Genomic DNA, 62,294 nt, shown 5'->3' with positions numbered 1-62,294 from the left:
CTACCACTGCTCTCTGACCCCAATAGAAAGTCCCCCGGCAGGTTGAACCTATGTCAGCCAAACTATGGGCTGGTCCGGGCAATCTGAGCCAGCCCTAATTATAAACTTTATCAAAGAGAAAGGTCTTAAGTCTACCCTTAAAAGTGGAAACGGTATCTGACACTTTCTTTCTCACTTTGCTGTTGCTGGTTGTTCCTTGTCTCTGTGCTGTAGCCACTTCAACCTTTTCAGGATGCTTCTGCTTCAGATGTCTTGTCATTTCTGCACAAGGCTTCTCACAATAAAGGACTTCATACAGGATAACAGATCAAGATCTTTAATCAAGCATAGCTCAGTGCAAAAGTATCCAAATCAGTAGGCAAAAGACATGTAGCAAAGAGTAGCAAAGGCCCAAACACACATTAGGATTACTAAGACAAAATGCTGGCACTCTTACAAGAAGGCAAAGGAGATCTGGCTCAGGAAGGATGAGAGGACATGGAGTAAGTAGACTAGTAGAGGGAAGACAATGAGACAACACATTAGAGCAGGGCAAGCAATCACACAGGTGGGACCCTTGGGGAATAAAACAACATTAACATAGAGCTTGTTTATCAAAAAAGTGTCAGTGGAGGATCCTTCACATGCTCCGACAGAGGTCCTATCCAAGCCCCTAATGTCCTGAAATCCAAAGAAAGGCCCTTAAATCCTAGAAAATCTCCTAAAATCCTAGAAATGTCCGAAAATCCTAGACAGTCCTAAAATCCTGAAAATGTCCTTAAATCCTATGTCCTTCTCTGGCGCCACTTCCCCACACGCCACCTCAGATCATCTGATGCCAGCTCTCTGACCCCCATCACCAGGACCAAGCACTGTACCTTGGGGGACAGAGCCTTTGCCACTGCTGCCCCAACCCTCTGGAACTCCCTCCCTCCAAACATCTGTATCTCAGACTCACTCCCCTCATTGAAAAATGAAATCAAAATTCTCCTTTTCAAAGCCTCAAACACCTGTCTCTACTGCCTCCCCAAATCCGAACTTTCATATGTTCTGAATGTCACTGGTTTTTTTTTTATTTTGTAACGTGCTTTCTTTAAATTGTTTTTCAACAAATATTATTATAGACATATATGAAACATATATTTTTAACATGTATATAAACATGTATTTTGTACTCTCTTTTTTGCATGTTTTTCTTTTTGCATTTCGTGTTAAGTGTCCTTAAGTACCTAGAAAATCGCTATATAAGTTCTATATATTATCATTATTATAATAATAATAAACTTTATTACAGACTCAATGGTCCAGATAAGAGCAAGAGAATACATACAAAAGATATAAAAGACACATAAAAGTACCATACACAACATATTCACAGTGCAATAAGATCACTTAATAAAAAAAAAATAATAAAATAATAATAATAATAAATAAATAAATTTTAAAAAAAAAATCTCCTTAAATCTTAGAAACATGTTTGAGCAAGTTTGGCATCCTCAAGACAATAACCACTAAATGTAAGAATTTTGGTGGGGCTTAAGATGTCTACGACGGGCTATAGTGGGACAGGTGGAGCATTTTGGGGAAACATCCAAGTGGTGTGTGTAGGTAGCGATGCCAGAAAGAGGAGACAGCAGAGCAGGATGTAGGACATGGAAGGACGTGACAAAAGGAACGCAGAGAATGGAGCTGAAAGACAGAAAGAGGACATATTGACCTGTAGGGGGACAGCTTCTAAGGTGGAGACATGGGAGTGAACATTGTAGGAGTTGACGCTCTCCGGAAGATGGCAGCAGTGCGACACGTAGGATGAAAGCTGCCGCAAAAAGCAAGAAGAAGAAGTGACACTGTAATTTCCCAGCATTCAGCGGGCTATCATGGCGGACACTAGAGAAAAAGCGCTGCAAGACTACAGGAAAAAATTACTGGAACACAAAGAAATTGACGGGCGGTTAAAAGAATGTAAGAGACAGGTTAATTTTGACTTTAGTGGTGTGGTGTTCACACGTGTGGTTTGTTTGTTGTAGATAATATCAGCGAGTAGCCAGTATCAGCTAGCTGCTCTGCTAGCTAGTGCTTTGTCATGCAGTTAGCATCCTCGTAGGAATGAATAGAAGGAAGGCTAACCCGGCTCCTGCTAGCAGTTAGCTTCAGACTAGTAAACAACTGTAACGTTAGTGTTTTACCGAACACTAAAAAAACGTTACGTTGGGTTAACAACTCCTAAAATTCAGTGAACATTAGCATGTGCAGCCAGGACTTGAAGTTACTGCTACGTGTTTATTTCTTGTCGTATCCGTTTACTGTGTCTACAGTTTTATATTAATATAACTCCGACCAGCTAACTAATAACTTACATTAGCCTTTAGAAATCTGGGTTGACATCAGTTTATCGTGCTGCGTTCAGATGCCTTTCACAAGCTGTGTAACCCTTTGACGCCTGAGCAAATTGTTTTTTCTAAAACAGCAAAAAAGGGCAACTTTGCACAAAACGTCTCCCAAAACAGCGATAAAATAGTAGAAAAAAAATGACAATAAGTGGGAAAAAAACCCTAAAACTGAAAAAGTAACCCTATATTGTTTAAACATTGCAATGACATATATTATAACCACACCCACGTGTATCCTTTATGTAATGGTTTTATGGTAAAAGTCTCATAGAGATTTAAAATCTCAGTAATCCTACTTGGAGGGCAGCATTGAACATTGTTACCACGATGAACAACAAGCAAACAAATACAGCTGTCACACATTACCAAGAGCCAGCACATCCTCCAGTTAAAATGCAACATAACACAGTCAAATATATCAATATGTGCAATTTTCAACTGAGAATTGGAGTAGCAATCACTTTGACCAAGAGTGCTATTTTCTTTTTAATAAGTTACAGGAAAATATGTCCATCCGTATATATTTTTAATTGATTTTCTCATTTTCTTGTTAGTTTTTTAAACTTTTTTCTGTACTTATTTTCACGCAATTTTCTTGCAACATTTGACTAAATTCTTGCTCAATTTTTTGTTATGTTGCTCTTTGCCTTCTCTTTATGTTTTTTAATGAAATTTGCTCAGGTTTCAAGGGGTTTCACTGAGCTTTCATCCCGCAGTCTGCGTGTGTTTTTGAAACTAACTCTAGCTATCTCTCTTGTTTGTTTTCTAGTAAGAGAACAGCTGAGAGAACAAACGAAACAGTACGAGAAATCAGAAAATGACCTAAAGGCTCTGCAAAGTGTTGGTCAGGTAAGAATTTTTCTGTAGCCTACTGAATTCCCATGGGATGTCTTGGATGTTACTTCTGATTTGTTAAAGTGGCTGAAACAGTCGGCTTAAATTTAATGTTACACAACACACAAACAACACATTTACAATCAGTCACCGTAAATTGAACTTCCCTAATGAGGGTGAGTGTGACAAACTTGTGCCGGGAGAACATGTGTCAGACATTAGTCCGCACGTTGACATGATGTTAGAAAAAGTCAAATTAATTAGGGCTCAGCACCAAACGGTGCGAGGACCCTCTTGAAACTGAAGGAATTATTATTATTATTATTATTATTGTTATTATTATTTTTTCCCTCTCAAAAGAATTGCCTTGTTGAGGGCTTTAACATATTCAAAAAACTTTGCAGACTTATCAGGTCTGGTGAAAAATTTGATATTTTCATGGTCTTGTGCGTGGGTGGGAGGAAATGTATCAGTGGCGCCCCCGACTGATTTTCAACAAAGCAGCCCCCGCAGCATGTTTTACTTAGAGCTGTGAAACTTTGGAGGCCTGTGCAACACCCCAGTACCTACAAAAAAGTCTCTTGGGGTCATACCGTAAAACCAACAGAAAGTCGGGCAGTTTTATTTGAAGTTGTAATTTTGGTGTAATTTTGGCCTTTTCAGGGGTCGTAATATTTCTGACTTGTCCAAGAGGTTTCATCAGATTGACTTCAGATGTTATGACTACCTTCATAAAACCTTTGACAGTAAAAGTTATTCAAATCATGAGTTTTCATCACACCGTGTGATCTGTATGAGGCATCTAATTTGCATGTTCTGCCATTAACCAGGAAGTAAACAGGAAGTGGTATGTAACTCTACTGTAAATAGTCCAAGAGTCCCACCCTGAACACATCTATATGACATTTTTAAGTGATAATGAGAGCGCCACCTATTGGCACAAGAAAGGCAAAGTTTTACAGTAAGATGTCCAACTCGATTGCTCTCAAAATGATCTCAAAAAATCTTTAAGGCGTCGATGATGCTTGAAAATGAATATTGAGAGTTTTCATTGAAAGGTGTTTCCACATGACATCAAAAACTCTTGTAACTTTGCCCCAGATGGTCAGATCTTTACAAAATTTCACAGATTTGATAAGAGCCCAGGCCTAAAGACATCTGCAGTACAATTTTGAATCTTAATCACAGCGCCACCCATTGGTAGCAGGAAGTTATTTTTTTTACTCTTTGATTTTTCCCCTGTAGCAGGTAAACCTCATTGACCTCATATCCAATTAGAATACTGTAAAGACCTTAATGATGCACAGAAATTACACTTTTGAGTTTTCATCAAAAGCTGTTGCCAAATTTACGCATTATTCACCATAAAGCACTTTTTGAGAGGCAAGCCATGCACCAAAACTCACCAAACTTAGCACACACATCAGAAGTCCTAAAATGTGATATTTAGTGTGATTTTTTTTTTGCCAAAATGGCTTTGTAACGCCCCCTAGTGTGCATCCAGTAAAGAAGAATACTGTGATCAGGGGACAGACTTTCAATACAAAGCAGATAAGCCAAAACGCATGCGCACACACACACACACACACACACACACACACACACACACACGTCTCCTAAAGCAGCTACACGTATCCAGCTCCAGTGCTACATGGAGGAAACAGTAATTCACTGCTGCATGCAGTGTACCCCTTTCACAGAGAGACATGGCCGCATCAGTCGGCATTGTGCCAGTAGCCCTGACATGCGTGGAGGGCCCGTCCATCGCTGCTTGCAGCTTTACTGTAGAATTTGGTTTGTCTGACTAAAACTGGATTTTTAAAATGCACGCACACTTGAAAAGATATTATTCTATATTTATTGTAAATTTATTTGAATCATTTATTTACATTTATTTTTAATTGCCGTCTGTCTGCTACTGTAAAGCCCGCTACTTCTCGTTCTAAAAAAGGAAATCTCAGCGTTATAACAGTTGTTCTATTCTGTGCCATGTTGGATCCTTGAATTTGAGGGGAATTGAGTCTGGAAAGTCCTTGGATTAATATTAAGGAAGGTGTGTTGATGCTGTTTTTTTTCTCCTCTGTACCATGCAGATTGTCGGAGAAGTGCTCAAACAGCTGACGGAGGAGAAATGTAAGTTCAGTGGCCGATATTTCACATTTACATGTGTCACATAACTGGTTGTACCAGTCAGAGGGATTTCATCACCGCTGAGCCACACACGTGCATACACAAGTGCCCAGCTTGTCAGTCAGTAAGAGCAGGATGCAGGACTTCCTCACTGAACCATGGTGATCCCAGCTCGACCCATTTTCTGCCATCACCTCAGTCCTAAATAAGCTCACTGCTTTCACTTTGTTATAGGTCAACAGATCACTTACTGTCCATCGTGGTCTCAACAAAATATTGCTCTGTGCATTCATCAACACGTGGCTCTCATGTTTGCCACTCTCAGATGACTTGGCAGCCGATGAAAAATTCTGCATATCGACGTGTGACTGTGACATGTCAAACAGTGATTAGCATAGTCATGTGATGCTAATGTTTTCTTTGTTGTTCTTTAATTCCAGTCATTGTGAAGGCCACCAACGGCCCCAGATATGTGGTCGGATTGCCGCAGACAGGTATGTGCTGGACAGATCCAATGTGCCAAACATTCTTGTTGCAAATTTTTAGAAAAATACCTGATTTTTGCAGCCTCTTTTCTAAAAAGTTGCAAAAAGAGTTGCAACTTATTAGCCCTTTCTTTGCAATGAAATAGACGGGTCAGACGAAAATTGCAAAAAAAATAGTTATTACGCTGTCTTTGATTTGGAGCTTATCAATTTCAGTCAATGTTTCCCACAGAATTAGGATCTGCGATGGCTGGAGGTGGGGGGAGGGGGGGGGGGGGGGCAACAGCTGGTTGCCGATGATTGACTGTTGGTGTTGTTCTGACGCAGCACTGAAGGACTGCTTGGTGAGGTTATCTCTGTCTCTCTACCCGGCATGAGCCAACAGAACAGCGGTGACGATCATCAAACTGGTGCCATTAATCATCCCAGTAATCTCACACCAACAGTGAAACAGCTCAACTCTGTCACTAAATCCGCTGATAAAAACTGGGTTATGTAAGCTGTTTGATCCTAAAAGTTAATTCCATCAATGTGTGTGTGACTCTGTCACAGGCGCAGTGTAATAAACAGAGTGGGGCAAAGAGGGGCTGAGTGAATCAATACGCTGAATGCGTCTCTACAGTGACATGGGATTTTAATGTTACCAGTTTCAAATAGTCACATTTTCAGTAAAGTTGCTGGGATTGGACACAACTGCAAGGTCATGCTGAATTTATGGGGACTGGCTAAAATAGTTGCAATGGCAACTTTGAGAAATCCTGGGGGGACTGAAGACAGCAGGATTTGCCTGTAGCAGTGGTGCAGTGGTGAAGGTAGGGCCAAAATGCAGTAGTCGATGTGAGACAATAAAAGCTTGGACAAACTGTTTTGCATAAATTTACACTGCACCAACAAATAGTTTTGAGGGGACTGAAGCCAAATATACTTATCGACCCATCAAAGTCTCACTACTTTTTGACCTCAGTGTTTAGAATCTGTAATCTGTGATATATTTCCATTTCAGTTGGACAAGTCTCAGCTGAAGCCAGGAACCAGAGTGGCTTTGGACATGACCACACTCACTATAATGAGGTAAGCTGGAAATCCTGAACTCGAAGAATGAGAGAATATTAAGGATCTCTCTGTACACCTGTTTCTGTCCAACACTGAACTGGATGATTATAGCCTGTGCTTTGGCATATATCCCTCTGCATATCAAGCAGTGACTTCCTGAATGCACCATGTGCTCAATGATGAGTTTTGTGTCTGTTCCTGTTCTTCCAAAGGTACCTGCCCAGAGAGGTGGACCCTCTGGTGTACAACATGTCCCACGAGGACCCTGGCAGCGTCTCCTACTCTGAGATCGGAGGCTTGTCCGAACAGATCCGCGAGCTGAGAGAGGTACGGCAGTGAAATCCCGGAATGATTGCATGATTTGCAGTGTGTTGTACTTTCAGAGAGATTCCATATATGTGCGGGCTGTCTGTTTTAGATGAGATCTGAGGCCGTATCCACAAAGCTTCCAAGTATAAAGGATGATAAAATTCTAAGAAAATTCTTCGTATTATGGCATTGTCTTTGAATTTCTCATTCACAAAGGGTCTTAGCCCTTGAGAGAGCTCCCTAAGGTCTAAAAACTGTTAGTGAGGAAGACTTTGAAGAGGCTTAAGAGTTTCTCAAACAGAGGAAAAAGCAACAGGGCCATCCACTGCTCCTCACTAAGGGCAAAGTTTCTGTCTCTCCCTGCTCAGAGCTCTCAGAGACATTTCTAGTAAGACATCCTAGCTGAAGAATTATATAGTTATATATAATTATAAACTTCTCAGAGAATTCTTAGAAAGCTTGTGAATATGGCCCCAAGTGATATATTTTGACTTTATTTTCTGTCTATTAAGACAAAAAACAATGGTGCTGTTATTTACTGTCAGGTGATCGAGCTGCCTCTGACCAACCCAGAGCTCTTTCAGAGAGTGGGGATCATCCCGCCGAAAGGCTGTCTGCTCTATGGACCTCCAGGTCAGTACTGCAGGGACAATACATCTGTCTTCATAAGGCTGTAAATCAGCTGCGTCCATGCACACGCGGTTCAGGAGGTAGAGCGGTGGGGCACTGTGTATGGCAGCCTCAGCCAGCTGTGTGTGTGTGAATGGCTGAATACTGCTTATGGGTGCTTTAAGTGGTTGCTAATAAGACTAGAAAAGCACTTTAAATGCAGTCCATTCACCAACATGTCCAACCATTACCACTGAGACACCAGCACATTTGCTTTAATGTGTAAGCTTACTGGAGTTCAATTTTATTTTCTTCTTGTTTTTCGATTTTTGGTGATTTTTAAAAAAGGCAATATTTTGTTTATATTTTGGCAATTTTTATAGAAAACTTATATTGTGTTTTATTTAAAAAAAAACCAAACGGTTTGTTTTCTTTAAAAAGTTTTGATTATTATACATATTTTTTTCTCCTTTCAAATTTTTTGGGCGATAATTATTTATTTTTTTCTTAAATTTGGCACATTTTCTTTAAAATCCTCAAAATTACATCTTATTACAAATTATTGTTGGATTTTCACATTTTTGGGGTTCTTTGAACACATCACGATGTGGGAGGCTAGGCAAGTGGGATTAAGGAAAAAAGTGATTGGGGGTCCTTGAAAGGTCATCAGAATCTGGTTTTTAGCCATGCCATTTACACATACAAGGAATGTGACTTGGTGTTTTGATGCAAAACAATTAACATAAAGGAAGAATAAGTATAGTGAATTTAAATAGAACATAAGATAAAAAATATAGAAGCAATTTAAATGTATAAAATGACAAAATAGAATGTAAAGGACACAAAATGTATGTTCAAAAGGTGCAGTGGAGGGATTATACAGTTTTCCAGAAGTGTAGTTACAGTGCAAATGTTAAGTTTAAATAATTCAGTTGACCTAAAGTGTGCAGTGTACAGAAATCCAGTCCAGTGTGCGTTAATGTAACGCACTGTGATGTGACGACGGACTCAATGACGGCGGTGTAGAAGTGCGCCATCATTATCTTTGGCAGGTTGAATTTCTTCAGTTGCCGCAGGAAGCACGTCCTCTGCTGTGCTTTCTTGATGAGGGAGCTGATGTTCAACTTCCACTTGAAGTCCTGGGTGATGATGGTCCTCAGGAGGCGGAAAGACTCCACAGTGGAAACTGGGGAGTCACAGAGGATGATGGGGATGGGGGCGGCAGTGATCCTTCTGATATCCACTACCATCTCTACTGTCTTGAGACCACTTAGCTCTAAGTTGTTCTTGCCGCACCAGGTCACTAGATGGTCATCCTCCCACCCGTAGGTGGACGGACTGGTGGCTTGAGGTGCAGCTGTTTGTGTACAGGGAGAAGAGGAGAAGAGAAAAAAACGCAGCCTTGAGGGGAGCCGGTGCTGATGGTTTTGCCGTCAGAAACATGCTTCCCCAGCTTCACCTGCTGCTTCCTGTCAGAAAGGAAGTCTGTGATCCACCTGCAGGGGGAGTCAGGCACGTTCAGCTTGGAGAGCTTGTCCTCTAGTAGAGCGGGGATTATTGTGTAAAAAGCAGAACTGAAATCCGTATAAAGGACGCTGGTGTAGGTTCCTGCTGAGTCCAGATGTTCGAGGATGAAGTGGAGGGCCAGGTTGACAGCGTCGTCTACAGACCTGTTGGCTCTATAGGCGAACTGCAGGGGGGGTCCAGGAGAGGGTATGTGATGTGTTTCAGGTGTGACAGTACGAGGCCCTTAAAGGATTTCATCACCACAGAGGTCAAGACGACGGGTCTGTAGTCATTGATTCGTGTAGTCCTTGTTTTTTTCGGGACAGGAATGATGGTGGAGGCCTTGAAGCAGGATGGCACATGGCATGTCTCCAGCGAGGTGTTAAAAATGTCTGTAAACGCTGAAGACAGCTGATCGGTGCAGTGCTTCAGGGTGGAGGGGGAGACAGAGTCCGGTCCAGCTGCTTTGCGGTGGTTCTGTCTCCTGAAGATCTTATTATTCAGTCATCATGGGGGATGGTTTCAGGACTGGCCCATTGTCTCTCAAAGCGACAGTAAAACTCATTCAGGTCATTGGTGCGCCGTAAGTCATTCACAGAGTCGGGGGTTTGGGGCGTCATGGAAAAGTTCTGAAATTCTGTCCATTACGGTGTGTGGGAACCGTGTTTCTAAAATGTATTTGACAGTTGTGGACCTGTGCGTGGTGCTGATGACAGATTCCCTCTGAACAGGCACCGGGAAGACCCTTCTTGCCAGAGCAGTCGCAAGTCAGCTGGACTGTAACTTCCTCAAGGTGAGTGTGGTTGCCATCGCCGCGGTCGAGGTGTACTGCCACAGCGTCAGCGAGCTCACGTTTCCTGCATGTGCGTGTGATTGAAGGTGGTGTCCAGCTCCATCGTGGACAAATACATTGGTGAGAGTGCCCGGTTGATCAGAGAGATGTTCAACTACGCCAGGGACCACCAGCCCTGCATTATCTTCATGGATGAGATTGATGCCATCGGTGAGTGACAGAGTTTTCCCCCCGAGGCCTTATTTAGTATTGTAGTTTCAGCTAAATGTACTTGAAAGAGTATGGGGGTAGGTATACAAATGCTGCACTCACTGACAAATGTGTCATTTTAGTTTATTAACGATGAGTTTCACATCAGTGTAGTAATCATCCAGTTGGTTGGACCACGTGTGTTGTCAGTCGCCGCTGTATGTTGCTGTATGTGTGCTGTTCCCTGCAGGCGGCCGTCGTTTCTCTGAGGGAACTTCTGCTGACAGAGAGATCCAGAGGACTTTGATGGAGGTAACTGAGTCACTGAAATGTCCCAAAACACACCTGCACCAGCACACATATGAATCTATATTGTATTATGTAAAAAATTGAAATCATTATTTTTAAATGTAATAATTAATTGCCTGTAAAAGGGGATTTATGGTCATGTCTTAGTTCTGTGCAGAGCCTACACACACCGCCTACGACACTGTAAGCACTGACACTGCATGCTGGTGTGTCGGTGTCAATCTGCAGTTCCACCTCCAAAAAGCTAGCTGGTGGTGGGCTTTCTGTGAAGTGCTGTAGGCAGTGACAAGATCAAACACAAACACACAAATTAGCTTCATTATAACTCACAAGGTTCACAAATAAAACACTTGTCTTTTTGCTGGACACTCTCATAACAAATACAACATGCTAATGTTGTTAGCTCAAGCCTATAGCATTTTACATTGTATAAATGAACCTAGCGGCTAGCAGACACGTCATCTACTCATAAAGCTAGGAATCACAGCAACACGTAACTAAGGTAACGTTACAAAATTAGGCTCCATTACAACTCACAAAGTTTACAGACAAATTAACTTTATTAGACACGTTCTCCCAAAAAATACATTATGCTAACATTGGTAGCACAAGCCTATAGCGTTTAACAGAGACCACAAAGACTTAATCATGTGAGTCATGTGAGTAAATGTGACTAAATGTGACTAACATAACTTAAATCAAGCTTTTAATACAATCAGTCATTTTCTGTAACCACTCGCGCTGTCATCGGGCGGAAGGCGGGGTACACCCTGGACGGCTCGCCAGACTATCGCAGGGTCGACACATATAAACAGACAACCATACACACTCACAATTTAAGGCAATTCAGAGTCACCAATCAACCTGAGCTGCATGTCTTTGCACTGTGGGAGGAAGCCGGAGACCCCGGAGAGACTCCAACCGGGTTTCGAACCGGGGACCCTCTGTTGCTGTGAGGCAACAGTGCTAACCACGACGCCACCGTGCCGCCGCTTTTAATACAATACAGTCAAATTAGATTAACAGTGAAGACATCAACTCCCATAGTGCCATGCTTCTCCATGATGTCATCAAAGTCCAACATTGGATATTGTTGTGATGGAGACAGCACAGCATGTCAGAGGCGCAGCTGTCAAAGTCAGTCCAGTGGTGGTCGTGGTGATTGAGCTTCTTATTATGGTGAGTCTGCGTTTGTGTCCTGTCAGCTGTTGAATCAGATGGACGGCTTCGACACTCTGCACAGAGTCAAGATGATCATGGCTACCAACAGACCGGACACTCTGGACCCGGCCCTGCTGCGGCCTGGCAGACTGGACCGTAAAATCCGTAAGATCCCACTTCCTGTTCACCATTAGCTCTCTGTGACGGTGACAGAGACACTAATTTACTGCTGTGTTCTTCAGACATCGAACTGCCCAATGAACAGGCTCGTCTGGACATCCTCAAGATCCACTCCAGTCCCATCACCAAGCACGGAGAGATCGGTGAGTGAGCACAAGTCCATCCAAAACAAGTCCCACTCCCACTCAGTGTCCCACATTCACTTTGTCACTCACCAGCCAAAGAGTAGATGAAAAAAAATCCACTGGCTGAACGCACTTTCTATCAAAACGAAGGTAATTCTTGAGTTTATTTAAAACATGTATGTATGCATGTTAGGTATGACTGAAGTTTTTAATTATTTTAATTATTAGCTTTAGTAAAACAAGGTGAAAGTGATCAGAAAGGTACCTGGAGTCCTGTAAAAGGAGATATTTATCGGGGTTTGCTGATTACAACTTGATTTGATTTTGAAATGAAATTTTTCAAATCTGCCTGTGTATGTAGAGAACGGGATATTGTTATGTTTTTAGCAACTAACAGGGTTCCCTTGGTCATGTAATACCTGGAAAAAAACATGGAATTTCCCAGTCACATTTTCCAGGCCTGGAAAAGTCATGGAAATAGTAAAAATCATGGAAGGTTTTGGAAATATGTTGTGTATCTTAAATCACATTGATGTAGAGTACCGGTGAATTTGTTTTCTGTTGCAGATGACGAAACGCAACTCTAAAATGAGTCAACTTTTGGCAACTTTTTTGTTTTTTTTTCCAATTGCTATTATTTTTTTATTGCCAAAGTTTCTTTAAAGGTGATTTTTTCCCCCCCATTATTTCTTTTTCTTGGCAATTTTTATAGAAAAGCTTTTTGGATTTTTTTTTTTAAGAAAACATTTTGAAAGGAATGTCTCTTTTTAAAACGTTTTGGCAATTTAATTTTTTTTTTTTTATTTTTTGGCATTTTTTTTTTCCCCTTGAAATTTCCTGGCGATTTCGTGGAATAAAAAAAAAAGTCTCTGTTTGAAATCATGTTCTTAAAAAATAATCATAGCCAGTGCAAACAGAAATTGTTTCTTGTTTGGGCAAGTAGGGCAAGAAAAAAAAATGCATTACATAAAAATAGTCATGGAAAGGTTTTGATATTTTGTCCATGACTGAAAGGAGAGATAGAGGGAGAGCTGCAATCCTCTAATGGTCTCTGTTTGTCGTCAGATTTTGAAGCCATCGTGAAGCTGTCAGACGGTTTCAATGGAGCCGACCTGAGAAACGTGTGCACAGAAGCAGGTTGGATGTCTTCGCTAGTTTCACTGCCTCAGTCCGTGGTCTTCCCAGAATGCTCCGCTCACATGTTTACGTATTGCTGCGTCCGCAGGTCTGTTTGCCATCCGCTCCGACCGTGAGTACGTCACTCAGGAAGACTTCATGAAAGCCGTGCGGAAGGTGGCCGATTCAAAGAAGCTGGAGTCCAAGCTGGACTACAAGCCTGTGTAAATCCTCTGTGTGTCTGCTCTGCATTACCTGTTGGTGGATCTGCTGCGTTCGTGCTCCGAGCCCAGCAAAACCAGTTTGTTAACGGGAAGTAACATTAGAAAAGTACGTGTCATCACAGTTGCCAACTAAGTGACTCAGTAAGCCCTGTTTCCACTGTTAGTCTGACCTGCCTTTTTCACACGGGATCAAAAGATGCTCATTGATGTTACTCCACAAAAAAAAAAACTTCTAAAAACATGTCATTAAAATGTCTTTATGTACTTAAAATACAACATTATAACCAAACGTCTATTCTGGTCTCTCATTGCCTGCGAGTGAGTGTGAGTGTGAGTGTGATGCTGAGTTCTCATCTCAGTGAGCGCAACACGTTTGTTCCTCGTCTTTAAGGTACTTTCTGCTCCATGTGATGGTTGTCTGTGCGTTTATGACCAACAGTCACAATCATGAATGAAGTACTGCATATAAAATCAGATGAAACAGAGGTACGAATTACATGCAGGAACGTTTAGTTTATGGGACAGCATCAGTCAGATTCATCAGACTAAAATGAAAATGACAGAATAAGAAAACAAAAACTGCAGAAACACTAGAAAAGATTTCTAATATTAAAAGTAGGCCAAGTACTAAACTACATGTTGGTATTTTTATATATGACTGAAAACATGAAAACAGTATCAGCATCAGAGGTCGGGGCCCCGGTGACCTCACATTCATCAAACTCTTGTGAAAACTATCTCAAGATCACCTTGAGGGAATTTAAGTGTTTAAATTTCAAGGTCACTAAGGTCACCTTAGATCTGTCACAGTCTCGTAAATGCCATATCTGAAGAATATCTTGAGGGAATTGCCTAAAATCTGGCATAAACATTGACTAAGACTCCAGAATGAACTGATTTTGGTGGTTAAAGGTTAAAGGTCACTGTGACCTCACAAAAAATGTTTAGTGCCATAACTCAAGAATTTAAGTGCTAATTATGACAGGATTCACACAAATGTGCAATAGGATACGATGATGAAGTGATGATATTTGCTATCCAAGAAGTTCAAAGGTCAACTGTGACATCATAAACACTTTCCTGTCCGTTACTCAGCATCATATCTAAAGGACAGAAGGCGGGACATTCGGTCAGATAATGAATTGGTGACACTGATGTTGAAACTGTGCGTATTGTGGAGGTCTTCTGTGCTGAAGATGTGTGTGAAGCATCCGTGTTGCTAGTTGATGACTGATTAGTTTCCTCTGACCCAAATGTTGTATTTAGAATCGAAGGAGCCAGAGTGGATTTGTTTTCTCTAAAAAAAAGATAATCTTTGTTTTTTATTTTCAGTGATCACACAAGTGCTGATCTGTACAAAATCACTTTGATACACCGTTAGAAAGAGGAGAGTTTTATCTTTATAATTATATCAGCAGTGTTTTTGTACTCTAAATATTAAGCAAAATAAGTCACATTCAAAATGACTTGCGCTGAGCCAACATTAAGAGGAAACATTTGTATCACAGTGGCCAAAAAGATGCATTAATGAGGCAATTTGCCTTCTAAACTGGGAGCACATGCTTTAATCTGGGGGCTGTCCCGAAGTGAAAAATACACGGATCCCCGGGACATCGGCAAACCCAGTCTCTCCAGATGTGCCGCAGTTGAGCAGCAGCTGCACATGCCAGCAGTGTGGCTGCTGTAACCTGGTAACATGAACGTAGAAAAAAACGGAAAATGGTTGCAAGAACATTACTTTTTATTGTCACCTCGTGAATGTATTGCATATTGAGTAGACTGAAAATGGCAAGAGATGGCTGAACGCAGCAAACTTGCAGTCAGTGGTGAAAAAATAAGATACTGCCCAAGCCTACACTCTGGTACTTCATGTATACTTAAAGTACAAAAAAACTACTCCCAGTGTGCATCACTTTATTTTGATTGTGAAACAGAAAATGGTTGTAAATTGAGTATCACTGGGATACAGTATCCTGAACAGGCCAGCAGACCAATCAAAATTCAAATAAAAACTTTCAAATTACAGGAATCATCACTGTGCTCTCCTGTGTGATGGATCTGTTGATGAGGTCCCTCTCCTCATGCTGATGAGTCACTGTGTTTGGTCTGCAGGTGTTTCCTCACTCATAAAAAACAGCAACACACCCAGGCCGGATTCATCTATTGAATGATTCATCACTTTTTAATGAGCTCAGTCATCTGCAGTTACAGAGTCAGAATAAAGCTGAGGAGCTGGTCGTCTGTGGTCAATAAATACTGTTAAAGAGGTCAAATTATCACCTAAAACATTCACAGACTTCAGGAAATATAAATAATATGCACATAAAACATCATCTACATCTGCATTATTTACAAATATGCAAACAGTTTCTTCTCTTCCTGTGTGATCTCACACTGATGCTAATTGTATTATTATTATTTTACGTATTAGTATTTTTAATCTAATAATTTATGTATGTGTTTTGGTCTATTTGTATTCTGTTATAATGTTATTTTCTGTTATTATATGATTATTGTTATTGTCATTGTTCATTGTATTTTCTGTCTGTCGGAGTGTGTGACAGATGTATATCTGTACATTGATTTATTTATTTACATTGGATCCTCATTAGTTGTTACTGTAGCAACTATTCTTCCTGGGGTCCACACAAACAAAACACAACATACAAAATCAATCAAATATACATTAGTAATAAAACAATAATGTGCATGTTTTGATGTACAGTTGAAACTTCAATAACAATATTGAGAAAAAAAAAACATTGCCTGCAATTTCTTTGCCTTTTCTCTCAGGGCTTCCACAGGATGTCCCCTTTTTTTTTTTTTTTTTTTTTTTTAAATATAGACATTTCTCATGTTTTGCTGAGTGCTTAATGCTGCACACAGCCTGATGGATTTATCTGTTTGCAGACGGAGAAAAAGATGAAGATGTGTCAGGAAAGCTGCAGGGATGACTGTGCATCTTGCTGCATGATGTCTCTTAAACAGCATTGGCTTGTTGTGTGTGAAGTCAGTGTGGTGCAGCGGGTCCCGGACCCGGGTGCAGGCTGAAGGACTCCTGGACGAAGGCCCTGCAGATGGGGCAGTGCTGGAAGTGTGACACGCAGCTGTCACACACACATGCATGTCTGCAGGGCAGCAGCACCCTGTTCACTGCTGCGTTCTGACACACCACACAGTCTCTGCCCTGCCCCTCAGACCAGTCCTCCTCCTCCTCCTGCTCCTGCTCCTCCAGACCTGGACTCTGTTCTGCTTTGCTGGCCTCGGCCTCGGCTTCACTGGGCTGGACACTCTGCTCTGACTCAGGAGGCTCAGAGGCCCCCCTGCTGTCAGCTGACATGAAGAGAGGCTGCAGGAGACAGGAGACAGGAGACGGGAGGGACGTCAGGGTCAGGGACTGCCACTAAAACATGATGACAGTGATGTGATCCCAGATCAGGCTCACAGGTGACTCATCTATAAGAGAAAGTCTACATCAGCCCGTCACCCAACCAAACACTGACCCTGCCCGACCCTGCTCAGCTTCTGAGATCATGAGGAGGATTTCAGGCCATTTTTAGGGGCAGAGGAGGACCACATCTGTTCTGCTGAGTCACAGTTTAGTCCGAGCGTCTGCCCAAACAACTCACCAGCTCCGCGGTGCAGCTCCAGGCTTCTGCAGTGCTTTAGGTCTCATTTCATTTTTCTGATTTTCAACAATGCTTTGACCAAAATAGGAGGGAGAGATTAGACTATGTATTTCTTTTATTAACTGAGCCAAAAACAAAAAGGCAAAACGGCGTGCCTTGGAATTTCTGATTTTGACTTTAACAAAAAAAAAACAACAAGTATAACCTCTCCCTCTTTTTTTTTTTTTACATTTTTTTCCTTAAATCCAAAGAGCACCTGTTTTTGAAAAAAACAATGCTTTGAAAAGTATTTCAGCTGTCAGCATTCACAGCACATTTTCTGCTGGAAATACAACTCTACTTTAACATGTTAATGTCTGAAAGGCACTGCTGTCACAGTTACGTAAAAGCAGCTGCCTGTGTGTTTAGGAGGGAGGCGGGAACGTCCTGCTGAAACCAAAACATGACCCACCTTTAACTCGTACATGTTCCCTGTGGAGGTGAGAAGGTACTGGAAGAGAGTGCGGGCAGAGAGGCGGTACTTGTCATCAGGGACATGAAGAACTGTCACATTGGCCACCTGAGAGAGGACAGACAGCACGGTGAGTCTCTGATTCTGTTTTCATCCTCAAGTCTCTCCTGTCTCTTTAGCCTGCAGGAAAAATACTGAGATGAAACTGAGCAGCTGATGCAGGTCTGGTCACCTGACCCAAACACAAACGGGAGGTCAGAGGAGTCAGGGATGGCGTTCTGAGGAGGAAAACAAACAGGAAGAGGACAAAGACAAATGAGACACACAGAGGAGTCAACCGGCTGAAGTAGCTAGAGCAAAAAGGGTTTTTCACGCAGTGGCGGGCTGCTTTAGAAAGCCGCTGTAGTGCCACCATCAGGACTATTAACCCTTTAGTGGAGGAAGTCTGGCTTGAGACTTGACCTGTGTGCAAGGTGTGGTTTACCTGCATGTGCGGGAATGCAGATGTCATGGTGGGAAGAAGGAGGAAGAGGAGAAGAAGAAGAAGAAGAAGAGGAAGAAGAAAACAAAAAAGGAGAAAAGGAGAGGGGAGGATGAAGAAGAGGATGAAGAAGAGGAAAAAGGAGAAGATGAAGAACACAAAGAAGAAGAACAGGAAGAAACACAGAAGAGGGTGAAGAAGACAAAGAACAACCACAGAAGAAGATGAAGAAGATGAAAAAGACAAAGAGGATGGAGAACAGGAAGAAGACAAAGAAGAAGATTAAGACGGCGAAGAAGAACAAGAACAGGAAGAAACACAGAAGAAGATGAAAAAGACAAAGAAGAAGTGAAGACGAAGATGAGGACAAAGAAGATGAAGTAGAGGAAGAAGCTGAAGAAGAAAAAGAAGAACAGGAGAAAGAAGAAGGTCATTGACAAAAACGGGCGGGAGCAGCAGCTCTGACAGGCTCATGTGTCAAACTGTCCGGTGGGACAGAGGTCTACTCACGATGTTGTACGTCTCTCTGGCATCCGGCTCTGCCAGCGTCAGCACCGCCACGAGAGGGTAGCGATCCCGCGGCAACGGCCCAAAGTCGGTGACCCCCTGCTCAGCAGGAATCTGTGTGTGGAGGTCCAGCGAGTCTTCACTGTCCACACTGGCAGCGTGCAGTCAAAGAGGCTAGCCACAGGAGCTACTGTAGGACACATGAGCCAGACACAGAGGGACAGACCCTCACACATGTCTCAGTCAGCAGGAGCATGATGTCCCTAGGATAACATGACCGCTGTATGATGTGGACACAGGAGGACCGTGTGGACTAAGTCCGATTTTCCTGTTAGGTGTATTTGTTTTTCCTGCAGGAAACATGAGTCTGTCATCAAAGCACAGACCCTCTAGTCACAGAACAGACAGAAAGGACATCGGCCAGACAGATGGAGAAAATATTTTAAAAAATAGAAACGGATCTTTTGAGGTATGACGAATGCACCAAAATGTTCTTCGCAAACCACCAATAAACCTCAAAGTAGAAGAAGTGGTTGAGTTTGAAAACACACGGGGAAGCTGCTGCATTATCGGCTGCCATGAACGTCTTCGTGCGATTTTGTATTTTTTTTTAGCTTTCCAGCTTGGAAGCAAGTACATTTTATCTGAGGTCGCAGACTAAACAGACAGGCATTGCATGGCATTATGGGTAGCAGCCCTCAGATAAGTTCAGTAATCCAGTTTAACTGTTATGTAGTTACCATTAGCTCAGCTACACAACCATCACTGTTATCTTTCTTTGTTGGTAGTATCAAACATTTTTTTTTTTTTCTGGGCTGCAGGACATCATGTGACCATATAATCACACTGTTTGCCCACTAATAAAGTAGTACAGAACCAATCGGGTTTCAGCCCCTTCAGGATTAAGTTCCTAAAGGGATTTAGTGAACAGGTGATGCTATCCTGCAGCTTTTTACAGTCAGATAAATTTGCTCCCGCTAACTCTTTGTTGGTGATGAAAAGGATACTGGAAGCTCTGGCAGTGGTGGTAACGGAGGTGCAGGGCCTCCTGGAAGTGCTGGGGGGTGCTGAGCAACAGGCCGTGCTGGTGGGCCTGCAGCGCCCCCTGCAGGGCGCTGACCTCACAGCCCCAGAAACAGCTCAGGACACAGGGCTCCAGACAGCAGGGCTTCACCGTCACACCGTCTGCAACACAGTGTCGGCTGATGTTATGATGGCCTGGGACACATTAGATAAAGCTACAGCTCAATGGTAATATTGGACATCTAGAGGCTGAGACATTTGGAGGACACATAACCCTACACATTTATAGCTGTGCACATAGTATACTGTTGATTTTCATGTAATCATACGAATGCGTACGACAGACAGAACTGGAATGATATCTGACACCAAATAACTCATCTGCAGGGTTTCCGCACGTTCATGCCACAATCAAAACATCTGCTGCCTCCAGCAGATTGTCTCGCACTATTGTAAGCATCATTGCACCACACTGCTGAAGAGTGTACTGTTGTCACAGATGGAGCAGCAGAACAGCAGGTGCAGTTAGAGCGACACTTGCCCGGCCATTGTTCTGGGTCTAAAAGTTTGCATTCACTCACTCTGCACTCTGCTTCTCCTCTCATCCATCAATCCGTTCAGCTCTGAGTGGATCAACTGATCCACGCTGCAAATCAAACTGCTGCTGAGGGATAAAAAATAACTCATGAGTTTCCCCTGTGCTGCTTTCATGGACCTGCAAAAACCTCCAAATTTAGAGACGAGGCACAGAATGATTATAAAGAGGGACACGTGTACACAAGCTACCACCACAGATAGACTTCTGATTGTGTGGGAAACGCTGTGATATCCACACGTGGGAGCAGCACAGTCCTTTAGCTGTGGTGCGCTGGAACAGGAGGGACTGATTGTCATTTTCTTGTAAACATTTGTTGGACGGATGGAGCACTTCACATCCACAGACAGTTTAAATCCAAATCTGGCTGTCTTCAACCGTCCCAGTTCTCACCAGTGACAGACGCCGGCCCTGAACCCATCCGCATGCTGAAGGGATTGGTCGTCTGGACCATTTGCTTCTCAGGTGTTGGTAGGAGGGACTCTGTCTCATCGGAGCTACGAAGGATCACCGGGACATCGAAGCCAAACCTGCTGGACAGAAGACACGGTGAACAAATTGTAAAAGAACACAGGTTGCTCTCTTATTTTGTGTTTGACACTAAATGACTTTACTAATTTGCTGTGGATATTCATGGATCCAAAATTTGTTCATAGGAGTAACACGTATACATTTTGAAAATGGTTCCTCTTTGATTTTTTACTATAATTTACAGTTAATATTGATATATTTTCTTTATCTGCTCTTTACCTTTAAAACCTGGATAGACATCACTTTTCTCGTGCTGCATTAAGTTTTTTAAACCTTTGAACCCCCTTTGGTTTGATTTCTTGAGAAAAAAAGGGGGAAGGAGATAAGCAACTGTCGTGAAAATTGCAAGAAATTAGTAGATTTAGATTTTTTTTTTAAAAAAGGTAGAAGGATAGGGGTAAAATTCCAGAAGACGATATTTATAATTATCATCATTATATATTTAACATTATATACCAGAATTATTGTGGATTTTAAGCAGGTTTTTCATTTCCTTGTGTTTTTATTTATTGTGACTCTCCCTTTTTTGTTTGTCTTTGTTGCTAATTTGAAGCAGAAGAACACCAGGTGCAGGTCATTTTTGCTTATTTTCAGGTATTTTTTTCTTCACTTTCCCATATTTGTGTTTATTTGTTTGTTTGTATTTTGTTGCTAAATCATTCATTTATCTGTCTTGTACTTTTGTTTGTTTTTTTAAATAATTTCTGGGTTAATTTGTGAGAAAATAAAAAGTTGGTCATCGCTTTCTTTCCAAGCTTTTTTAAAGAAACACTGCCAATTTGCCCAGGTTCCAAAAGGTTAAATAATACGAATCAGTGCGCCAGTATCTTAAAACAACTGACTTTTCCACCCGTCAATGCACCATGTTGGTGTAGCGTCAGCGAGATGTTCGTGTCTGCAGGTCTTAATACACTGCAAGCCTCGATGAGAAATTTGATGTATAAATTTATAGGTCGGCTGAACAACTCAGAGAATTGTATAATCATGGCTTTGACAAGCATCAAACTGAGCACTACACGCTATATGTCCAGGATATGGAAGCATTGGTATAGTAGTCTCCTCTGTGGTCACTGACTTTTTTAATTGTTTTTAAGTGATCTGTACATATTGCATTGGGAATATGTTTTGTTGGTATAATAGTCTCTTCTGAGGTCATTGACTTTTTTTTTTGTTTTTTTTTTTTTTTAAATGATCTTATTTTTGCATTGGAATATGTTGTGTTGGTATGAGTCTCTTCTGAGGTCATTGACCTTTTTTTTTGTTTTCTTTTGGGTTTTTTTTAAAGTGATCTTATTGCATTATGAATATGTTGTGTATGGTACTTCTATGTGTCTTTTATATCTTTTGTGTGCATTGTCTTGCTCTTATCTGGACCATTGTGTCTGTAAAAAAACTTTTACATTTGGCCAAAATATGTCTGTGAGAATCAGCGATGGTAGCTAAGTTGCAGTCAGCTGGAGCTGCTTCAGTTGTTCTGCTCTTGTTTTGTGTAACGTTATCATGATAATGAGGCGATCGTGTAATCCAAGTGCCAAGTCATTAAGATAAAACAGTAAGAAAAGTTGCCTGAATGGAGGCAGAGTTGGTGGAGCCGTGTGGGTGAACTGTGAGTGGAAAGTCTCTAAGTGTTATTAGCAGGTCAGTGGCTAAGCTAATGTGGCTAAATAACACTCACCAGCCGAGCACCATGGCGGCGGGTAACGACGAAACACAGAGAGACCACACTGATGTAAAACAACGGGGAGTACTCATACAGCGTCACGAGGAAAACCGCTGCCATTTCATTTGATGTGTGTCACAGAATGAGCTTAAGTTATTAAAAAAATCCTTTGCTAAACACTTTCCATGTCAGCCATGACAGGAACCCAGATGGAACTACGGTGGCCTAGAAGGTAAAGAAAGGACAGAAAATGCATGAAGCATTCCTACCTAATGTGTTTCAGGACCGCTGCATCTTTTATTTTGGATACTTGGATGCTTAACGTTTTTTCCCAGTTTCTGGCTGTGATAAATTGTGTAATTTTGGCAAATTTTACTTTGGTGGGCTCACGGGTTTTGAAGGCGTTGTTTCTTTCAAAAATGAAAAAGGGTAAACATTTTTTGGAGAAAAACGCTCTGGCCAAAAATTGAAAATAAAAAATTGAAAAAAAATATATAAATAAATTTATATATATTAAACAAAAAGAAAATTACCCGAAATTTTTAAAAGAAAAAAAGAAATCGAAAAATGTTTGTAAAAATCCCCTCAAAAAATACAGAATGTTTACTGCCTAGATTTGGAGAAAATCGTTGTCCTTGAGATAAGGTAAGTAAGCTAGAGAAAGGTAACTACTTATATGACAAAGTAACCCATGGTAAAAAAAAAAAAAAAAAAAAAAAAAAACTACTTGATTTGTGTAATATCTGTTAGTATTTATTTAGATATCCATCACATACACATTCAATATTTTCACAACAAAATTTCATAATAAAAAAAAAAAAGATTCAATTGTATAATAGATCAAATATAGAGGAAAGAAAGAAACATAATAATGAGTATCAAATTTTCAATAGATGTCAAGTATATTTCAGAATCAGTATCACTAAAAATATTAAAGGTGTGTGCTTTTTCAATCCAAATCATTTTATGTATGGATTTTTCTAAAATAACAATCAAACAAATAACATATTTTTTAATTAGCTGATTATTTTAAATGGGAATATATCTAATTTTGTCTTTTGAAAAATTCTTTGAAAAGTAATTTTTTTTTAATTAAACCAAAAAGAGGTGGCATGTAAACAATCTTCAAACACGTGTTCAGTGGGTACTCCTTCCAGTGGCCTAAGGTGCATTGGGACGTCAACATACATATTACCCAGCAATCAACATTGCATATCTGCTGCTCAAAAAAACAGAAAATAGAAAATAAGAAATTATCTGTTTAATTCCATTGCTTGTTTTTATTGTGTATGTATAATTAGGATCATATTATGTTATAGGTGAGATAAAATCAAACAAAGAGTACATAAAACTATGACAGAGATAGGTTTGCCTTTCTAGGGACATAAATAGTTCAATTTTAGGAAAGTAAACACAGGTGTGTTTCTAAGTTGATGTTTTCTCATATTCTATGTAACATATTATTGTCATAGGTAGTTGTAATAGTAATAGCAGTAGAAGTGGTAGTAGCAGAGGTAGTATTAGTAGGAGAAGTAGTTGTGGCTATAGCAGTAGTAGTAGTTTTGGTAGTAAGTAGTATATCCGCTTTTATTTTGAAAGTCACCGACTCTTGTTCGCGGAGTTTATTTTGAATGTTCCGACAGGAAGTTGTGTTTGTTGTCATGAACTTGACGTCACGGAGCAGCTGAGATTACCATCGTAGCTCGTGCCGTTCATTGAATATTTTCTGCAGTTATCACAAAAAAACACCCAAAAAAACAGGCAGGCCTAATCTGAGCGGTCGTGTGCACAGGCCGGAGGACAGGAGGACATGTTTGACCTGTGCGGGTCATGATTGTGACATGTGTAGCTGTCATGTTTAGACATTTTGCAGGGTCAGACCGGTTCGCATACAGATGTTAGCAGCTGGGGAGAAAGAGACCGTTAATCCGGTGTAGTAGTCTGACGGCTGGGACACCATTGTGTTTTTTATAACGCTGTTTCCATGTCCTGGGTGTCGTTTTTGGGCAGACCATGAGCATGATGAAGGAGAAGCCGACCATCCGCCAGCAGAGCTCGGAGAATAACTCGGTCAGCAGCAGTGAATGGGACATGGCTAATGATGTATTCGTGTCCGGCTACGACGACAACCCGATGGGAGACGGGGTGTCAACTGGGGACAGGGACCCAGAGCAACCCGGTTTGGACAGACACCTACCGCTGTTGTCCCAGGACGGCATGATGCTGGGCCTGGCCGAGGACGAATATGCGGCCACATCGTATCTGGGCATCGACCCAAACTACACCGAAAGTGACGGGAATGTGACCACCAAGAAACGGATCCGGTCCAACAGCTCAGGCACCGCGGGGAGATCGTCACGGAGCTGGGACCGGAGGAGGTCCGCTGGTTTTACAAAGAGGACAAGCGGACGTGGAAGCCATTCGTCGGACACGACTCTTTAAAAATCGAGGTAATTTATCGGAGATTCAGTGAGCAGAACCCCGAGAAAGTCAAACGCCCCGTGGATCCCGCCGACGCCGAGTGGAAGGAGGCGTCCCGGTCCGGGGAGATGCAGCCGGAGAGCGGGGCGGGAGATGCCCGGGTGGAGTCGGTGGCGCAGCGTGGCGGAGGGCAGCGGCTGTCGGTGTCAGAGGAGATGAGGGAGCCAGAGGACAGCAGCGTGGAGGCAGTGTGTGTCAGAGGAGGACTCTATGAAGTGGACATCAGGGAGAAGGAATGCTACCCTGTCTACTGGAACCGTGAGCATGCCAGTCAATGCATCACTGTAATGATAACGCTGTGATAATGATAACGCTGATAATGATAACGCTGTGATAATGATAACGCTGATAATGATAACGCTGTGATAATGCAGGCGTCTATTACCGCATATTTACTGATATTACTTTTAGCACCACCAGCCTTAAGTTACTACTGTTACTGTAACACATCTGTTTAGGAAGAAGGGACAGGTCCCTTACCACTACTTCCTCTGCTGCCACCATCTGCCTACTATTACTACTTCTACCATCACTATTACTATTACTATTAATACTAGTAGTACTTACTACTACTGCTACTACTACTACTACTACTACCATCACTGCTACTATTATTGCAGTTGCCACAATCAGAATCAGAAAAAGATTTATTGCCAGGTATAGTTAACACAATATGAGGAATTTGTTCTGGTGGGTTGGTGCAACATAAATATAGATAAAAAAAACAAAAAAAAAAAAAAACAGATAAAATAGAAGATACAAATATAAAATATAAAAAAGTACGAGTCTAGCAGTGCAAAAACAAAACAAGTAACACAAGTAACAGTGTAACAGTGCAAGAAACAGAACCATGGAATTAAAGTGTTATATACAAGAATGGTTGGAGTGCAAGATATATATTGATATTTACATTGAAATTCACATTTATACAGGTTTGAGTGCAAATCATATTTATGTGTGTGTGTGTGTGTGTGTGTGTGTGTGTGTACATATCCCTTGACAGACCACTTTATGCTAGTCCCATGCAGTTCTTAGCTGTCATTTGAATAACTTCACTACGTCAATATATATATATATTATATTATATATATAGAACTGTTTTGAAATGCTAAATAATTATAATGGAAATGAAAACATGAGATGAAAAAAAAAAGTTATTGATCACGATTAACTGCAGCAATTCTGCGATTAATCGCAATTAAAAAATGATTTACGTATGTTTGTGCGTGTGTGTGTGTGTGTGTGTGTGTGTGTGTGTGTGTGTGATAGAGTCAAACTTGGGATGAGAGCATGTTGGATGGTCACAATAAAAGGCACACTGCAGTATAAGCGTACACTAGTATACATACTGTATATGATTCACTGTGCATATTATACTATACTATACTATACTATTCATACTACACTGTAGATACTACAATTTACAAACTATACTATACTATGCTATACTATACATACTACAAACTGTATATACTACACTATACAAACTATACTATGCTAAGCTATGCTATACTATATCTATTTCTACATAACACTATACTATTCTATACTACTATACTAAAAGGTATATACTATACCTTACTACACTACATGGCACTATAACATACTATATAACATACTATACTATACTGATTTTCACTTGTTATATGAGTGTATTAGTAAAGTCAGTTTTATTTATAGAGCCCATTATCACAAAACATGGTTTGCCTCTGATGGGTTTACAGTGTACGACATCCCTCTGCCCTTAGACCCTCACATCACCCAAGGAAAAACTCCCCAAAAAGAACCCCTGTAACGGGGGAAAAAAAGGGATAGAGGCACAGCAATAGTGGAAACAGACGCATGTCATATTACAATAACGACAGGTGTAAAAATTATCAAATGCAAGTCCCCCGGCAGGTTAAACCTATGTCAGCCTAACTATGGGCTGGTCCAGGCAGCCTGAGCCAGCCCTAATTATAAGCTTTATCAAAGAGGAAGGTCTTAAGTCTACCCTTAAAAGTTGAAACGGTGTCTGCCTCCCTGACCGAAAATGGAAGATGGTTCCATAGGAGAGGAGCGTGGTAGCTGAAGGCTCTGGTTCCTAACCTACTTTTGGAAATTTTGGGAACCACAAGTAATCCTGCATTTTCAGAGCGCAGTGATCTTGAGGGTTGGTAAGGAACTATGAGCTGTGACAGATAGGACGGAGCCTGACCATTTAGAGCTTTGTAAGTAAGGAGGAGGATTTTAAATTCAACCCTGGATTTCACAGCGAGCCAGTGCAGAGAAGCTAAAACAGGAGAAATATGATCCCTTTTCTTGCTTCCCGTTAAAACACGAGCAGCAGCGTTCTGCACCAGTTGGAGAGACCTAAGTCATTTGTTGGGGCAACCGAAAAAAAGGGAATTACAGTAATCCAGCATAGAGGCGACAAATGCATGTACTAATTTTTCAGCATCTGTTTGGGAGAGGATATGTCTAATTTTTGCGATGTTACGCAAGTGAAAGAAAGCCGTCCTTGAAGTTTGTTTTATATGGGAGGCAAAGGATAAATCCTGGTCAAATAAAACTCAGAGGTTCCTTACAGTTGTGCTAGAGGCCAAGGTAATGCCATCTAGAGAAATTAAATTGTTGGAAAAGGAGCTTCTGAGGTGTTTTGGGCCAAGAACAATAACTTCAGTTTTGTCTGAATTCAACATCAGAAAATTACGGCTCATCCAGGCTTTTACATCCTTAAGACATGTTTGAAGTCTAGATAGCTGATCAGTTTCATCTGGTATTACTCCGTATCTTGGTCTCATTCACTTGACTTCTTGATCTTGACTCCCTCTATTATTTCAATGCATGTGTTTCCCGTACTTTGTTTACAACAGGGAAGTAAATAAAGCAAGCACTGAGAAAACAAGTTATTATAAAGTGTGGTAAACATCATGTGGGGTCCCTCAGAGCAAGACCGTATTCCTGTGATGAGGGGTCAGTGGTTCATCGATGGAACATGGCTTCCCCTGGAGGAGGATGAGAGCGACCTCATCGAGACGGACCACCTTGCCCATTTCCGGGGGCAACAGATGAGGGACACATATGAGATGGAGGTGGTGACCACCACAGTGGACAGTAAGGACGGTAAGCAATGTTAGACAAAGTGTTGATAAAAGTAGACCTAGAAAGATGTGTGTGTGTGTGTGTGTGTGTGTGTGAGACAGACTTACAAGATAGGTGTTCAGGCTTCTGGTGCTGTAAAGGAGTAGCTGCGTGCTGCGTGCAGTCTCTGTCATGCCTATAAATGGGCTTCAGTGCACTTAAGTGTCACACACATACAGAGATATTCTACACATCCTCACGGGGAATGTTACAGTAATTATTCTGGATGAAGTGTGTCACTTGCTGTTAATCACTGTGAGACTGTCTCTCAGCCATCCACAGTCTGAAGCTGAGCAGGAGTCATGTGGACTGGCACAGTGTGGACGAGGTGTACCTGTACAGCGACGCCACCACCTCCAAGATTGCACGCACCGTCACTCAAAAACTGGGCTTCTCCAAAGGTAAATTGAAAAATTTCACAATCTTTACCAGGGATACTCAACTCGCTTTGCTCAGGGGCCACTTTTTCACAATGACAGGAGGCCAGGGGCCAGTCGCAGCAACCCCATACATGTTTCTAAAGTTTTAGGACATTTCTACGATTTTAGGATACTTCTGCAATTTCAGGGTGTTTTTAGGATTTTAGGACATTACTCGGTTTTTAGGACACTCCAAGGATTTTAATACATTTTTAGGATTTTTGGGTATTTCTAGACTCAACGATTTTAGGACATTTCTACAATTTTAGGGTGTTTCTAGGATTTTAGGACATTTCTAGGATTTTAGGAAGTTTCCAGGATTTCAGGACATTTCTAGGATTATATGACTTTTCGTGAATTTTAAGACATTTGTAGGATGTTAAGATGTTTCTAGTATTTTATAACATTTCTAAGACTTTAGGACATTTCTACAATTTTAGGGTGTTTTTAGGATTTTAGGACAATTCCTCAGATTTTAGGACATTTCTAGGATTTTAGGAAGTTTCCAGGATTTCAGGACATTTCTAGGATTATATGACTTTTCGAGAATTTTAAGACATTTGTAGGACGTTAAGATGTTTCTAGTATTTTATAACATTTCTAAGACTTTAGGACATTTCTACAATTTTAGGGTGTTTCTAGGATTTTAGAAAGTCGACACTTAAGGACATTTCTAGTATTTCAGGACATTTCTAGGATTTTAGGAAGGATTTTAGAACATTAGGGAACCTCGGACTGCTTTCAGGTGGTGTGGGGGATCCTCCACTGGCACTTAAACAAGTTCTATTTTAGGACATGGCTAGAATTTTAAAATGTTGGTGCTGTTTTATGCACTCTGGCACCTTATGTGTACTAAAAGTACAAAAACAATTCCCAGTGTGAATCACTTTATTTTTATTGTGAATTAGAAATTGGTTGAGGGGCCACCTGGCACCCTATTGAGGGCCAGATTTGGCTGTAAGTTCAGTATCACTGATCAATTCTATCCACAAATACCATCCACAGAAATTGAAAGTGTTGTTGCGTGTATTGTGACACAAATACAGTATTCAGTATGATCAGACTCATATATGAACATGATCTGTGGTTTGCTTGGTGATGTGGAGGGGCGTCAGAAAGTTGCCTTGTTGTGTTTTGAACACTGCTGGTAGTGTCACAACACATCAGCTAAGGCAGTAAGGTTCCCTCTCATGTCCTCAGCCTCCAGCAGCGGGACGCGTCTCCATCGTGGATACGTGGAGGAGGCAGCACCTGAGGACACCCCACCTGAGACCACACACATTGTCTTCGTGGTGCACGGCATCGGCCAGAAAATGGACCAGGGCCGCATCATCAGGAACACCAGCATGTGAGACACTGAGCGGGCTCCAGTGGGGGACGCAGAGAATTGAAAAGGAATTAGAATCGTTGTTAAAGTAATTGTTTTGTGTGGGCTGGTGTGCAGGATGAGAGACGCCGCCAGAAAGATGGAGGAGAAGCACTTCTCTGATCGCACCACAGAGCACGTCGAGTTCCTTCCTGTGGAGTGGAGGTCAAAACTGGCTCTGGATGGAGGTACGGTAGCCCTCAGGTCACACACGTGTAATAAAGCTGTCTGTACACAGGGGAAGTGTAGTGGTGTCCAAAACAACAGTAGAAAACAAACACATTTATCTATCAATCACCGCAGGATTTTGCAGGCGCTTTCTTTAATTGTTGCAGCTTAAAATGCCTGATTTCACAGCTGATTTTCTAAAAAACTGTCACAGTATTTTTAGGCGTTTTTTCCCCATAATGATAAGAATTTTATTTTTTATTGTTTGAAAAAAAATTCTTTTTCCTTCTGTTTATTTAATATTACTTTTTTTATTATAATAATAAAAAAAAATCAATAACAACGGATGCACATCATGATATGCATTTCAGAGCCAATGTTGTACTATAATTTTTGGTTTTTTTAGTTTTTTAAATGGTGCTGGTCCAAAGTTTTCTTTGCGACACATCAGAACCAGTCACTAAGATTTAAAAGGCAACATCGCACTCCACGAGGATGACGGGCGCCCCTGATTATGAAGACAGTTGAAGAACACTTTTTTGCGATAAATGGGAGTTTTTTCAAAATTGACATGTTTCGATCAGGGCGTATTTTATATTCGTAAGTTCAATTTGCACAATTAGAGGGTTAATTAAAACCCACGTTATCACAGATCTTCATTTATCAGAGGAGGGGGGATGGCTGGAGTGTGACTTTTTTATTCAAAATAAATATAAAACATCATGACATCATGCAAACATACTGATGATACATAATTAAAATCACCCGTTTTGCTTGTAACAGAGTCGGCGTGAGCCTTTACTTTCTGTTGGACTTTTTGGTCCAGTTTTGCTGAAGTATCTGAGCATCATGCAAATTAAACCTGTTCGTTTGTTGGCAATAAATAAGAAGGAACGCAGGTATGGACTCATACTGCTTGTTGGGACAGACCTCCTTACGTTAGCCATGGAGGTATTAAGAGACATGGATACAGCTGGACACGCTCTAGGACGGGTTCGATCTGCTAAAGCAGCTGGCGGCTGAGGACGAGAGACTTAGACCTGCTGATACACATCAGTATAAACTGCATTAACAACTGTTGTTGCTTTCCTGTGTGCGGCAGCTGGGTCCTGATACCTCCGGTTACTAAATGATGTGTATAAATATGGATTTATTGTGCTTTACAATCACTCTTCTTTCACTAAAATATGAAACAGCAGCTGGGTTTCCATCACAGATTTGCGCAAAACTTAAGCGATATCCTCGAAATTTCGATAAACCAAAATTGCGACTGCGTTTCCACTGAGTGAGACAACTTCTCTAGCAATTTAACATGACTTTCCTCTGGCAATAACACACCAGCAACCATGGCTGTGGATGTTCAAAACATCGGCAGGTTTATTTCTGCCACTCAATAAAGCCAATCTAATATCAATGTAATTTTTCGGTCTGGTATCAGAGTTAAGATGATCTCGGTCTCCCTCTCCGTCCACACATACCGAGTCATGTTTTGTAGATTGTCATGTCGCTTTGTTGTACTTTCTCTTCTTCCTTGCGTTTAGTGGCGGCTGGCATCCATAAAGTCGCATTACCACCCCCTGGTGGTACACATCATATGAGCTGTAAAAGCAAAAAAAGTAAAAAAAATATTTTGTATTTGCAATTTCATTTTGCGCAATTTGAGGGTTAATGGAGAAACCTGTCTAGTGTTAAAAATGAGCGATTTTTCTCTGGGAGCGTCAAATATTTATGCTCTCTCTGCAGACACGGTGGACTCCATCACCCCAGACAAAGTGCGAGGACTCAGAGACATGCTGAACAGCAGTGCCATGGACATCATGTACTATACCAGCCCTCTGTACAGAGACGAGGTGAGAATAAAGCACACCACTGCTTGGAGTTTAGCCTCGTTCTGTCTGCTCACAGCTGTGCTGCAGCACTTTGTTGCTGACAGTCTGGGAGCGTTGGTCCCATGAGCCTGAATCAATGCCCCTCAGGCACAACTTAACCCGAGCTCAGATGTTTTTATCCAAAAAGGCTGTAAAGCACTAAATTATTATCTGACTGTCACAGAGTAGATGGTGTATCAAGACTCTGATGGCTCAAACATGTTCTATTCTCGTATCCCAGTTTCTTCTTCTTCTTTTTCTTTTGCTTTTCTTCATCTCTCAGCTGAATCTTTTAGTTGTTTCATCTTTTCTTTTGGAAGAATTGTATTTCCTGTTAGCCTTGTTTAGTTTTATCTCTCATCTTTTTTTTTTTCTGTGTTCAGGCAGATGTCACAACACATTCTCATCCCAAGTCGTCATATGTTGCTGCTTTGCCGCACACATCTACATATAACGCTCTCGGTATCTTTCTGCGTCTGCTATTTAGGATCCACGATGCCGCTACCGTAAACAGATGCATGTAGAGGGATGACGCTGCATTTGGTTATGTTAAGGCAACAAAAACACATGGCAACCAATGCCAGGACATCAGGAAACGCACGTGCAGGCACGGGTGGTTAGGATCAGGGGAAGGAGGCACATGGTAAGGTGTAGAAAAAAAAACGTCACATGTTGGAATGTGGATTGGAAGTGAACACCACACTCCTGCATGAAAGTCCAAGGTTTGTTAGACTAATCCACCACGCCTCCCGCTCACCCTGTTGGCATCCCTGGGCTCCATAGATTATGTTGTTACTTGCAGTGGTTCAACCTGGAGCTGTCCTGCTGGTTTCAGGCGTGACAGGTTCCGTCTGACGCTCTCGATTGTGTTGCGGCCGGTGTGTGTATCATTCTGCCGCAGCAGGTGCTGTCCTGCTGTTTGGTGTTGTATAACAACACTGCAACTGGTCTGACCGGCTGCTTTCTGAAGCCTTCCAGTGTCGTTTCATGCACATGCAAAAAGTGGCTTTTGGCACTGTGATCTTATACCTAAAGCACCGTCAAAGTGGCACTATTTTAGAGTTCGGAATGAAAATGGGCTATATGTCCCTGATTTCCCGCCAAGCTAGACTTTTAGCCAATCAGAGAGCAGTCAGAGATGTAAACACTTCGGCAGATGGACAGTTTATACAGGCAGAAAGAGTCTGTTACCATGGAAACAGAGGCTGATTAAGGAAACGCATGGACAAATGTTTTAACTAACTGTAAACCACTGACCTCAAACCAGTTTGTCTTCTGTCCATTAAAACCAACCAGTTTTAGCCAGAAACAGAGAAAATGATCAAACCTAACCAATGTTACTGAAATGTTTTTGACACAATTGAAAAAATATAAGAGACAAATACCTCAAAACTGTGCACGTGTGTTTGTGTTTGTCCATAGATTACCAAGGGTCTGACTCTGGAGCTGAATCGTCTCTACTCGCTCTTCTGCACGCGAAATCCAGACTTTGAGAAAAACGGGAAGGTGTCCATAGTGTCGCATTCGCTTGGCTGCGTCATCACCTTCGACATCATGACAGGCTGGGACCCTGTGCGTTTTCATCATCAAGAAGCGCCAGACCCGGAGGAGACAAAGGCTGGCTGGGCAAGTGAGGAGGAGCGCCATCTTCAGGAGCAGTTGAGACTCATGCGGCTCAGGTACTGCTCCGCTTTCTTTCCTGGAACTGGTCAGTTCAACATCTGTTTTGGCTTAAAACTGACCTAAAGGTACAGAGATTTCAGTGATTCAGCCAATCTTTGTCCACTTATTTACGAGCACAAACACTATCTGAATCCAGTTCTAATCAAACTGTCAGAACATAACTTTTTATATGTCATGTCATTGGTAACATTTTTGCAATGCGAGATAAAAGAGAGATTAAAGGCCTGTGTTGAAGAGAAGTTTGATGAATTGTGTCTTGCCCTTCCTGCCAATGCCAACACTCCTCTCTATAGATCCCTTTACAGCGAAGGTCATCAGAAACATTTTTGCAATTGTTGTGCCATTGTTCGCCAGCCATCCAGACTGATACAGACGAGGAAGTAAACTTTAAACATTGAATAAAAACTGTCACCGGTATCAGAATGCCTTGTTGTTGCATGAGCTACTCTGTCAAAGAACAACCAATAGATTAAAAAGAATGAACGAATATATAATTGTCTAGTCTGCTAATGATGTCATTCACATGTCAGTGAATGTCACTGGGTTTTTGCAGAAACCAGGGGTGATGTTTATTAATAATTTTGGGTGTGTGTTTGTAGTTTGAGCCTTCAAGGTTCTTAAAGTGAACTTTTTATACTTCATCTGTCAGAAAGCTTTCCCCTCCATTCATTCCACCAGTCCACTGAAAGAGGATGAGATGAGCGATTGGTCATTTCTGGTGTTGGCTCTGACTTCACCTGCTGATATTCCCCGACTAAGCCTCTCTTTTAGTTTGCACCCACCCATAGTCACCAAAATCAGTAGTTTGTTGCAGGGGAGGAGGACCTCCAACCAAATAAATGTTGCTTTACTAACTTCTGGATAGTAAAGCAACATTTAATCTGTTGAAGTCTGACATTTGTTTACATGTGTGTTTGCCCTGCATGAAGTTTTAAGAAAATAGATCCCTTTCTGTGTCAGAGTGCCTCAAATTGCTTGCGTTGGAGTGATTGTAATCTGTGTATCATATCCATCATCCTAGGCTAAGAGGCTTGGAGGATCAGTTCCATGGTCTGCAGACCTCATCGTGTGCCATGCCAGCCTTGAAATTCAAGGTAAAGTTGGCAAGTGTTCTACAGACTCTCTGATTCAAACTACAAACCTTCTGATTCAAACTACAGACTCTCTGATTCAAACTACAGACTCTCTGATTCAAACTACAAACCTTCTGATTCAAACTACAGACTCTCTGATTCAAACTACAGACTCTGATTCAAACTACAAACCATCTGATTCAAAGTACAGACTCTGATTCAAACTACAGACTCTGATTCAAACTACAAACCATCTGATTCAAACTACAAACCCTCTTTCAGTATTTCAGTAGTAGAACAGAGGACTCTGGCAAGAGCCTGAGAGAAAGCGTGCGCTTTACACTGAATAAGGAGATGATGAAATGTGAGGTGCTGTCCTGTTCCTGCTGCCGATTACGAATGACTAATACAGCGATCAGAGCTGGCTGCAGTGTGACGCTGCCTGAGTTGCAGGAGGAGCGATCATGTTGCCATCAAGGTTTGGAAGTATGGACAATAAAATTATTCAACAACCAGAAAACATAGATTACCAGGACCACCCGGAAACAGCAACACACACAGACACACACAAAAAAACAGACAACTAAATTACAGAGCATAAGTTGTGCCTTGTATGTAATTTTATGTAAAAAAAAATGGTTGGTTGGTTGATTCATTAGGTTTTAGCCTCTATTTTTATCTCTTTAAACAGTTTTTGCTGCTGAGTTAGTTTGACATCCTGGAGGCCTCTGATGCTCCATCTCACATGAATTTGCACAAATTTTCAGGAGGAAAACATAAACCCCTCAGGCTTAATGACAAACCGGCTCAAACTCAGATGCACTCCCCTTGGGTTTCCTAATCCTAATCATTAAAGTACGGTTTGGTTCATGTGCATGTTCACTTTCAGTGGCTTGGTTCAACCACAATCCGATGTCACTGAGCAATGAGCAGCTCTGTAGGAGCAGATAGAGGCTGATAGCCTTTCGGGGGAGAATCTCTTATTCTGACTGTGAATTTATCTTGTTTTCTGTGTTGCAGGTAGAAAATTTCTTCTGCATGGGCTCTCCTCTCGCAGTCTTCTTGGCGCTGCGAGGGACCCGCCCTGGAAACAACACTGTGCAGGACCACATCCTCCCCACATCTATCTGCAAACGCCTCTTCAACATATTCCACCCCACAGACCCTGTGGTGAGCCAAAACTGAATGCATCACTGTCCCGCTCAGATCACAATCATCACTCACTCTTTTAGATCAGCCTGCTGCCAGATGTTTAGGGATGAGTCACGGATAACAGAAACAGAATTTCAGAAGTTTGTGGTGTTGTGTTGTGTGTTTAATATTGAAACTGATACACTTTATTGTTGTTTTTTTAAAAATACAGTCTCACTTGAATTTGATTTTCTGCAACATGTTCCATAAAAGTTTGGACAGGGGCAACAAAGAAAAAAAAGAGTTTGGGACATTTCGCAGGTAAACATGTTAACTGGTGAGAAACTGAAGTGTCGTGATTAGCTATAAAGTGGCGTTCTCGAAAGGCTCAGTCGTTCACAAGCAAGGATGGTTCTGAAAAACTGCATTGAAAAACAGCCCAACAGTTTAAGAACAGCGTTCAGTTGCAAATAATTTAGAAATTGCAGCATATACTAATCTGTAATACCGTCAAAAGATTTATAAAATCTGGATAAATCCGTGCAGATAAGGGGCGAGGCTGAAAAGCAACAATGAATGCCGGTGACTTTTGACCTAGCTACATTAAAAACCGTCATGACTGTACTAAGGATATCACCACATGGGCTCAGGAACATTTTGGAAAAACATTGCCAGTAAACACAGTTCATCTCTGCATCTACAAATGCAAGGCATCATGGGTAACTTCACATCAGTGAAGGTACCATGGATGCAGAAAGGTACACACAGGTTTTAGAGCAACATATGCTGCCATCCTGATGAGGTCTTTTTCAGGGACGTCCGCCTTATTCCAGCAAGATAATGAGACACATTCTGCACGTGTGTTTTCCTGTAAAGTAAAAAAGTGCAGCGACAAGACTGACCTGCCTGCAGTCCAGACCTGACTCATGAAATATGTGGCATGTTATAAAGCGCAAAATACAACAACTGAGTAACTGAGTGTTGGTAAAAGAAAAGGTGATGTCTCACAGTGAAAAAATGCCCCTGACTCAGTTTGTTTGGAATCAAACAAAAAACAATCAGGCATCAAATTCAGAATGAGTGTATATTTACAAAAACAAGTTTATCCGTTTGAACATTAAATATATTGTCTCTGTGCAGTAATAAGTTCAACAAAGGTAAAAAAAAATAAAAATCAAATCATTGCATTCTGTCCTAATTTATTTTGTACACTATTTCTCAACTTTTTGGGAATTGGGGTTGTAGATTAAAAAATGAAACATTTGAAAACTAGATAATAAGCTGGCAAATTCAATTTTTTAAAAAAGTGTTGAAATAAGAATAGTAAGAATGAATATCGTGACAAAACTTCATCTGCTCTTGCATTTCTGTTTGTTTCAGGCGTACAGACTGGAGCCTCTAATCTTAAAGCACTACAGTAACATTGCACCTGTTCAGATCCACTGGTAGGTCGTTGCTGGTCATTAAGAAATTCTGTGAATTTTGCAAAGCAGTGGCTGCTGTGATCTATTTTTTCACATCATCAACAGTTTCTGCCTCTTTGTTTTTGTAAATCAGTTATTTGTTAACCCTTAGGGTCCACACTTGTTTCGCTCTGTGCACAAAATGTGCTTTTCAAAATCAAGCTTTAAAAAAATATTATACATTCATATTATTATCTACCTTTATTGAGTTAACCTTTTAACCAACATCAGTCCTCAGCATAAATATCAAATATTCATTAATTTTCAGAATTTTAACCTTTAGAATGCCAGGTTTTTGTCATGATGCCACTGTGTGGTTTTTTTTTTTGTTCGTTTTTTACGAAAAAACACAAAAAAATGAATTATTTTCAATATACTACATGCCAAGCAGATTATTATTTTGTTTTTTTTATGACGACAGTCTGGGATATGTCAATGATTAGCAGCAACATTGATTGTGCACCTAGTGGAAATAGCATGTATTTTCTCCATATGCCAAATATGGTAAAATGGCATCATCAGGAGGAAAATAGTAAAAAATGACAAATTCCAAGGCAAAAGTCCAGAATGACAATCAGAAATAATACAATGCATGTTTTTTATGCTTTGATGGCTGTGGGATCAAAAATGGCAGTTTGAATGGGTTTCAGTAGAGCATTTTTTGACTTTAACAGTCTGAATGTAACAATTTAGTTTCCACAGTCTATTTTAGACTTATTGTAGGAGCTGGAAATTCACTGATTACTCTAAAATACACAATCTGGCCAAAATTTCTGTCATATGCGTGAACACAGACACACAATTATAAAATAATGAAGAATAAAAAGTGTAAAATGCGCCAAACAGTCCCAAAGGGTTAAACCATGACTGAAGCCACAGTAAACTCAGAGTGCTACATTGAGCTCAGCTTCATCAAATCAGCTGGAGACAGAATGAGGATAACATGCCTCAGTGACCTGAGCTTGATGCCATGTGCAGGTACAACACCACCAGCCCAACACCGTACGATCAGATTCGACCCACGCTGCTCAACCCCCCGAAGGAGACTGCATCTGTGTCAGACTCAGAAAGCATCCCCAGCCCCTGCACCTCCCCGCCCCAGGCCCGACGGCACTACGGAGAGTCCATCACCAGCCTGGGCAAGGCGAGCATCATGGGTGAGCACAGGGAGGGTTGCTGGTGCTGCTAGAGAGTTATTTCCTCTCATGAAGAACATGCATGCTAGTTGTCCATTGGCTGTAGTCTTTGTGGTGTGTTCAGTTTAACATTTTGGCTTATACGACAGCAATAATAGAAAAACTGTAAAAGATTTCAAAAAGCTAAACCAAAGTTTAATCGTTTAAAGTTTTGTAACCCGTTTAAAGTTTAACCGAAGTCTTTAGTTGACAGTGCTTTCGGCGTGAGCTCGGAATGCCAAAAGCACCTTTTGCATTTTGCGCCTTCATACTCATTATAAAATATGTCGTCACCTGACGCCATGCAGCAGCGGTTCAAGCACTTGCGAAAGGAGCCTTTTGGCGTCAGCGCTGCAGCCATATTTGACAAGTTTAAAATGAGAACAGGCTGGTGCCATTTTGTTTACTGTGAAGTGGAAAGACCGAGAATCACGTAAGCTCATGGATTAAATCAGCCAACCAGGTTTATGCTGTTTCAATATTATTTATCCAGTCAATGATAAATTCAGACAGCTAGAATTGGCAGGATTAGTCTTCAGTATTATTTCCCCGATGATAATGATAATGAATTTTTTAACTTAGATTTGCATATTCTTATGTTTTTAAATGGTCAATTTGCGTGCTTAAAAAAAAAAAGGTAAACATCATACAGAAAACAATCAACCGAAGCATCTGGTCCTGTTTTTGCATGTTCACCAGTCACTCTCTAACCTGTCCCCTGTCCTCCACTCATTCATTGTAAAAAGGTTGAAAAAAGTCGGCTCACACCAAAAACATTGGATACAGCTGACAGCTGTGAAACCCGACTGAAAATCAGCCCGTTGAGTCACAACAGTCACACTCAGTGTTTACCTCGTTTGAGTAGAGAGAAAGAGGAGCTGCTTGCACTGCGGATATTGTAGCAAAGGAAGCAGCTGACAGTCAGCACGGTCCAAACAAATCAATAGAAGCAAATAGCTCCTGTCTCCTGGACTGACAGCACGATGCTCCTCTTCCTCTCTGCATCAGAGGGACAGTGGAGACTGAAGGCACATTATAGGCTGTAAACTGATGTCAGTTGTTAAATATTATCAGTAAAGGTGGAGATATTGTTATTATTACCACTACATATGTCCTCTTTATTTCGAGCTCCTTCTCCATGTATCACCTGAAAATGGAAAAAAATTATAAGTGTGTCAAAGTTATAAAAGGACTGAGTCAATAAGTCATTCGGGTGTCGTCCGTTTCCCAACCCACATATTCTGCTGAGAGCAATTGTGAGCAGGCTCTGGACCGGACACCAGTCTTTAACAATCCTGTCATTTTTAATGGAACAGGATTAAAACACAGTTCTGACCAATGAGCCACTGTAGACCAACCTTTTTATGACATTAAATGTTAAATGGGCTTGCACACATGCATACATGTGGGTCGCAGAGGCAACCATACAAGGTGCCACCTGTCACTCTCTCTCTGTGGATGGTCACGCGGAACAGAACGATAGCCAATCAGGAAGCAAGATGACTGACGACGGAAGCACAACAAACGAGAGACATGGCGACAGTGAGAAACCATGGCTGTATTACAGATGTATTATAGTAATAAACGCCGAGCATAAAGTGAGATGGACCTCAGAAATGGAGGACCAACTTGTTGATTTGTGGCGTCAGCACGAGTGTTTGTACATATGAAACATAGAACAATCCAACCGACAAAGAGAGGAGTTGGACAAAAATTGCTACTGCAATGGATGTACCGGCTTGCAAGATTTCGAGTTTTGAGAGTGGAGACTCTGGTTTTTGGTGAACGGAAGGTGCTGCGATGGTCATCTCGTTGCACAGCACACACTATAATAACAGAACTGCTAAATCTGTCATTATTTATCACCGTGTGTGGTCTTCGACATTTTCTAAATCAGTTAGGATTTTAAAAATCTTTCAGTGTGTGACAAGCTTTAGAGAAGTCAAATTATTGGGTTAGTCCAACTAAAGCTGGACTGTTAAAATTCATGTTAGCCTTATGTAAATCATACTCAGTTAAATTTCTCGAGGTTGGACAAACATACCTAGATAATGCAGTTTGGGATTTACTCTTTCATGTGTATGACTCAACCGGACCTAAACTGGCCCAGGATTTCTCCCTGCGCTGAGCTTTGACCCAGAAGTCAAAAAGCATCAAAATTCGTTGACGAAAAATGGGAAAAACAAAAGAAGCAGTACATTTACATGCACTGTCTGTGTAGGAGCTGACTATTAAAGATCCAGTCAATCATCAGTCATTCAAGCGATCAATTTGTCACATGAAATCACAAAATACAGTCCCAGTGAAATGTAAATTAAAGTGAGGTTTATCGGTCTGCCGTTTTGCCGTTTTAGTCATTCCCTGTCGAGGTGGATCAATGAGCCAACACAGCCTCCCACTCCATCAGCAGTAACTGTCACCAGCATCATTTTGCAATTTACCACACTGACGTTAGATATTCATTTCTTATGTGCCTCTCTCTATGTCAGTGTAAAAGCCTTGGCTAGTAGCATAAAAACACAACAGCTTTGGGATTTTCTCTGTAACTTAACAAAATATAGTGACCTGTAACTTAATTGCATAATTCTCTCCTTGTATTATGTTTCTCCCCATGCTTGGGCCTGAAAGTGAAAGGTCAAATCATAATTTAATATAAATACTGGACTTCTATAGGAAAGTTTGGCTGAAGTTTTTGGACATTTTACTGTGTATTAATATCCGAAATGAATGAATCATGAAGAGCATGAATCTTACTACCCCTCAGGTGCTGCCAGTCTCGGAAAGGGAATCGGAGGGATCCTGTTTTCCCGCTTTTCCCGTTCCAGTGGCCAGGTCGGAGGAGTAGAGGAGGAGCCGTTAGATTCCGAGGGCGGAGCCTCTGAAGTTGAAAATGTGGCATCAGGAGAGGAAGAAGCAACGGCGGCAGAGGCCGAAGACAAGGACAAAGAAATAGAGGAGGAGAGGGAGGAGGTGGAGCCTGTCATGTCTCAGTCCACCTCAGCTGTCATGGACAGCACCTCGTGTAAGTACTGTGCTTTTAGTGGGAAACTTCCCTGCAGCTTGAGATCGGATGGTCAAATCAGACATAGCCATAAAATCTGTTTTCCTGTTTTATTATGTTCTCAAATTATGTTTTTCTAAAAATCCCTGTGGTCCCATTCCAGTGTCCCCCTCAGCACCGAATGAGGCTGTAACTCAAGTCAGTATGTTTACATGTCAGAAAAAGTTGAATATTTTGTCAGCGGGACTCAAACTGGACTTTAAAAATACATGTTAACATGCTAGTCTGACTGAAGTTGAATTTCCTGTGTCTTCAAATCCGAGAGATATACTGAAATCTTAGAAACATCCTAACATCCTAGAAATGTCCTAAAATCCTAGAAATGTCCTAAAATCCTAAAAATGTCCTAAAATCCCCCAAATTTCGTAAAATCAAAAAAAAAAAAAATCCTACAATCTTAGAAATGTCCTAACATCCTAATGATGTCCTAAAATCTTACAAATGTCCCAAAAATCCTGGAGATGTGCTAAAATTCAGGATAAATCCTGAAATGCTCAAAATTTCCTAAAATCCCAGAAACATCCTAACATCCTAGAAATGTCCTAAAATCCTAAAAATGTCCTGAAATCCCAAAAATTTCATAAAATCAAAAAAAAAAAAATCCTACGATCTTAGAAATGTCCTAACATCCTAATGGTGTCCTAAAATCTTACAAATGTCCCAAAAATCCTAAAATTCAGGATAAATCCTGAAATCTTAAAATGTTGTAACATCCCAGAAACATCCTTACATCCAAGAAATGTCCTGTAATCCCAGAAATGGTTAAAAAAAAAAACCTTAAATTGTCCAAAAATCATTGAAATGTCCTTAAATCCTGGAAAATATATGCTGAATATTAATGCGTCATGTATATTAGCAGTAGACTGCACATAACTTGCATAGTTGGAATTGCAATTATTATTTTCAGACGGTGAGAACTGGACACATTATGACTGAAATCCAGCAGGACTTAGAGAACTATGAGAGAAAAAAACATCTTGAGACACTTCATGCAGCTGCGTACTAATCTGTCATGTCCTCTGTTCCAGTGCAACTGGAGAGACGCATCGACTTTGAGCTGCGGGAGGGCTTGGTGGAGAGCCGCTATTGGTCAGCAGTGACTTCACACACGGCCTACTGGTGCTCTTATGACGTGGCTCTTTTCCTCCTTACCTTTATGTACAGACCACAAGAGCCTCTTGAACCTACAGAAGACAACCCAGAGACATCATAAACTGACACATGGAGCCATCACAGCTCGGGCCACATCACGTACTATTCATGGTTTCCATGTGACGTTGCTGTGCCTTAGCGCTGCCATATTTGTGACTGGTCACAGCTGCAAACCACAGCCACAAGTGAGAAGAAGAGCACGGAGGTACGGCAAAAACAGAAATCCAAACAAAAAATAAATAAAGTTCATACATTATGCCCCGAATGCGTTGTGCTGTCGGCTGTAACAACAGTTTCAGAGAAATCCTGAACTAGAGTTTAATTCCATCCCAAAGCAGCTAGATCGGCAGAATAAACAAACAGAAACAGAAAACAATAACAATAACTATTACATAGTGGTGAATTATCCTAAGTCCTTTTCACACAGGACGAGTATTACTTGGGGACCTACAGTAATTATTAATAATTGTGGAGGATGTCTGTGATTTTAATCCCGTGTGAAACAGCCATGTCCATAATTTGTAAAGTTAAACTTCCAGGACAAATTATCTTCCACTTTTGGGCAAACACAGAGGTCATTAAATAATATTAGTCCTGTGCGAATCAGCCTCTCTGTGATTTGCTGGTGATTCTGGGTTGTTTTTTTTGTTTTCTTTTCCTTCGTCATGTTCACTCCTTAGTAACTGGACTAAGTGCTCAGTGTATTTGTTATTTCTTGTGGAGAAAGAGGTGCTGCGAAAGGGGTCACGCATTTTAAAAAACAAAGGCATTGAGGAGGGACTTACATCTCACCACCCATACATCTTAAAAAGATAGAAATTATTTTTATTTTAAATAAAAAAGTTACAACCCAGCCACCTCCCTCCTCTGATCAATAAAGCAAAGTCCCACAACACCGGCACAGAAGCTAAACGTTGTCCTGCTGTGGACGGGGCCACAGCAAAACATACTTTAGCCAACTAAAATATCAGTATCAATTTAACTTTACACTATATTTGAATATTTGCTCCTCTTTATCTTACAAATTAGGCCTGTGTAAACCAGCAGCTCCACCGTTCAGTGGAGTAAAATGAGTTTTTGACAGAACGGCTTCAAATCCCTGTCAGTAAGGGATGTATTACAGCAAGGTAAAGCAGTGAAAATATTCTAAATATAGCGTATTGATTTTTTTTAGGTGGCTTCAAACTCATCAATGAGTTTGCTCAGTGCTGTTTGATTATATGTACGTGACTGCGGTTTTCCTCTGTAGCTCCACTAAACTGCATGGAAACGTTCTGAGTTGTCAGTAAATTTGAGTAACATACAGACATGACTTCTCTTGTGCGAATGCACCGCATGACGCAACACAGACGTGGGGTCGATTTCTGAACTACACGAGGTCCGCAGGTAATACTCGTCCCGTGCGAATAGAGCTCTGTCTCATTTAGATGCTCTGCATTTGCAATCATATCGCTCAGGGTGAGTGTACTGTTGATCACAAATATGGCACCGGGCAATGCGGATGCGCATGTAAACCAAAAGCAAAGTTATGGAACATAAAATGAAAAACTTTCTAATTTCTTAATTCAGATAAAATTTAAAATGAAAATTTATCATGCAACAGGTGCCCGTACAAGGCAAATACAGTTTCGATTTGGCAGTCCATGATTACAACATTTCATCAGTAGAGTTAACGAAAATTATAGCTGCTGTGCAGCAACGGGTCGAGCCCGGGCGTTTTTAGCAGCAAGCCGCAGATGAATTGGAAGACAAATAACCACTCTGCATTAGACTGTGCATTCTGCATCACATGAGGCTTGAACTCGCAACCTCAGACACCAAGTCACTATTCCCAGAGACGGCTTCACACTATGACTGAGCCGACCACCAGGAGGCAGGATATCAGCTGTCTGTCGACTGTCGTCAAAAATTCACTTATCAAGAAAACGTTTCGAGAATCTGAATACTTTATCTCGACAGTATAGAGTTGTGATCATTTGTTTTTACAAAGACTTATTTGTCTCAAAAGTGAAAATCTGTTGTTGATGTTGAAGATGCCATTTTCCCATTAACAGCAATACTTTACATGAGGGCAGAATTCAAAATGCTGTTACACACTTACCATAACAGCAAAATTTTGCCTTTTTTTCATGAACCTCGAACATTAATTTAGCAAGAATGCGCAGGTATTTGTTTACAGCAGTGTTTACAGTCAAACATGTTGGTGCACTGTCAGCTAAATTTTTGATTAATCAAAAATGTGTGTTGGACGTTTGTGTAGAAAAGCCTGCCCTGTTTGGTGTCATTTGAGAATAAAATATGGGAGGAGATAGGTTTGATAAGTTTAACAGTTTTTGATGATAACAGAGTGATGGACTTCATAATTTGTACCACAATGAAGTGTGCAAAAGTTTCTTCAGCATCGGGCTTACATTGTGATTGAAGTTGCGAGGCTGTAGCATGTAAAAATGATGTGGTTTGAATTTTCAGACTTTTGAAATTGGTCGCTCTAACGCCAACATCAGGACTATAGGCTTGTGTTTGCAGCTGAATTTTGCCATTGGACTGGACCTATGTGTAAACTTTGATCTATTTTCATGCAAAGGAAGTTGAATTTATAATAATAATAACAACACTGCAGGAAAACAATGCCGGCCCCTGATGACTGTTCTAATTATGTGAAGGGAAATTGACCCAATACAGAGATAAACACACATAATTCACCCACCGTTTTTTTTTTATTGATTTATTTTACATCTGCTCCTCCCAGTTCACACACTCTAATCTCCACAACTTTGCTATGGATGGAGTGGATATTTGCTGTGCCCCAACCTCGCACTCAGTGAGGCGTTTACACTCAATGCTGTCCTTTTTCCTGGTCTTTTCTCAACTACAGCTGTGTGTTGTGCTGAGCCTGGCTGTCCCACTGATGTCCCACTGAACATGACTTGTCTTATCACAAAGCTCTGTTGGTCCTGGACTATAGATGTGCTGTTCAAGCTGTAGCCACAGAAAAAAGCTGCAGTGCTTGATCCAGGTCTAGCCTTGTGCTTGTGTAAAATATGTTCGATCGAATTAAAAATGACGTGCAATCCATTGCAACCTGTATGTCTAATATCTAAAACACATTACACACTAAACCCAAATGCATTTTCAAACTATGGAAAGTAATCTGACCTCATGTTTTAGCACCATCCTCGAAAATCCTAGAGACGTCCTAAAATCCTTGATACATCCTAAAATTCCAGAAATGTCCTAAAATCCTAGAAATGTCCTAAAATCATTGAATTTCCTTAAATCCTAGACAAATTCTAAAATCCATAAATGTCCTACAATCCATTAAATGTCCTACAATTCCAGAAACTAACTAAAATCCTTGAAATGTCCCAGAATTGTATAAAACATTCTAAAATCCTACAAAAGATTGTAAAGTCCTCAAAATGTCCTGAAATCCTACACACATCCTAAAATCCTAGAAATAACTGAAAATCCTACAGATGCTCTAAGATCCAAGAAACTTTGATCCTTTCACCAGAATAAAAGCTGATTGAGCTTACACTGTACTTTCTCCCCAAAAGCTCTGAAAAAACTGTTCTTATGTGAGAAAAAAAAATCAAAATGGATCATAATGATGGACAACAAAGTTGGATTTGACTGTTGTAGAACTTGTCTTCATCAGTTCATTTAAAGGTAAAATGGCTATTTTTATTCCTGTTACCGGTTAACCCTTCAAAATTAGATTGATGTCACTTTTCTTGCGCTTCAGATGCCTTCAAAAGTATTTAAACCTTAAAAATCTGAGCGAATTGGTTTGCTGACTTTTTTTGTAACCTCTTAGTTTCTTTTCCTCAAATTTTAAAGTACTATTGTATTTTTTTAGTTTTTGCTAATTTTTTGGGGTAATTTTTTCTGCAGTTCCTTGCCCTTGTCTGATGTCATTGAAAGAAATCAAGCCAGTTTGCTCAGGTTTCAAAGGTTTGAAGCATTTCTGCCAAGAAGCTCTTAGAAAGCAATTTCTACGTGAGAAAGATGTAAACTGGATCACAATAAAGAACAACAGAGCTGGATTGGGTTTTCTTTGGTCTCCATGCTGCAGAATTTTAATTTAAGCCTATTTCAAGGTAAAAAATAATAAAATGTGTAAGCAGGAAAAAAGCTCATGGAATTGGATATTTTTAGGACAGTTTCAGGCCTCATTCATATGTGGAAATAAATCAGATATGATTCAGATTCTGCAAATGAATCTGTAGTCTAAGCAGACAGCTCAGATAATCCCTGGCGCTGTGAGTGGTAAGTTATTGATTATGTGAAGATGGCACATTTTAATGATGTTATTACATGTGCTTGGAAAGCAGAAAATACAACGATGTAGGGCAAGGGCTCGAGCTGGCGGTCAGATGCAGATCACCTGTCTTTTAAGCCTTTGGGGTGAAGAAACTGCTCAGGCGAAAATATGAAAATACAGGCTAAAATCAGAACAAACATGTTTATGAGGACATTTCAGTCTCAGCAGGAGAGCACAGGTTGAAACGCTCGCGGCTACAGTGCCAAGCAGAAAATCAAAAGCATAAAAGCAAAGTACAAGTAGGTCAGAGACAAAGCCCTGTTAACTTATGTTGTTTCAAGCGTAAGTAAAGTTTTAGCAGGTGTAAATGCAGATATCAGATTTGAGTCTCTTTGAAGAGTAGATGTAAGCAAGCATTCAAAAATGATCAGATAAAGGCAACAGATTAGAAGTGGGCGTCAAGACTTCTCACCCATGTGTGAAATTTGACCAAAATGTCTTAGTATAGAATGACATCAAAGATTTTACCGAAACTTCATGGTATAGTATGTTATTCAAAGTTTGACCAGAATGTAATTGTATATTATGTCGTTAAATAAATGACCAAAAATGTAACAGTATAGGATGTAGTTCAAAATTTGACCAAAATGTCATCGTATTGTGTGTCGTTCAAAATTTGAAAAAAATGACCAAAAAGTCATAGTATAGTATGTCGTTTGAAAATTTGACCAAAAAGTCATAGTATAGTATGTCATCCAAAATTTGACCAAAATGTCATCGTGTAGTACGCCGTTCAAAATTTGACCAAAATGTCATTGTATAGTATGTTGTCCAAAATTTGACCAAAATTTCATAATTTTGTATGTTGTTAAAAAAATTACCAAAATGTCATAGTATAGTATGTCGTCCAAAATTTGACCAAAATGTCATAATATTGTATTTCATTAAAAAAAATGACCAAAATGTCAAAGTATAGTCAGTCATTCAATTGACCAAAATGTTTTGTTTGGTTTTTTTTTTGTTTTTTTGAAAGAAATACTTAACAATTATGCTTCTATTAAATTTTGAACAACAGACTTGACATTTTAAAAATTTGTTGGAGGGTGAAGTGTGACATTTTTAAGAAACATGATTTGTTATGATTTTTTTAAAAAGGTTTTTTATGATTTTTTTGAGAGACTACCATACTATGAAGTTCTTATGATATTTTGAATGATATAGTATACCATGGCATTATGATATTTTAAGAGACATATACTTGGATGTTTTTATCACGCTATACTACGATATGATCATGTTTTTTTCAGTGACATACTATACTATGACATTTTTTATGATATTTTGAGCATTCTACTATTATAGTATATGACGTAATTATGATTTTTTTTTTTTAAAAGACCCACTGCTCTGTCATGTTACTACTCTATGTCTATGTCAAAAAGCATCACGTTTTGATAGTTTTGTAGAAGACATGCTACATGAAAATTATTTTATTTATATATATATATATATATATATATATATATATATATTTTAAACAAATTATTTTAGAATGTTGTTTTTATTATATTTTAAACATACTGTGAGGTTTTCTTGATGACATAGGGGCAGCTGTGGCTCCGAGGTAAAGCGGGTCGTCCTCTAATCGGAAAGTCAGCGGTTCGATCTCCAAGCAAGAAGAAGTATCCTTGGACAAGATACTAAACCCTGAAGTGTGTGTGAATCATTACTGAGTAGCAGGTGGCACCTTGTACAGTAGCCTCGGCCAGCAGTGTGTGAATGTGTGTGTGAATGGGTGAATGTGACAATGTTATGACAATGTCGTTATACAAGTACAGTCAATTTACATGAAATATTAGGATGTTTTTATGATTGTTTTTGAGCTACATACTATATTATGACATTGTTATGTTATTCGGGACAACATACTATGACGTTTTCACAGAAACATTAAAATGTTATTGATATGCTGTGTGCTCTTGGCTGGCTTCTTCAGATTCTGGCTTTTCAGGTTTACTGTTTTAATTCAGAAAAACTCATTAAAATCTAAAATTAGATGGAAGGTGAACATTGTTCTTGTTAAAGGTACGTTTGCACAAAGCTAAATACCACCGTGTCCTCCTCTTTCTCCCCATGCAAATACATGACTTGTTTGGAGTCTCATGCAGTTTTCACTTGTTCCCATCAGTCTGGTGTAAAGGTAGTTTTCAGCTTCACCACTAGATGGCAGTCTCACACTGTCTTCCCCTCATGCTTCATGGATCTATCAAAGCATTTTGTCTTCTCAGCATGCCTCTTATTCAGGATGGATGGATAGGAGGATGCAGGGGACACGTCCTCCTCATTATTTCAAACATATGCATTTTTTCCCCCTCAATAAAAATTTGAAAGTAGCGGAGAATGATTAATTTGACCAAATTAAAGTCATTTTCACAAAAAAAATGAATGCAGAAAAAACCCACCCCAAAACCCACCAAAATCCTTACAGCATTGTCCTTACAATGCTATAAGGACACACTACACAAGGGATTCTGGGAGACACTTTTGCAAAATGACATGAGACTAGGGGCCAGTCGCAGCAGCCCCGTACATGTTTCTAGGATTGTAGGACATTTCTAGAATTTTGAGACGTTTCTAAGAATTAAGGACATTTTGAATTGTAGGTATTTTTTCAGGATTTTAAGATGTGTCTATATTAGGATGTTCTAGGGTTATAGGATATTTCTAGGATTTTGGGACATTCTAGGATTATAGGACATTTGTAGGACATATATCTGGGACATTCTAGGGTTTCTAGAGGATGCTAGAATTGTAGGATGTTCTAGGATTTTAAGTCAGTTCTAGGACTTTAAAACATATCTAGGATTTAGGAAATTTGTAGGATTTCAGGAATGTTTTCGAGGATATTAAGGATTCTAGGATTTTACGATGTTGCTAGGATTTTTGTACGTTTTTAAGATTTTAGGATGTTTCTAGGATTTTTCTAAGGTGTGGGGGATGATCAACTGGCATTTTTTTTATTAACATGCTCTATTTTGATGCTGTTTTATGCTTTAAATGCAGATCCAGAGCATCCATGTACATTTGTACAGTGCTATATGCACATATTGAACAAAAGCCCACACAGGCGTCCTCGCTATTGTATGTTTAGGATGAATCACTGATGGATACACTGTTTTACAGAGCAGCAGTTCATCCCATTTGGCTCTTCCTCTCTGTCTAAAATTGAATGTGAGCCGTTCCCCACACTGCTGCAGGGAGAAACCTGTAGATCTGTGACCTTTGACACCAAAATGGGATTTTTGTTTTATCGTCGCAGCTTATTTTCACTGTACTTGTATGGCAAAGACAAAGCACAGAGGCTGCAAGTGTAAGAAAAAAAGATTTAAAGAAAGAGTAAAAAAAAAAGAGAGGCTCAAACAGAGTTTTACCATTCATACAAGAGAGTTGCATTTGATTTTTTGCTGCTGTGATGGCCATGTTGATCCTGAACCAGTGTTGCCAACTTGACGACTTTTTCACCATATCTAGCGACTTGGTGACTTAATTAGTCAAAAGCGACCAGCGACAAATCTAGCAACTTTTTCTGGTTATTTGGGGAATGTTTGTGTTGAAAAAGCTCTGCAAATGAATCACGCATGTGCAGCTTAAGACCAATCACAGATGATGATTTTGTACGGTTACAGCAGATTCGTTATGTTTTTGTTTATATATTCATCCTTTTTAGTTTTCACACCCCAAAATCCCTCACACGGTTCACTCTATCTCAGTCAGTCTCACCCACACGCTCAGTCATATCTTTGTCCCTCTCCTCGCTCCTCTAGCGAAACATAAACTACAGGACCATGTTTTTGTTTTGCTTTACTTTCATTAGGTCACTAAAAAAGAAAAACAAACCTAACATTATAGTTATATGGCGACAAAAAAAGTTACATAGTACATAGTTCCTGGTCAGCCTTCTCTATTCATTTTGTCACTTTCATATTAGTGGCACATTAGTTGATTACATCATCTAGCTACTTCTAGCTACTTTTGGGAGAGCCAATAGCTACTTCCCTTACAGAAGAGTTGGCAACACCGTCCTGAACTTGTTTCTGTAGATCTAGGATGGCAACAGGTCCTGGTTCTAGCCTGTTGGTAAGCACACTGGTTAACATAGCCTCCCTAGTGAGCAAGTTAACCTTTGGGCCCTGAACAAATAGGTTTGATTTGTTTCAAAAACATAGGCAAAAAGGCAGTAAATAACTTGGTAAGAAATGCAAATTGCACGAAATTTGTAGGATTAGAAATATAATTAAATAAAAATAAAATAAACAAACTTTCCAGAAAACTATATTTTCACTAATCATGATTATATAATTAAAATTATGTGACATGATCTCACAGTTTCATGTGCTGTAAGTTAAGTAAAACAAGTTTCACTGGTATGCATCAACTCTTAGCTCCACAACACGGCTGTCACTGTTATATGTTTGATACGAATGCTGAACCAATGACTAAAAAAACAATAGAAACATCCTCCATGTTTAGACATTAATAAGAATTAATTAATTAAGAAACTACCAAAATATGTCGTTTTCTTGAGTTCAACGTGGCGACACGGAGAGATGTGTGTGTGCTGAATGCCCATTAGGTCACTTACTTTTTATCACTGAACTACTCCAAAGTGATGCAGCTCGCTCCACAAACAAATGATGAAAACACGTCAAGAAAAGGTGGTTAAAATCCCAGCACTTACCATAGGTGATGTCGGCAGCCGCATAGGGTGCTATTCCAGAGTTCAAGTGAATCATCACAGCGATGGTGAGTCACGGACCTACCAATCCAATGACTTTCCCTTACAATCAATCAAAGATTGGGTTTGCATGAATGAATTGATTATGGACATGATTACTGCTGAGCATTTGTGACACTGAAAGCTTACAGAGACTTTAAGTGACGATGGGAGTTTCAGCAGCATAATATATAAACCAGAGGAAAGTGTGGATTATTTCACGTTACTAAGCAAAACCTTCTCATCACCAAGTCACAGCTATTACACATTTTTTCAAACACACGCAAAAAATACACATACACATACAGTAGCTGCATAAATCCCATACTGCATGCAAAACACCTAAAAAACTCAAATGTGTGGTCTAATTTAAAACAATAAAATATTGCTACTGACAGTGCATTCAATTATGTAACCTTCAAAGGAAACAGCCAACATAAAGGAGTATATGTATTTCTTTACCTGGTATTTACCTGGTGGTACTCTACATTGAACTCCACTGCTGACAGGAGTGTATGTGCCAGGGGAGGCTTGCCTATGACACCAAATGTGCTAGAAACTCCACTGTGCCCGACCACTCCTTGTGTTCATATGGACCAAGGCTGTTTTATTTCTTTTAATTTTTCAAAGTAATGGATCTTTGCTTCCTTCTTCAGCTTTACTCAGTTGGGCATGTTGCACTTGCTCTTAGACCTCTTCAATGCATTGTTTTGGTGGACTGCAATACCAAATTTTAGGTGCATACTGCCGTACCAGACTTCTAACCTGCAGTAGCTCATTAGGATATTGTTCAGTGTTGTTTGAGATGCTGTTTCATAGTGCTACCTTTAATTTGGAAAAATAAGCTTCTTTCGTAAGAAACACAGAGGAACAGCACATGGCAACCAATGCAACTGTCATGATGGTTGGGATTCGGCAACAAGGTTGCGGTTGGTTAGGTTTACGCAAAAGAGGCACATGGTTAAGGTGTAGAAAAAAAAAAACATCCACGACGAGTGACGAGTGATTTGATACGAGCACATGCATCACTTGAGACCTCAGCCAGGTAACTAAACCTGAAACACGGCAGAATGGCATCAAATCGAAACACTGCCAGTAACGATATAATAATATACGGAGTCCGGGGTCCAGTCCCATCTGAATGTGATGGTTTTTTTTTTTTTTTTTACACCTTACCACGTGCCTCCTTCCTCAAATCCTAATTATCCCTGACTGCATGTTTGTTTGTTGATGTTCCAGTGCGATGTGCAATTGTTGCCTAAACATAATCAGCGTCATCCCACCATGTGCTTGTGTTGACATCACAGTAGCAGCATGGAAGACAAATATCTATGCAGAGGGATACCTATAGCGTAATATGCAGAATCGGAAGTCATCTGCAAAGTGGCAACACGGTGACTTGGGATGACAGCATATTGGCAGAGCACACATCATGTTACAGCATTCTCATTCTAGTTTTGCACCTTTGTACTTCCTGTGGTTGTGTGAGTGCACCTGTGTAGCTCCTCTGTATTGCTGTTTGTACACACTGTGACAGACTCGATTAGGGCCCTGGCAGACAGAGCAGCTGAAGTGTTGCCTGAGCAAGCCAGCTTTGCTGCAAAGTCACAGCATCCCCTCTCTCCAGCAGAGAGAATCACAGAGAGGCACACAGACATGCAGCACAATTTGTTACATCCGTCTGAATATCTATCAGCGTAGCTATATCTGTTCAGAGCTTGGCCATAATTCTCAGTGAGCATTGCTCCGGGTTTGTTGTTGACAATGAGCTGGTGAATTCTCGGGGCTGTAGCAGCAAAGAAGAGGCAACACACAGCGTCTTTCTGAGCATGCCAGGACTATCTATCTATCTGTGTAGGGCACAGCCTGCTGGATCAGCACTTTGCTCAAAAGAGACGAGAGAAAACTCTGTTTCCAGTTCTGAGGCTCAAGAAGGGAGCAGGCAGGGACGGTACGGTACATTGTAGACACATAAAATTTTCACCAATGATCAGAAGCTGTGTGCAAATGCTGCTCAAGAAATATGACTTAAATTGGCCAGATAGGGTCGTGATGATTAAGGCCAAAAAATTACATTTTTGTAAAGCCACACACCTGGCACCATAAGTCTGACTGTCTGACTGACTGAATTCGACATGCAAGTGCAGCTCAATTCAGTGCTCCAGGGATGGTGTTTTTCTGTAAGCCGTTGTGATAGTTAAAGTTGCCCTGGTTTCCTTGTCAGAAAGCCTATGAGATTTTTCCATTTGATTTCTGATCACTGCAGAAAATAAGCTCTCTGGTTAACAAACTTTACAATACGTACGCATTTTGTTTGACAAGAAAATCTTTACAAATGAACACCACTTTTAGGGTTTTCCAAGAAAACATTTCTGTCTTTCCTTATTAATATTATTATTTTTTCTAATTTTCAGATAATTTTCTAATAGCATACTATCAACTAATTAATTGGTAATTTCTGGTTAATTTCCTCATTTATTGCCCATTGCCCTATCTTTGTTTTTGCACGAAATAAAACTAGTTTGAATTTTCAAACAAATTTCATAGGGTTTTAATCAAAGAAGGACATAAAACACAGCCACAACCAGCCAAAATGCTGATCTGATCAGTCACAAAAACATTGGTAATCTAATGAGTGGCAGATTTTTGAATAAAAAAAAAATAAAATAAAGTCATAATAATAATAAATAAATATATTATAAATATAATAAATAGAATTTATATTATAAATAAATTTATTAAATTACCTCCACATGTGACGTTTCGGTCCAATAGCCCCATAAATAGCATGAACAGGTGACCTGACAGGACGTGATCCCAACATATCGACAAAGAAACATGACAAACTATCCAATACAGTTAAAGTGTCATGAGACAAAACAAACACCTTAATGGGGCAAACACTCATGCAAAAAGGTTTTTTAATCCATCAGCTACAATGGCAGTTGGACAAAAAAACTTAATCTCCAACCCTGGTAAAAAATACAAGTAATTGTAATAGTTACAGATATGAAATAATTTACAGAATTATTGTAATTTTTGAAGCACTTTCTCGAGGTCATTTCCTTGTTGTTTTAAACTTTCCTTTAATTCCTTTTTCTTTTCCTTTTAAAAGCAAGTAATTTTCAGGTCATTTTATTGCACTTTTTTATGATCTCTTGCTTATTTTTGGGTCAGTTCTTTTTTTAGCATTACAAATAAAGCATTACAAAGTGAAAAAAAACTACACTTCTAAGATCAATTTTTGAATTCTGAACATCAGAGTAACATTTCTTTCGAAATTTTAACTCATACTTTTGACATTTTCCCTCAGAGTTCATAGGAGGAACTGTATTTTTTTTTTTGTTTTTCTAAAAATGGCTCATTGCCTTCTTTCCAATTTTTTAATTTAAATCAAGTCTGGCTTGCTTGTTAATGCATTCATTAATGCATCCGTCATGAGCTGTCAAAGATTTTAAGTTATAGAGGTCCCCGGAATCGCTGCTTATTGCAGCTCATATTTGTTTTTGTGTTTTTTTTATTTACTAATCTCTCTCTTAAAATTATACTGTACACCTTCTTGCTCTCATCCGTATCGGCCAGCATTTCACTAAGAGTTTTCTCACCTGCCATGAAAAAAGCCTTTTGCCTCTTTTAATTCAGCTTCAGATGGCAGCAGAGTCAGCATCCTTTACACCAGCGTGTCAGATCCAGCCCCCGCAGCTGGCACCTCTGCCAGAGGAGACAAGGAAAGCACGGCTCGCTTCAACATAGCCTCAAACCTCTCCCAAGAGTTCACCTTCATTTGAATTTGCAGCTAATCAATACACAACAGTGGAGCTGCAACAATAGGCTTGGTGGATTTCCCCTTTAAAGGCACACCAGGGAACTGACTTCATTAATTTAAGAGCTCTTTTGCTGCCAGTTGTGCTACTTTAGTCTTGTTATAGAAAAAAAAACTTTTCTACTGTATTGCTCCTTTCTATGCGCTCCCTTTCTCTATATCTGCCTCTCCCGTCCCCCGACCCACCAGCTTTCTGCCACTAATTTGTTGGGCCGGTATCACTCCTGCAGGCGAGAGCTGACGGCTCTGACTTTGACTCACCTTTCTAATTCGACCCGCTTCCTTTGTAAAGTGGTATCAGGGGTGTTTGTTGAGCTTCTGAGACAGCAGCACTGAGCCAAAGGGCAAAAGGACAGCAGTCACTTCAGGACCTGTTCTGCTAATGAAGATAGATTTAGTCCAGCAACAACTCCCACACACACACACACACACACACACACACACACACACACACACACACACACCTCCTTCCCTATTGACTATTTGAAAACAAATACACGTGGATTGCATTGATATATTATGCTCCTATAGATATCATATATTTTAATTCCACCATAAAAGACTAATTTTGAACCTTTCAGAGACAACTTTAAAGGCTTATAAATGTGTATACTATCCTCTTATCTGTATGGTTGCAGGTTGGCATGATTCTGATTCTCTCCTGTTCTCCTTTCCTCATTCTCTTCTCCTTCCCATAATGTCTAAACAGTCACTTGAAAAATAATCATAAATAATCGTCTGAATAAATTTTAAATATCCTTAAAAAACATCCCAGAGCACACATGCGTGCAGTGGCTGCAGCTCTGTTCTCTGTGCTCTTCGCACACGTTAGAGCGGACCAAACCCATTTCACACGCTTTTCATTCTTCATTATTTGACAGTTTTGCTATTTCCACTTGGTGCACTGTCACAGTCAATGCTGCTTTTTTTCCATCTAAGAACAATGTGGTATCATGACATAAACCTCCCATTTGAAATTAAAAAAAAAAGGAAAAGAATATTTCTTATTTATGATAAGGACTGATGTTAGTTATTGACAGTAAATATTATATTAATGTATAATATTTAATATAATATTTAAGAGCTCAATTTTAAAAGCGTTTTTTGTGTGTTTTATATTAAAGTGAATCTAAGGGTTAAATAAATTATCAGAGCCATGGTGTGGGAAAGGATTTTTTGTAATTACACTTGGTCTTTACAGAAAAGTAAAAGTTGGAGAGGAGTTTGGTGTCTGTCTCTGTGGTGAATCTGCCGCAGAGTGGGAGGGAGACAGCGTGAATTTACCCCAGACTATCTTAGTTATTAGGCTTAATGCTGGGTTATTGCCTTAGTTGGGTTGGCTATGCAGAGATGTTTTAATTGTGGTTTAATGTCACAACAGAGACAAACAAAGCTGAGGCCTAGAGCAACCTGGCTGTCTGTGACGGCAGGTTCGGGAAATGTTCTGTAGGGCACTTGATTTGCAAGCATTAACTGTGGGAAAGTAGTTGAAGACGGAGCGGAAGTTGCTGAAGAATTGCTCCCATGACCTAATTTTATAAAACTAAAATACAAACTTGAGAAAATGTTATTTTATTTAGAGATAGAAAAAAAAGTCTTGCAAAAAGGGCACTTACCCAGTCGAAGGTATACGATACCTGAAACGTCATATGTATACGCAGAAAGTCACTGACAGAGCGGCACCATGTGATGAATTGAGAACGTGTTGGGTGAACTGAGGTGGGAACTGAAACCATCCAATTCTTCCTTTTTGAGGATGTACTGTGAAGTTGTGTTCACCAGATCTCTCTTCCCTTCCCATCTCATTCATCTGACCTCATTATCAAGCATCTCAGTCTTAAGGGGAGTATCGCCCCAAGCAAAATAAAAAGTGCTTTAATGTATAAACCTGTACTCATCCAAAAAGGAAAAGCTCCTGCTAAACAGGTAACATCATTTTAAAAGGATATTAGAGTGCAACAACACAGAGCAGAGAAATACTAATGACAGAAGAGGGACCATGACACAAACCTGCTCAACTCACTTCTTCTCGTCTCTTCTTTAAAGCTGCACTAAATGGTAAATGGACTGTACTTGTTAGCACTTTTCTAGTCTTTTCGACTACTCAAATCGCTTTCACAGGACATGTCACATACACTTGTTAGGTAGTAACCATTCATATGCATGCACACTCTGATGACACTGCATCAGGAGCAAATTGGGGTTCAGTATTTTGCCCAAGAATACTTTAACATGAGGACATAAGGAGCTGGGGATTGAACCGCTGACCTTCCAATGAGAGGACAACCACTCTACCTTTGAGCCACAGCTGCCCCACTATTTCAGGGAACAAATGGATCAAAGATTGTATGTAAGTGAGCTGCAGCGTCCACCCAACAAGCCTCCACATGTCGGACGTCCCTGCCGACCACCATGACTCCGACGACTGGAGCCTCCACCCGTCGGGCTCCACGACCTGACCCAACAACAATTATCATCGGGGATCTCGAGGATGCTCTGCGAGGCTCTGGAGGACTGTCATCGTTCACACAGGCGTGAATGACATCCAATGACAACAGTTGGAGATTTTTAAAACGGGGATTTTATTGAGTTGCTGGACATTTTAAAAAAGGCCAGCGTGAGACGCTTTTAGAAATGACGGCCTGCATTTAAACTGTCAATGGTCACGGCTCCTCTCTGGAAACATTAATTACATCATTGTTCACCACGGGGGACACTCAACAGGCTGCAGTTTACCCCAGATCAGCTTCATCATCATCCACCTCATCATATGACTGACTCCCAGCTACAGAGGATCCAGGTAGACACTCCATCACCAGTCACAGCCCTACCAGTCACACCTGCGCTCACTCCCCGCACACTTTTAACATTCCTGCTGTTGTAACCACATACAGGCATCATAGCAATCACACCGGTGGAGCCAAAAATTTAAAGACAATAAAACCACAGACAACTATCCTCAGAGGAAGCAGACTGCTGTGACCCTCAACATGGCAGTACTGAACGTATGTTCACTGTCAAACAAAACTTTTCTCTATGAAATGATTTTAGATCATAAGATTGACTTTGTCGAGCACAGATGCACCAGCTGCCCTCATTGAAGCTTCCCCACCAAATTATAACTTCACTTTTTCCTTGAGGAGCGGCAAAAAAGGTGACGGCACTGCCTCTATCGACTCAGACAGGTTTGCTTTAAAGTTAGTGTTATTTGACAGTGTCACCACGTTTGAATGTACCTGTTGAACTTTGGATAGAGCTGCTCTAGGAATCTGGCCGAGTTTATCAGAGGCCCAAAGCCATGACGTCCCAGAGTTGGGACCAGGGTGCAGAGTCACAGTCTTATACGCTTCTCTGAGCTTCTAGCACAGTCACACACCCATAATGTAAATGTTATAAAAACGGTGTCTGTCCCCCGGATATTAATAGTGACAGCCTTAGTTCTGCTTTCTCCACGCTTTTGGATTCAATTGTCTTCAGTCAGTGTGCACATAAACCCACCCACCGCTAATATCACACACTTGATCTTGTTCTTGCATACGGCATCGATAGTGAAGATTTATTAGTCTTTCCTGAGATTCTCGCACTGTCAGACCATTATTTAATAACTTTCAGTTTTTTATTACTCGACTACAAGCCTTTCAGTGAGAGTTACTCTTCTAGATGTCTATCTGATTCAGCAATGGCTAAATTAAAGAAATTGATTCCTTCTGCTTTGACATCATTACCATGTCTTACAGCGACTGAGAATACTCTTACTAACTTAAGTCATTCTCAAATTGACTGTCTCATCGATAATGCTACTGGCTCACTGCCATCAGCTCTTGACTCTGTTGCACCCTTCAAGAAGAAAATAATGAAACAAAGAAAATTAGCTCCATGGTTTAACCTCCAGATTCACAAATTGAAACAAACATCGCGAAAATTTGAAAGAAATTGGCGTTCAACCAACCTGGAAGAGTCCCGGTTAGTCTGGCTGGATAGTCTTAAAATGTATAAAAAGGCCCTCCGCCATGCCAGGGCAAACTATTATTCATCATTAATTGAGGAAAATAAAAACAATCCCAGGTTTCTTTTCAACACTGTAGCCAGGTTGACTCAGAGTCACAGCTCTATAGAGCCTTGTATTCCTTTGGCCCTGAGCAGTGACGACTTTATGAATTTCTTTAATAATAAAATCATAACTATTCGAGATAAAACCCATCACCTCTTGCCCTCAACTGACCTGACCCCGGACACAGGTAGCCTGGATATGGCAGCAAGGCCTGAAATTTATCTGGACCATTTCTCCCCCATTGACCTTTGCCGACTTAAGGAAGTTTTGCCCTGATTAGACAACTCTTTATTAGATATAATCAATGCATCTTTATTAACAGGCTATGTACCACAGTCCTTTAAAGTAGCTGTCATTAAACCCCTTCTAAAGAAAATAATTGAGAAGGACTATCTTAGGTTGTTAAACTGTATGTTGGGGTGGGAGGTGATGTTGTTTTATGTTTTAACTTGTGAAGCACTTTGTGCTACATTAAATGTATGAAAAGTGTTGTTTGTATAAATTAAGTTTGATTTGATTTCCGCAGGCGTATAATAATATAATATAAAAATAACACCATGACTGGTTCTGTCCAGCCGCACTTTCAGGCATTGTTGTTCAGCAGTGTATTATACAGATGCAAAATGTGGCTTTTGGCATTGAGAAAATACACCAAAACCACTGTAAAAGTGGTGGTATTTAACAACTTCAGAATGAGAAGGGGCTGGACATGGATGTGTCCAATTCTACTTCTGTGAAGCTTGACACATAAAAGTACCATCAAACCCTCTTTGACATTATGTGTATATTAACATGATCACTGACCAGATGTGATGTGTGCACACAGATGCATTCACTATCACATGCAGTTGCATATCTCAAAATGTGTGCACTGTTTTGTTATTTTTGCTTCATCTTTGTCACAGCCCCTGTCTCTCATCCCCCTCCTGTCACTCTGCTGCAGTGCTTTTCCACTCACCCTCCCTCTGCTCCACTCTACCTGCAAGCCACGCCCACCTCATCAGCCCAACTCTGCTCACCTGCCTCACAGCTGCAGCTCATTACAATCAGCCCTGCATATAAGCCTCTGCAGCACTCTCACTCACTGCCAGATTGTTCTACAGCATCATGCGAGACTTTCCGGCATTCATCCCCTCTCTGATCTCCAAAAGCTGACTCTGCCTGTCCCTGACCTGCTCTCCTCGTTTGCCTCCCGGTAAACTCACCTGCCTTCTGTCCCTGACCTCGTGTTCTGCCTCGGCGTTTCTGGTATCGGACTGCTCTGCTGGTAACAACTTCTCTGCCTGGCCTCGACAATCCTTCTGCCTTCGCGGACTGCTCATCTGGCTACGACCCCCCCGCCTGCCCCCGACCATTCCTCTGCTCTCTCCCCGTCAGCACCTCCGCAGACCTCCGTCTGAGCCCCAGAGACTGTGTGTGGGCCTTCAGCCTGAAGAACGAACTTTACTCTGTGTTCATTCAATCTGCTTCGTACCTTGTTTGCTGTGTGGAAAATAAAAGTTATTACCAACTGTTCCTGAGCGCCTGTGTACTGCATTTGGGTCCAAACCCTGCCCGTTTCAATCTTGCTTTCACTCTTGCCTTGGAAGAGTGTAAGTAAATGTCACGAAACCCAGCTGTCACACTCATCAGCCTTCTTAATGTTTATGTGTAATATGATGCACAAGCTTTTCCCGAACATGCTGTGACTCTTCACTGCCTTCAAACCTGGCAGGTTCCCTCTCATTATTATTATTGCTTTAAGGCTCTTTAATGGCTGTCAGAGTAATGGCAGTGATTATAGGTTTCCAAGCAAGGATTCTTGGAGAATAAACCTTAAAATGAACTGTGTGAAACTAAAAAGTCATAACTACATATTAGCAAAATGACCTGCAAATGGGCTGTTAGTTTTACGTTCATGTAGGTCAGGGTTAAACAAGCATACAGTATAAATCAGTGATACTCCTGGAAGCCCCCAACCATTTTCTAATTCACAAAATAAATAAAGTGATTCACACTCGGAATTGTCTTTGTACTTTGAGTATACATAAGGTGCCATAGTGCATAAAACAGAGGAAATTAGGCATGGGCAGTATCACAGTATAATATAAGAGATGCATTAGGGAAACATTGCTTTCTAATGTGCACATTGAACACAGCTGGATGTCAGGTGAGAAAATGGCCTTACAGAACTGGTCACGGTGTTATTACATACTGATTAAGTGCTTTACGACTCATGCTGTGTTTGTCCCGATCCATGCATTATCGGCGCCACTTGAGAATGGGGCAAGATGGAACGTATCATGTGCACATGAAACTCGGCACAACAGTGTTAGGTTGAAATGCTGCCAGCGATGTAATACAAAGAACAGGAGGGGCGGTGGGTGGGACAAATAGACCTGGCCTTGGATGCGGGAGTACAGTGTTTGTTTCCCCTTTGAATGTTATGGGGTTTTTTTTAAGTCTACCCATGTGCCCCGTTCCCCTAATCCTGACCAAAAGTCCATGGTTAGGTCTGGGCAACAAAAGCATGTGGTAAGGTATAAGTACAAAATATGGTGGTTTGGTAAAGGCAATAAAAACACACAGTAAGGTTTAGGCAACAAAAGCAGATGGTTAGGTTTAGAAATAAACGTCATGGTTTGGCAAAACATTCATACGGGAAGTGAACAGTAGGCTCCTTGGTGAAAGTCCAGGGTCTGTGGGACTTTCTAGCTCCATATATTAAGTCCTTACTGGCACCGTTTCATTTGATCAGCGTTTCATACAGCTGCAAAGGGTGGCTTTTTTCATCACTGTTTGAAGCCAAAATCACTGACCAAGCAGCAATATTTGAGTTTGGAGTGTGAATGGGCTCCCCTACACTGTGCACCACAGTATCTCCTGATATGGTAAAATCCCCTCAGAGTAATTCTTCTAAATTTGTTCCCGTTTGCATTTCTTGTAATTCTATGCTATATAATACAATTCA

At 40.5% G+C, this 62,294-nt stretch overlaps 3 protein-coding genes across 3 annotated transcripts; 2 read left to right on the top strand and 1 right to left on the bottom strand.

Moving 5' to 3' along the window:
• The first annotated feature begins 1,833 nt into the window (after positions 1–1,833).
• On the top strand, positions 1,834–13,681 carry psmc6 (proteasome 26S subunit, ATPase 6). Its single transcript, XM_042503642.1, is given in 15 exon segments — positions 1,834–1,941; positions 3,139–3,218; positions 5,297–5,336; positions 5,774–5,814; positions 5,816–5,827; positions 6,822–6,889; positions 7,084–7,198; positions 7,726–7,813; positions 10,027–10,088; positions 10,175–10,298; positions 10,528–10,589; positions 11,792–11,912; positions 11,990–12,070; positions 13,118–13,189; positions 13,278–13,681. Coding segments are annotated over 15 exon segments (1,170 nt in total). The 5' UTR covers positions 1,834–1,856; the 3' UTR covers positions 13,397–13,681.
• Positions 13,682–15,555: 1,874 nt separating this feature from the next.
• cgrrf1 (cell growth regulator with ring finger domain 1) lies at positions 15,556–22,421 on the bottom strand. The gene is given in 7 exon segments (XM_042503400.1): positions 15,556–16,741; positions 17,473–17,580; positions 18,464–18,611; positions 19,468–19,645; positions 20,472–20,608; positions 22,285–22,304; positions 22,306–22,421. Coding segments are annotated over 7 exon segments (1,014 nt in total). The 5' UTR covers positions 22,390–22,421; the 3' UTR covers positions 15,556–16,402.
• A 1,662-nt stretch (positions 22,422–24,083) lies between these two features.
• LOC121955482 (phospholipase DDHD1-like) lies at positions 24,084–42,697 on the top strand. The gene is given in 14 exon segments (XM_042503460.1): positions 24,084–24,601; positions 24,604–25,008; positions 27,679–27,855; positions 28,146–28,274; positions 29,493–29,640; positions 29,737–29,846; positions 31,570–31,676; positions 33,117–33,373; positions 34,399–34,471; positions 35,471–35,620; positions 36,962–37,026; positions 38,023–38,201; positions 40,984–41,241; positions 42,309–42,697. Coding segments are annotated over 14 exon segments (2,562 nt in total). The 5' UTR covers positions 24,084–24,282; the 3' UTR covers positions 42,494–42,697.
• The last annotated feature ends 19,597 nt before the right edge of the window (positions 42,698–62,294 follow it).

The sequence above is a fragment of the Plectropomus leopardus genome, chromosome 16 (assembly GCF_008729295.1).
Source record: "Plectropomus leopardus isolate mb chromosome 16, YSFRI_Pleo_2.0, whole genome shotgun sequence".
In the NCBI taxonomy this organism is placed as follows: Eukaryota; Metazoa; Chordata; class Actinopteri; order Perciformes; family Serranidae; genus Plectropomus; species Plectropomus leopardus.
The sequence above is the reverse complement of the archived record's forward strand: the minus strand, read 5'-3'. Positions and strand labels throughout refer to the sequence as shown.